This window comes from Canis lupus, chromosome 8 (assembly GCF_048164855.1).
Source record: "Canis lupus baileyi chromosome 8, mCanLup2.hap1, whole genome shotgun sequence".
Lineage (NCBI taxonomy): Eukaryota > Metazoa > Chordata > Mammalia > Carnivora > Canidae > Canis > Canis lupus.
In genome coordinates, this window is record NC_132845.1 from 19,545,981 (window position 1) to 19,618,069 (window position 72,089).

The window sequence follows — 72,089 nt, forward strand, 5'->3', positions numbered from 1 at the left end:
TTTAAGAGGGCTTTATGACTCTAAGTATGAATAACTAGAGTTGTCTTATGTATGCATTTTGGTTTTTTATGCCACCTGAAAAAAATATATATAGCTGATACATCCACCTTATCCATGTTAATTTTTACAACCCAGTTTCTGAAATTTATGCCTGCTTCTGAAAAGGCCTCTAAGCTACAGAAATGGAACTAAAGGGACACTGACCACAAGTTCCAAGATCAATCCCTGCCTTCTGAGAGTAAACATATGATAATTTTAAAAGATGGTTATCAAGAGTGGGGGAGAGAAAAAGAGACTGAGACAGACAGAGATATCTAATTGAAAGGAACCAAAATTCTATTCCCTCCAAAATTTGCTATACATTAACAGATAAAAGGACCACTTATTGTTGGTTTTTAGAGAACTTTCCTTATGTTTTATGTTATAGATAAGTTTTGCCACTAATTTACTTTAGAAGATTTTTTCTTTTAGAAAGAGAGCACACACACATGCATGAAGCGGGGGGCAGAAGGAGAGGGAGAGAATCTTAAGCAGGCTCCCCGCCCAGTGTGGAGCCCAATCCAGTGCTCCATCTCACAACTCTGAGACCATGACCTCAGCTGAGACCTAGAGTCAGACACTTAACTGACTGAGCCACCCAGATACCCCAAGAAGAACTTTTAAATAATGGTTTCGACAGATATAAAAAAAATAATAACTTTTTATATGACATAATTTAGCAGATAATATAGCTTAGGATACATCCATATAATAGAACACTCTGCAGCAGTTAAGAATAATGAGTCAACTTTTCTGTGGATTAATTGAAAGGATCTCTAAAATATTTTAAGTGAAAATAGCAAGGATGAGAAAAGAGTAATGAGCATGGCATATGTAAAAATTAAAAATAAAATAATACATATATAGAGAGTAACTTTAGAAGAATATACAAGAAACCAGTGACAGCAGATGCTTCCTCTACAGTCCTGGAGCAGAGGTGAGAGGGAGACATGCTTTTCACTGCATACCTTATCAGGTCATCAAATTTTATACCACATACACATATTACTTTGAGTAAGAATTTCAGCAATATTTATAATGAAAGTTTAAAAAATATTGAACATGTGAATAAGTGAATTATATACATTATCCATTTAAAATTAATACCAGGTGAAGTTATAAAGCATGAGTCTTTTTTTAAGATTTTATTTATTTATTTGAGAGAGAAAGAGAGCAAGAAAGAGCACGAGTGGAGGAAGGGGCAGAGGAAGAGGGAGAAGCAGACTCCTCACTGAGCAGGAAGCCCGACATGGGGTTTGATCCCAGGACCCAGAGATCATGATCTGACCTGAAGGCAGATAGATGCTCAGTCAACTGAGCCACCCAGGTCCCCTAAAGCTTGGGTTTTGAAGTAGAATCCCTAGTAGCTAGAATGTGCCATTCACTGGATATTGTGGCTGTGGGCAAGTTATTGTTTTATCCTCAGACTTTTGTAAAGTAGGGATTCTAATGTCCACTTTTAAGGTTTATTCAGTTCACTAAATGTAATCCATACAAAGAGCCCTACAGAAGGCACACAACACATAGCAGCTATTTCCTCCATCCCTGCTCTCATTATCTACACTGCTGTGGCCCCAAGAAGCTGAAAAACCAGAAGAATTTCCCAGCAGTTATGCTCTTATATGTGATAATGTATCTGGAAGTCAATAAAACATGAGAACCCCGGTGGTGTTCCCTATTCTTTTTCTACATCCTCCATGCAGTCAAGGCCAGCAGTGAAACATCTCAACCTCAAAGCTTCATTAAAATTCTAGCGTAGGGGGTGCCTCGGTGGCTCACAACCTGGGGTCCTGGGATCGAGCTCACTGCAGGGAGCCTGCTTTTGTCTCTGCCTATGTTTCTGCCTCTCTCTCTGTGTCTCTCATGAATAAATAAATAAACTATTTAAAAAATAATAAAATTCTAGAATAGACACTTAATGATGTGGTCTTAGTTTGGGTTCCATCAAAAGCATTCTGAGACAAGATCATGGGTACAAGTGATTTCTTAGAAGGTGATTCCAAGAAACAAGGGGGAGGGAGCCAGGCAAGTAAGAAAAGAAAGCAGGGAAACCCCTAATAAGTCTGTATCACCAACCTCCCTACTATCGGCAATGAAGTCAGGACCATTTGAGAAACACCCAATGACCACCACACCCCAAATCGTCTACCTGAAAGACAAGAGGCTGAAGCATCTATCCATTCTGTTCTGACCCCCACTGGTTAAGGGCTGAGCTTAGGGGTCTTAACATCCCCACACTCTGGGACTTGCATGGGGACTGAACAGGCTCCTGTAGCATCAGAGAAAGCCGTAGGGAAGAGAACAGAAAGACCCCCAGGGCACACATCGAGCATGGTATTGTCAGGACAAGGTGAGTACGAATTAGAATGGAGCTGTCCACTGCAGTTGCAGCCGTAACTAGAGGTGGGCTGAGGAGATATGACATGGGGGGCCAGAGGCACTTGCTACATACGTCATCCAGGAAAATTTTGGCCAAGTTATTGCTGCTAAAAGAACAAACATGCCCCAAATGTCATAATTTTCTTTCTTGTCTTCCTTCTCGAGTATGGCAGTAACAATTACATGCTTAAAGCTTGTGGCAACGCTTCAGTGATCCAGACGCTGAGAACATACTTGTGCGTATTTCTTTGACAGGCCTGAGCTGCTGAGCAGCCATGACAGTGACTTCTGTATGTTTACTACTTTTAACAGCTCTAATGCTATGCTCACTTTCCTTAAAAAAAAAAAAAGCTGAATATTCTTATTTCCAATGGCTGATAAATGACATGTTTACCTCTTCTCCTTCCCCCAAATCCAACAATTAAAGAATAAATATTTTTTTAATACACTGCAGTGCCAGAAGCAGAGGAGAGGTGCCACCTACAAGTCAAAACACGGAGAAATTTCTGGAGATTATAAAGCCAATGAGAAAAAGCTGACAGAGACAATAGAGTTAGGCTTCTTCTCTGTTATTTGACCTTATTTTCCCTGCCACAGGAAAGGCTGCCAACATGGCTACTTCCATTTAAAAAGCTAAACTAGGGGTACCTGGGTGGCTCAGTTGGTTAAGTGTTTGCCTTCAGCGCAGGTCATGATCCCAGGGTCCTGGGATTGAGCCCCGCGGAGGGGTCCCTGCTCGGTGGGGAACCTGCTTCCCCCTTTCCTTCTGCCTGCTGCTCCGCCTGCATGTGCTCTCTTTCTGTCAAATAAATAAATAAAATCGTTTTAAAAAATTAAAAATAAAAAAACAAAAATAAGAAGCTAAACTGGAGAACAGATCTGAATAAAAAGAACGAATGCATCTGAAAAAATAAAAAAGTAAATCAAAGAAAAGACTGAAAATTTTTAAAAAGGAAGGAATTTGTGCTACCAGACACAAAACTGAGCAATGACTGTATAGTAAACAGGTAAGTGCTACTAAAACCCCTGCAATACATCCAAGTATATATACAGAGAGCTGTTCAGCTGGAACCATTGATTAGCTATTTAGGAGGGAAAAAAGTTGAACCTTACACTATTATTCACAAGAATAAATCATTTTCACTTAGATTAGGAATCAAAAATTTTAAGCAAAATTACGTAAATTTTATTTTTATATAATATATATATTTTATTGAAATTCGATTTGCCAACATATAGTATAACACCCAGTGCTCATCCTGTCAATGCCCCCCTGAGTCACCAGTCACCCAGTCACCCCTGCCCACCTCCCCTTCCACTACCCCTTGTTCGTTTCCCAGAGTTAGGAGTCTCTCATGTTTTGTCACCCTCTCTGATTTTTCCCACTCATTTTCTCTCCTTTTCCCTATAATCCCTTTCACTTAATCATATAGATTTTAAATGTGCATAATCGGGCAGCCTGGGGGGCTCAGCGGTTTAGCGCCTGCCTTTGGCCCAGGGTGTGATCCTGGAGTCCCAGGATCGAGTCCCACATTGGGCTCTGCATGGAGCCTGCTTCTCCCTCTGCCTGTGTCTCTGCCTGTCTCTCTGTGTCTCTCATGAATAAATAAATAAAATCTTTAAAAAAATAAATAAATAAATGTGCATAATCTAGGAGTGACGGGAGGAGGAGGTATCTCTGGCATAAAAGCAAGACATGAAAATTAAAATAACAATGGTATGCTATTTTTGCCTAGAAAAAATGGCCCTCAATCATTACAGTTAGGAGTGAAAATTGATACAAACTTTCTGGATAGCACTTTGACAACAGATATCAGAAGTCCTAAAAATATGTATGCCTTTTAATCGAGATATTAAACTCTAGAAAGTTGTCATAGGGAAATAACTAAGAACGTGAAAAAATACTTGGTTGTAAGGATATTCATAATTCACACAGGGAAAAATTGACAACAATCCAAGGTGCACCAGTGGTAAATCAGTGAAACAACAAGATCACAACAACAGGGTCAAAATACTAGTTCATGTATAGATATATTGGTAATGGAAACAAGAATGATTATGAAAGAATATATACAACCATTCATAATGTGGACCATCTGTTCTGTTCACAAGTGTATGCCAAGTGTCTAGCACATAATAGGCTCTCAATAAATATGTTAAATGCGTGAATGGTGAAATGTAATTTCTTATGTTATATACATAACCACATGGCAATATTAATTACAAAGATTGTACAATACCAAACGGAACTATAAATTTTAACATCAAGCATACTTAAGATAAATTTTCATAGTAAAGCAAGATATCTATGTCATACTGTTAAACAAAAGGCAGAAGACAAATTATAAATATAGTGAAAATGCATAGAAAAACAGACCAGAGGGCTGATTTTTTCGAATAATCGAGTTATCATTGGTTTTCTTTTTCTTCTTTATCTCTTTCTATATTTTCCAAATTTATTGCCAAAGAACATTTCGTAATGGGAAAGAGAATCTTCTAAACAAGATGCGTGTTCTGGAATATTATATATTCATTTAAAATTATATTTTAGAAGAATACTCAAGTGTATTATTAAATTAAAACAACACAATGGGAAAACCACATTCAGTATGATTCCAATTATGTGCATACACACATACACATACAGAGGAAAGAAACAATAAGATTATATTAAAATCTTAAGGGCTTGATTTCTGGGTAGTTAAATTCTCTTTTCTTCCTTGTAAGCATCCATATTTTCCAAATTTTCTACAAAAGAAAAATCTTTCTTTTGTAATCAGAAGGAAGGGCAGCATGAAGGGGGAGGAAGAGATGTTTTTGCTTTTAAGAAATGAAAAATATATGGATGGGTTGAAGGTCAAGCCATCAATCCTTAACAGATTCTTTCAGCTTTGTGGGAATCCATTCTCAATGATAAACTTATTTTTCCCTCAAGTACATATTTTCTACAACTGTTCATGCTTATGCCTCTGAACACTATTAAAATATTAATGTATTCTTCTCATGTTGTCCTCTCATGTTGCCCACATTCTATCTGAGCAATAAATCTATACTTTCCTAACCTCTAAAAGAGCAGGGAAACTTGCCCAAGGTGACACAACTCCTTACTGGTGGCAAGAGGCCTAGAACACAGTAGACCTGGCTCCCAGTCCAGGGCTGCCCTACTGGGAAACAGGTCTCTAAAATCCATACAACAATTCTGAAATGTTTGTTCTTTACATACTTTCCTTCAAATAGCAGCAAGGAAAGTTCTGAGGGCTCCTACCGTGGACCTAATTGCGAGCAGCCTCCAAGAACTCCTGTCTCGTGGACAGAGAAGACCCATTCAGATCATCGAACACACACCAGTGTGGCCCACGGTACTGAGGACTTAAGGAATATTTCATCGCCACTTCTTGATTGTCATCTGGCTCTATCAGCAGGGAGAAAGCCCACACGATGAGTTACGGAACCAGGGAAGGGCAGTGTGGGCTACTACCTACTACCTACTACAGTCTCCTTACCCATGTTGAAAGTCCCCTAGCACTCTGTAAAGCTTTCACAAGCACCAGGAGGCTGACTTAGGCAGAAACACCAACCACTCAAGCGGATGCAAGAAATATGTCACACACATAGCATACTGCCAAGGCCCCTCTCGACAAAAAACAAGAAGCAAAACAAAACAGATTTCAACAGTCTGTCAAATCCATAAATGGCATGCCATCTAATAACTCATAATAGGTTCTAAAACACGTCAGCCTTTCAAATGGTAAATTTCCATCAACTATTAATGAAATAGCATCACTCTCCTTTTAAAAATTCCTCACGCTTAGCATTTGAAATCTAATCCAACTCAGAACTCTTTAAACATCAACTCCAACTTCTCATTCACAGTAAACTCCACGTCCAGAAAGCATCATTAGCCCTAAGTTAGTTAATGAAATATTTGCTTGCTGTTTCTTCCCATCATAGTAAGAAATGCTACTCAACAGGGGATGATTAAAAAAATCCATATGCCACATAAACCTCATGAATACAGCTCTCTCGGTTGCTTTAAGTATCAATCATATAAAGAAGATGGATACTGCGACTTAATGTTCTTCTTACTTTGCCAAAAAATTCTCCCAACCACCACATACACACACAAAAAAAAGCAGTAAAATCTAATTAACTTCTTTGCAAGTTAGTGTACAATTTATACCTCAGTACGTGTATCCAGGCCATTTTAATCTCCCTCCAAGAGAAGTAAGAACAGAGGCCTTTGGGTCTCTCTTGCTGTGACTTCTACTACCGTAACCCTAATCATGTTATGAAGAGAAAGTCAGCAATATCCTAAACTTAAGATTTCCATTGTAAGCTCTTTAATCCATCATTAATTTTCTCCTTACTCATAAAAGAGTTTCACATTTTGGAATTTAAGAGTGCTAAGATAAATATCCTTTTATGTTTAAGGGAAGCAGATTAACTTTTGAGGAAATCACCATTTCTTGTTAGAAAGACAAAATAGTACATCAAGGAAAAATATACTAATTGATGGCTTTCTAAATAAAGCATGATCATTGAGTAATACTAAATTGGTTGTCTTGGGTGTCAAATTAATCTCTTCATTATGTGGAACCAGGCTGACTATTTTGTGTTTCAATCCATCTTTAAGAGCAGCATTTGATTAATCAAGTTAATGATGACAGTTTTAGCTAGTGACAAATGATACATTTATTCGGGCCCTTTTTCAGATGACACAAGCTATTGTGAGCAAAAGAAAAAGAAGCATCAATTGGGAAGATTAGATTAGTGTGCCTAGTTTAAACTCTTCCCTCATACTCACAAACGAGATTAGAAGTAAAGATTAGTTAATGAATAAATCTCCACCATAGAAGAGAATTATCATACAAACTCTTTCAGATTATTTTATGCCTAAGAACATATAAAATGCATAGTGGGGCTAATTTAAAGTTGGCGGATTTCAAAACAAATGTGATGACCCAACAAATCCAATGCAGCTATCAGTAATGTAATTTTAACTAAAATCAGAACTGTTCAAGACCCTCTTAAAGTAACTATAAATACAGAATGAGAGGGAAGCTCATTTGCCCCCTTCATTAAAGGTAACTATATAACTGGTCTGAATAGTCCAGTCTATCCACTCATGGCAAAAGCTCTAATACAGACGGGTTGGCAAACGATAGCCCAGCCCACCGGCCAAATTCAATCTGCCTCTAGTTTTTGTAAATAAAGTTTTATTGGAACAGTCACCACAGTTCCTTATGCACTGTCGGATCGCTGCTTTCACGCTGCCATGGCAGGGCTGAGTCACTGCACTAGAGACCCTATGGCCTGCAAAATCTAAAATATTTACTATATGGCCCTTTACAGGCACTTTGCCAACCCCTACTGTAACATACCAGTTTTCAAATTTTAGCAGTTAAACCCTTTCAAATGAAGTCTTACAAGAAAATAAAACATCTGAAAGCAATAGTTTTAGTATACATTAATTTTGAAGATTAAAATACAAAATACTTACCTAATATGAAGTCAATCAATGAGAACACCCAGCAGTCTGGTTGAACACAAAATCAGAAATTAGGAGTGGCAGATGATAGCCACAGTCAGAACAGTATCCCTGCCGTTTTGTTTTGTTTTGTTGTATTTTGTTTTGGTTGCTGAGAATTGATTCACACAGATAAATGGTTGCAAATAGTAACAGTTTTTTTAAAGCTCCCTTGCAACTCAGGATACTCTACAACTGAAAGATGACAGAAGTTTATTCCAAGGAACTGTACAAGTTATCCTGGCAGCCCAAGTTAACACAATGCTGATCTCCAAGGTTTTAAAAATCAGTACCTAACACTTCGGCTACATGCGCTTTTTATTTCTAATTTAAAGACAGATTTGTTTAATGTAAAGGAATTTTTAGCTTGCCACCGGGGTTAATTATACAGAACATAAAACAGCCTGCCAAATAGTCCTTCCTTTGGGAAAATGTTTTTTTCCAAATTTGAAACACGTGGTCTCAGTAGAAGCTTCCGGGCTCCCTGATGACAACCTACCCAGCCACAGCGACTGACCAAAGTCAACCCACACCAGTTGCCAGAATTCCTTAACCAGGCATCAGAGGGAAGACATTCTACTTCTTGCTGATGGTGAGTAGGAAGATATGAGGCCCTATGCTGCCAGAGATGGTCTTTTTCAGTCTTGTAGAAGAATTGGATATAAGGGAATGGTACTGATACACCAAGAGAAACTGAGATTAAGAGAGGGAAAGAGTGTTAGTGGCACTGAGCTCTATGCTTCCAGTTGTCTTAAGACCCAGCTGCTTCCCTGTCCTCCCTCTTTGTGGTTTGATCACAAGACCAGTAAATTCCCACGCTTTGTGTCTGAGGTTGTTTGAGCTAGGTTTGAGTTGAGTATACAGATACAACACACACACACACACATACACACACGCACAAGCACAAATGTCTTAACTGCAAATGGATGGGCAAAAAGTCTATCCTAGGGAAGGATACCTAGGATAATGGACACTTATTCTTTCTGGCTGCCCGCTTGCATGAACTCCTTTTCTAAATTTGTGCAATCTTTCTCTTCCAGATAAGTCTTAATGGGAAAATCAAGTTTCACTATATAATCTGAAATGATAATAATAGCTAACATTTTATATATTTATCATCACCAGGAACTTTTTAAAAATTTAACTTTAATTAGCCAACATATAGTATATCATTAGTTTCAAATATAGAGTTCAGTAATTCATCAGTTGCATCAGTGCTCATCCCATCACGTGCCCTCCTTAATACCCATCACCCAGTTACCCCATTTCCCTACCCACCTCACCTCCAGTGACCCTCAGTTTCCTTTCCAACAGTTAGGAGTCTCTCATGATTTATCTTTCCCTCTGATTTCTTCCCATTCAGTTTTCCCTCCCTTCCCCTATGGTTCTCTGCACTGTTTCCTATATTCCACATATGAGTAAAACCATGTAATTGTCTTTCTCTGACTGACTTTATTTTGCTCAGCATAATACCCTCCAGTTCCATCCATGTTGATGTAAATGATAAGATTTCAGTCAAGAACTTTTGTAACCAATTCGCCTAAAATAACATTTCATTTTCACTACAATCCCATGAAGCATCCCTACTTCACAGAAAAGGAAACTGAGACGCAGAGAGGTCAAATATCCTGCCAACCAATAAGTACATGAACAAATTGCAATCCAAGAAATTGGGTTCCAGAGTTTCTACTCATAATTTCTTTGTGACTTTGTCCCTGAAAATCTCAGTTGCTTTCCAAGCCCTCACTATGTCTAGGCTATGCTAACCAAAGCCCCAGCCCAGCCTTGCAGGAACTAGGAACACAGGTGTCTGTGCAGTGATGGCTATGACAGTAGGATGGAGCTGCTGAGAAGCAACAGCTGTAGTGCTGGGGCCAGCACCGACCACACAGTGGCCACCGCAATGATGGCCTCCATGTTACTTTGGATGTGGCACTTTGTTACCTCCTGGCTGCATCATCTTCAATCCGGTTCTCACTTCTGAGGATTCAGGAAGCTACCACACATTTTTCTAAATATATTCCTTTCTTGCTTAAATCAACCAGCATTTTCTGTAACTTGTACTTAAGAATTTTAACTTCTATTCTAACAGTGGTTACTTCTGGGGAGTGGACTGGGGAATGGTGATTTTTTTTTTTACCTTTTACATTTCTATATTGTTTTAACTTTGTGCCTCAAAAACAGTTTCCCACTCCTCTTTCCTCCAAATTAAAGGCCTTGCACCCTACATTAAGAGCTTGATCCTTACCCTTCATGCAATAGGAAGCCACTGATGAGTTTTAAGAAGGGCAGTGCCTGGGCAGCAATGCATTCTAAAGCAGTGTGAGAGTGTGGCTTTGACTGGGACAAGACAACATGCCAGGTGGCCTGTGGAAAGTCAGTTGCAATAGCCCAAGCAGTTTATCCAACCAGAGAAGTCATAAGACAGACTCAAAGAATGGGATCGATTTGAGAGCATACTGAGAGGTAGATTTGTCAGAGCTTGGTGCCTAAATGGACACAGGAGAGGACATATGAAAGCTGTCAAGGGTAACTTCCAAGCTGCTTCTTTTGGTGACTGATAGTGATGCCGTCATTTAAAACAGAATAAAAGAAGTGAGAGCAAGCTTATGAGAGAAGATGATGAATTCCAGCTGGTCTTCAGTTAAGTTCTGAGTACCTATGAGACTGCTAGAGGAACCCAGTATGCAGTTGGAAATGGCAACCTGACACAGATTCAAGCAGAGCAAAAACATAGACGTAGGAATCATTAGCATAGATGGTCATGAGAACCAAGATCATCTGGGGAGAGGAGGAAGTGTGAGAAGAGCAGTGAAAAGAAAAAATGGAATATGTGAGGAAAAGACAAAAAAAATCAAGAGGACCACGTAAGAGAGATAGAGAAACAGCAGTCAGAGAGGCTGGAGGAGAACAAGTAATGTGCTCTATCTAGCAGTCAAAGGTCAAACCCCAAAAAGGAGAAATTGGTCAACTAGATGAAATTTAAGATTTTTAAAAAGATTTTATTTATTTATTCATGAGAGACAGAGAGAGAGGCAGAGACACAGGCAGAGGGAGAACTAGGCTTTCTGCAGAGAGCCTGATGTGGGACTCGATCCCAGGACCCTGGGACTACGACCTGAGCCAAAGGTAGACGCTCAACCGATGAGCCACCCAGGTGCCCCCAACTAGACGGAATTTGACAGAAGGATCAAATTTTAAAAGACTGAACATATCCATGGATTTTGCAATTAGAAGGTACCTACAAAGTGCATTAAAAGGTATTTCTGGGAGTGCTAGTCAGGAAAGGATCTCTTTTAAAAAACATACTTAGGAACCTATCATTTAAATGTATATAATGGCATCCAAAATAAAACATCGATACGATAAAAGTTCTGTTCTGACATGACCTGCTTGTCACTTTTCAAGTCATTAGGTTCTGGTTCTGAATAAGGAAGGTAATATTTTACATCTTCTCTGTAGGCTCAGAAGCCCATGGAACATGTTTCTTCACACAGCTGAAGGAATTACAAATGATCTACTCTTGAATATACACACACTCTCTCTCCTCTGTTTTTATTACATTTTAAATAAGACTTTAAAAATGCTAACTTATCAGAAATACACTAGAGGAAAAAGAAACAGCATGGATGTAACCCCCTACTAATGAGGCACTAATGCATAATTATTATAATACATGTACTTCTCTCCACAGACGAATATTTATAAACACTGAAACAGTCTAGTTTGCAGTGAAATCTCATGTACAGATTGTTTTTCTCTTGTGGTTTGTCCTTTTTTCTTATTGTGGCAATATTTAATGAATTTCACAGACTCTGCTCATTCTCTGAAACTACTGAATGAACCTATATACATAATATGCACGGCCTTCAACGAGCATATAGAGATGAGATATAAAGCTACATTAAACACATCCCATCATTAGTAACATTAGTCAGTTATCTCGATTTTAAGTACTTAAAATGAGCCAACACACAGTATATTAAAACAAAATTGGTTGAATTAGGTAATTTCAAAAGAAAGAGTTTAGGAAGGTTATCAGGGGAAGATTACAATTAAAGTAATTTCAGATTAAATGCTGAAAGGCTTGAGGAAGCCCATTAAATAGAACCATTTACTCGGCCCGAGTTCCCAACCAGTAGTGAACTAAACAAGAGATATGGGTCAGAATATCAGCAGGATTGACAGCAAAGGCCAGTCTAGGTTGAGGGACATGGCTCAGGTGTGTCAGCAGTGGATGGAAGTAAATTCATTCACTCAGTGCCATGCAGTGCAGAAAAATGCAAGCCTACCTGGCCATCAAGAACATCAAGCATTGAAGGGATGCATTCTCCAAGACCACACTGTGTAAATGCTACCATCTGTGCATCCAATTTCTACTTTAGAAAATCTACATAGAAAATCAGATTACACAATGAGGTATCACCTCACACTGGTCAGAATGGCTAAAATTAACAAGTCAGGAAACAACAGATGTTGGCAAGGATGTGGAAAACGGGAGCCCTCTTACACTCTTGGTGAGAATGCAAACTGGTGCAACCACTCTGGAGAACAGTATGTACATCTCTCAAAAAAGTTGAAAATAGAGCCATCCTATGACCCAGCAATTGTACTACTGGGTATTTATCCCAAAGATACAAATGTACTTATCTGAAGGGCCACCTGCACCCTAGTGTTTATAGCAGCAATGTCCTCAATAGACAAACTATGGGAAAAGCCCAGATGCCCATTGACAGATGAATGGATAAAGAAGAGGTAGTATTTGTATACAATGGAATATTACTCTGCCATCAAAAAGAATGAAATTTTGCCATTTGCAACAATGAGGATGGATCTAGAGCATATTATGCTAAGTGAAATAAGTCAATCAGAGAAAGACAATTATCACTTGATTCCATTCCATTCTTTTTGAATTTCCTTCCCTTATTTTCTTCTGTTTTGTTTCTTAAATTCCACCTATGAGTGAAATCATATGGTATTTGTATTTCTGACTGACTTATTTCACTTAGCGCAATACATTCTAGTTCCATCCTCATTGTTGCAAATGGAACTAGAGCATTATCATGCTAAGTGAAATAAGTCAGTTAGGGAAGGAAAAATTAAAAAAGAGGAAAACTGAGGAAGACAAATCATAAGAGACTCTTAACTAAAGGGAACAAATTGGGAGTTGCTGGAGAGGAGGTAGGTAGAGGAGTAGAGTAACTGGGTGATGGGCATTAAGGAGGGCACTTGATGGAATGAGCACTGGGTGTTATATAATACTGATGAATCACTAAATTCTACTTCTGAAATTAAAAATACAATATACGTTAATTAAACTGAATTTAAATTTTAAAAAATTTTAAAAGAAAATCAGATTAGAATATGTGTTTCCAACAAGATGTTGAACACAGACATGTGCGCGCGCACACACACACACAAATAGTATGAGAAAATGGCTAGGCCTTGTATGTCTAGCTCCTTTCCCAAACTCACTAGATAGATAACTCACAATACCTCTGTGGGTTCCTCTGTAGGTTGGACTAAGGGGTGAGGCAAGAGGGAAAGTCCTCCCCATAGAAACTATAGGTTTGAGCAGTAAGTGATTCCCATCACCCATAATAAATGCAAATGATTACTAACTGATTGAAGTTTATTATGTTTTCTTTCAGTTGCAGAATGGGAACATAAATACACACTTCATTTCTCTTTGGTTCTACTGGTCAAGATTACAATCATAAATCTATACATATGCACCGAGTATGTATCTATAAACTCATTTGTAGGGATGGAGCTTGAACCCCAAAATCATAATTCCCTAAACTGAAATTCAGCTGCTGACTAAGGAAAGTTAATACTGAGCAAAAGCATTCCATAAATTACATCTGCACTGTATGAATACCATTATTCATTCCTTCAATAAGCTTTCATTGAGGGTCTATTGTATTCCAAACAGTGGGCTAGGAGATACAAAGATGGTCAGTTGAAATTCCTGACTTCTAAGAAATAGGCCCCCCTAAAAAAAATTCAGAGAAATAATGTACCAAATTACATTCAAGAAATTATGCTACCAGGTGTTATATATTGGCAAATTGAATTTAAACTTTAAAAATGAAAAAAAAGTAAAATGAAATGAAATTCAAAAAGAAAAAGAAATTATGCTACCAAAATATTAAAAGTTTAGACCATTCTTTTTTTTTTTTTTAAAGTTTAGACAATTCCAATACACAAGGGAATTCATGGGGGAAAAAATCTCCTCTCAGACCAAAGGGGGATAGGTTGAAACACTAAAACAAATTTTAGTATTGAGATATCTGGACAGCCACCTAGAAAAAACAAATTTTATCCATTTTTCACACCTTAAGGCAAATTAAATTCCAAACAGATCAAAGACTTTAAGTGTACAAAAATAAAATCTCAAAAGTTGTGGAAGAAAACATGCAGAAATGTTTTATAATCTTAGAATAGGGAAAGTCTTTCCAGTTATGACTAAACCTAAAAGCTATCTTCTCATCTACAGGTTTGACTAAGGAAGGACCTGCTTGCAAACTCCCTGATATAGTTCACAAAATACAAGGCAGCTTACTTCTTCAAGAGCAGCAACAAAGAGAACAAGCTTCTGTTGCTTCCAGTCTCTGACCTCTACACTCCCTTTTAAAGGGCGCACCTGATTAGGTCAGGCCCACCCAGGATGTCCCTTTTGATTGACTTAAAATTAAGTGGTCAGGGACTTTAATTAAATATGCAAAATCCCTTTACTGCTGACCTATTCTCTTTGTTAGAAGCAAGTCACAGGTTCTGCTCTCATTTAAAGAGAGGGAATTGTACAAGGGCATCACCTACCAGAGATCACCTTAGCCTGTGAGCCACATCTCCTTAATATATAAAGAGTTCCCCCAAAAAAAACTCGAAGAAAAAAAACTCAGTTGAAAAATTGACAAAGAACATGGATTTTTGAAATCCACATGTCCCAGATAAAGCACACAAGTGGCCCTTAACCATATGAAAAGATTCAACCTCAGACATACCAAGAAAAATGTCTTTTTAAAAAAACTTCTCATTTTGGCAACAATGTCGAACTGCTAATGTATTATTTGTGGGATAATATGCACTCTTCAGCATTGCTGGCAGAAGTATAAATTTTTTAAAAGAAGTATTTATTTATTTGAGAGAGAGAGAGTGCAGTGGGGTGGGGCAGAGGGAGAGAGAGTATCTGAGAATCTTAAGCAGACTCCTTGCTGAGGGGGGAGCCTGACATGGGGCTTGATCTCACGACCCCAACATCATGACCTGAGCCGAAGTCAAGAGTCCGATGCTTAAACCATCCGAGCCACCCAGGCGCCCCAATACAAATTTGTTTAATGCTTATGGAGAACAACTGATAATCGGCAATATCTACAAATGTACTATTCCCTGTGATCTAGAAATTCCATTTTAAAAAATTTACCATGAAGATCTAAGAGTACACGCATGAAATTACACTGATTTCAGCAACATTTGTAAAAGCAAAAGACTGGAAAAGGCCCAGATATCAGATGTCTAATAGAGGATAGACTAAATTAACTATGGTACATTCATATAGTAGAATAGCATGCAAACTATTAGAAAGCACGAGGTTGGGCAGCCCAGGTGGCTCAGTGGTTTAGCGCCACCTTCAGCCCAGGGCCTGATACTGGGGTCCCGGGATCGAGTCCCACATCGGGCTCCCTGCGTGGAGCCTGCTTTTCCCTCTACCTGTGTCTCTGCCTCTATCTATCTATCTATCTATCTATCTATCTATCTATCTATCTATCTCTCATGAATAGATAAATAAAATCTTTTTTAAAAAAAAGCACAATGTTACATACCAAATACTGCCATGGGAAAAAATAATGTGTAGAATAATATATATAACAGCTACCTTTGTTTTAAAAGAAGAGGAAAATAATATAATTTGTATTCGCTTCCAGATACATAAATCAATCCTGGAGGATATGGATATACATCTAGCAAGGATACAGATCCCTTTACATCTATATGTGATAGATAGAAAAACAATAGGTAGATGATAGATCGAATCCTTGGCTCATATCCCATGATTGCTTCTCTGATTATACCTGTGCATAGCCAAACTTTCAGTCTTAAATTGAATCAGAACTAAAGTTGCATTATTCCAACATTTAAGGTGGAAAAATTCCTATAGATGTGCAACGGTAAGCTGGCTATTGCTGAATCCATAATTACCAGCATTGGCCATATTCATATTTCTCATGCATATTCTCTCCTGTTCTTGAAGGTCCCAGCTCTATACCTGGTGGATGCTAGCCGTACATACCAGGTAGTTACGTACTTGATGGGACGAGAGTACACAGCGACCTCTGATCATTGCCTCCTGGTATGCTCAGCGAAATACTCTAACTAACTTCTATAGAACTTTACAGTCAGCAAGTGTTTTTCAGACACCTGCGATTGTCTAAATTGACTTCACAGAACATAGCAATTTGAACTCCTATAGTTATCTCTGCTCCCTCTTGCCCCTTCCTAAAATGACAAAAGAGGAATGGAAAGCTACAAACCTACAAGGACAAAGAGGACAGAAAAGGAAACAAAAACAGAAGAGAGATTTTTCCTATCTCACTCAAATATGAACAGGCAAGCGGTCAGTCATTCTGCAAAGCAGGAAAACCTGAAGCCTAAACCTATAGAGGGAAAAACTAACAAAAGCAACTTTATTCAGGTCACCAGAAGCCCAGGAAAGCAAAGAAGTTGGTTGGATGGTCCAGGACAGTTGGATGGGTAGTCTATAGAAAGCTTTGCTATTCACAGTCTGCAACCAGCTACCTGGATCTCTAGATTTTTATTATTATTATTATTATTCATGAGAGAGAGAGAGAGAAAGAGGGAGAGAGTGAGAGAGGCAGAGACACAGGCAGAGGGAGAAGCAGGCTCCATGCAGGGAGCCTGATGTGGGACTCGATCCTGAGACCCCAGGATCACGCCCTGAGCCAAAGGCAGGCGCTAAACCACTGAGCCACCCAGGGACCCCCCTCTGGCATCTCTTAAAAGCCTGTTAGAAATACTGCATTCCAGGGGCACCTGGGTGGCTCAGTGGATTAAGTGTCTGACACTTGATTTCAGGTCAGGTCACAGTCTCAGCGCCGTGAGATGGAGTCCCGCATGGGCTTTCCTGCCAGCGGAGAGTCTGCTTGAGATTCCCTCTCTCTCTCTCTCTGCCTCTCCCTGCCCCACAAATAAATTTTAAAAACCTTAAAAAAAGAAATAAAGAATTCTAGCTACCACTCCAGACTTACTGATTCAGAGCCTATTCCCAGGTGATCTGTAAATACATTAAAGGCTGCAAGGCAGGGCGCCTGGGTGGCACAATCAGTTGGGCGTCTGCTCGGAGTCTGCTCTGCAGGAGTCTGCTTCTCCCTCTCCCCCTGCTCCTTCCCCTGCTTGTGTTCTCTCTTTGTCAAGTGAATAAATAAAATCTTAAAAAAAAAAAAGTTGCAAGGCATTTTTACAAAGAGTGGTTCAATTTCCAAGACTCCTCCCACACCCCACAGAGCCATGAAACTGCTCCCTCCCACCCCAGCAGGAGATAAGAGGCTTTCTTCCTGGCAGGTTGGAACCCCAGAGCTCCCACATTCGGGACCACCGGCATTGCTGAAGATAGGACTGAAGTGACCAAAAACAAGAGTTTCCACTCAAACCTACATAGGAAGGAGCAAGGCCCACAGAGCCCTTATCCTGATCAGCAATCCAAGGTCCAGCAACAGGTTGCCATCCACAGGTAAAACACTAGAAATTCCCCCTTAGGTGAAACCAGCTAGCCCAAAAGAGAAGACCTACACACACCGACATTTGAGGATACCCAGTGAAAAATCATTTCCTCACATTATTATGTTGATGGCAACAAGAGAGCAAGGCATACAAATCTGATCCTGATCAGAGGAGAAGGTGGGATTTTTTTTTAATTTTTTTTAAATTTTAGTTAACATACAGTGCAATATTGGTTTCAGTAGTAGAATTTAGTGATTCATCGCTTACTGTAGACACAACACGCAGTGCTCACCACAAGTGCCCTTCTTAATAATTACCCATCCCCCATCTATCTCATCCCCCACCCATCTCCCTCCATCAACTCCCAGTTTGTTCTCTATCATGAAGAGTCTCTTATGCTTTATTTCCTTCTCTCCTCTTTTTCTTTTCGCCCTTCCTCTATCTTCATCTTATTTCTTAAATTCTACATATGAATGAGATTATATTGTATTTGTCTTTCTCTGACTGACTGATTTCGTTTACTATAATACACTCTAGCTCCATTCACGTCATTGCAAATGGCAAGATTTCATTCTTTCTGATGCCTGAGTAATACGCCACTGTACATTTATACCACATCTTCTTTATCCATTCATCTGTCGATGGACATCTGGGCTCTCTCCATAGTTTGGCTATGGTTGATAATGCTGCTAAAAACATTGGCAGATATAAAAATCTGTATCTTTGTATCCTTTAGGTGAGTACCTAGTGGTACAATTGCTGGATCATAGGGTAGTGCTATTTTTAACTTTCTGAGGAACCTCCATACTGTTCTCTAGAGTGGCTGCACCAGTTGCATTCCCACCAGCAGTGCAGGAGGGTTCCCCTGTCTCAGAGGAGAAGGAATTTTTTTCCATATAACATGCTTTCCGTCTCTCAGGAAGAAAAGATTTATTTGCAATATATCTGCGATATATTCCACAAGTGTGGGAGGGATGTAGTCACACAGGTAGTAATATTATACAAAGACATTTATTGAGAGACCATGATTTGTCCTTTCCCTGTATTACCACAATTCCATCCTCACAACTGATGAAAACACTATTATCCTCTTTCCTCAGTTGAGAACATTGAGAGTTTAGAGGGATTAATAGACTAAGATGAAACAGCAGACTGAACACATACCCACCACTCTTGCTCCCTCCAGAAACATTCACTTTATTTAAGTGAGTTAGGGTGAACAGGAGAGGGGGCAGTATTTTTGCAAACTTATAAAAACACAGAGAATGGTAAATGACTGAGCAGACCCCAGAGTGCTGTATCTCAAACTGGTGTTGGGGGAAACAGTGAACCAACATAATTCATAAAGCAGAAAAATGAGATTCACTCTTTGGGGAAGGATTGGTAACAAAGTCCTTGACCTGGGGACTCAATGTACAGTTCAGAGCATGAGTTCTGCACTGAAAACGGACTTCTCTCCTTGGCTCCCAGAACACTGACCGTCAGGCATTCCCCCTCCAGGCAGGAGATTGCAGGAGTGTCTGCAACCCCACTAGAGTCTGACTAGTGCAAGAGAAAAATTCTAAAGACACTGACGCTAGAGGTTCTCCAGGAAACAGATCTCTCTACAGGGAGGTCACATTAACAAGCTGAGCTCATGGGCTTAGAGCCACCAATCCATCTTAAATGATATGCAAGATTGGCAGAGCTCAGAATATGTGGTAGTACTCAATATTGGCTGGAATATAGAGAAACAGACTCCCTCCTACACAACTGGTGAACATGTAAATTGGCGTAACCTCTTTGGGAAGCAATTTGACTATACGTTTCACAGCAATTTAACTGCCAGGAATTTATCCTTCAGCAATTTCACTAGCAATTTACTTGCAAAAATAAGCCAAGATATATATGCAAAGATGTTCACTGAAGCATTGTTTATCACAGAAACTGAAAGAAAAACAACCTAAATAGCTACCAGCAAAAAAAAAAAAAAAAGGTCTATACACAACCATTAAAAACAATGAAGTAGATCTATACGTATTGATAAGCATGATTTCCAAGGTATAATGAAAAGTGAAAACAAATTACATTCAGAAGAGTAAATAGTAATGTACTACCTTTACAACTGAAAATATGTATACATATTTATATTTATACACACATCTGCTCTTAGATGTTTTTACAACGTGCCTTAAAAATTAAAGCAGCCAAACTACATGAAGAGACTCACTGAGCAACACTACGGATGAGATATGACAAAATTATATAAATTAGTATAAATGGCTCAGATAAGAAAAGAATGGCTTTCAACCAATTAAAGCTAATATAAACAAACTATAAAATATCAAAGAACACTCCACAGTCTACCTGAGGCTGATTCTTTAAAATTGTAGCAATGTGGATAAGGGAAAAACTCCAACTCAGTTAACCTAGGAAAGATTATAAATCATAGTAAATAATATTTGCTACAACAATGAAATCAGGAAAAGCAAATTCAAGCTACATAAGCTACATGGAATGGAAAAGAAAATTCAAGCTACATAAGCCCTTGCATGGAATGTAAAACATTCAAAGCTCAACTCATTTTCCTGTTGCCTAAATGTCCTGTATTTGCAGAAACATTCTCCATCACCTTGACAGTTTTCTTTTGTATACAAATTTTATTTACCTGAATTATTAATGCTGCTTTTGTTTGTGCCCATATCTTAATTTTCCTCTCTTCATTCACCTGTCATGAGTGTTATGATTCACATTTCAGGAGATGATGAACAAAATATTTCTTTGGGAAACTGGGGAGTGTCACCAATGTTTTTGTACTGGTAAGAGATTATTTTGTTTCCCAGTTTTTTAAAAAATGAGCATTTCTCCTTTTTTTATAAACTGTCAGTCACCGAAATTACACTTTAAGCTGTATTGAATGGATAAAAGATAGACTTTAAAGTATGGATTGTGTGTCAGACAAGAAAATATAGGACATAGAGACTCCAGTGAGCAAGCAATTCACAATATGAAGTATGTACCTTCAGGAAAAATTCTTCAGGCCAGTCATAACAAACAGCAATTAGTAATGTTCATGAGAGTATTATTTTCGTTGTACAGCTAAAATTTTCATATGTTTCCTAGCATCACCCTATGTAGTACACAATGTTTAGGCTCAATACCTATTTGATTCAGCCAGAAGTTTTGTTGAAGTAAAAGTTGTGGACGGAAATCTTCAAGAGTTGAGATTATAGCAAGATGAACTACTCAACTGTCATTGAGAAGGAGGGGACAATTAACAGCCTTCCAGATCCCCTTAAAAATGTCCTTGTAGTTTATTCTGTTTTATTTTACAATAAACTAAACTGTAATTACTGAAAAGGAAGAGAAAGCAAATCAGTCTTTTTTGCAAGAGCTCCTTGCAACTCTGTAAGGAAGACAAATACCTCACAATTCCCACAGAAATTGCAAAGATTCAGTTGAGATATTAGAAGACCATATGTACAAACACCCTATGATTTCAAACAGACAAGCTCATTGGGAAGAAATAAGTTTTGTCTTTGATTTCTTTTAGAATGATAAAATGAAAGGGACAGTAATACATATTTTAAGCCCTGTGAATTCACAATGGGGCTTTAGAATAAAGAGGTAAAAACCTTTGAACTAACAAAGGTCCATCACCATGCACTTTTATTCTCACAAGCAACTTGTGAAGGAAATTATGCTAGATGGAGGGACCAGCTGGCTCTTGCCACTACACCTTTAGTAACATAACCCATTTCCAGACGGTATCAATCTAGCCAGAATGGACCATATCATTGACTCCTGTTGGACCTCTCCTTTTATCACATAGACCTGTTTTTAGTGCAATGCCCTGTGAAAGCATTCACTCACTGGCTTACATCTGAGTGTCTCTTTGTACTAGCCCAAAGCCTGAAGTCTACAGACTGCATTAAGTTGATTAAAGTAGTCCCAGAGACTACCTAGGCTTTTACACTACCCTTAGATTAAAGACCAAAAAAAAAAGCCTCATTCTTCTGAGGATGTTTCAGTTTTGGTTGGGGAGGTAATTTGGATGAGGTGTTGGGGTTTCTGGCATTTTTTTTTCCTGGTTTCATTTATTTTCTCTGTAATTTTCAAAGAAGTCAACAAAAATACAAAGGCTCTTATGTCAGAAAAAGAAAGAAGGCTTTTATTGCAAATGATTTCTAATTACTCCTTTGTTCCAAAAAGACAGCTGTTACAGCTGCTGAAACAAGAAGCCATCACTATGTCCTAATGAAGCATTCCTCTTGGGCCCTGGGGAAAGTGCACTATGGAAGTATCAGTGAGTTCCCTAAATGTAACTGGATGGAAATGGTTCCTTAGTCCAATTCAAAACCTAAAGGAAAAACTGGAGGTCACAAAATCAAATAGTCTGTATGTGACATAATCATAAACCCACAAATGAATCCAGAAGATGAATTGGGACACAGCACAGTTTGAGTGTCTGTTTTCTAGCATGCTGGAAAAGATAAAGTATAGCAGTTAAAACATGGGGACAGGAGTTGAACCCCTGGGGCTATCTGAATAGCTTCACCAATGGCCTTGGGAAAGTCACTTAATCTCAAAAGCTCAGTTTTCTAACTATAAAAATGAGATAATTACAGTATCTACCTTGTTGGACTACAAAAGAAAAAAAAAAAAGACCTTAAGAGAAAAGGTATCCTAACTATTTAGCATGATTCTTGGCATGCAGTAACACTCAATACACCTTAACAATTACTACTATTCTATATGAAATATTTTCTGCAGTTCAACAAAGCAAATTTAGAAGTAACATATGGTATGGTTTAAGTCACTAGGCTTAGCTCCAAACGATCTGGATCTTAATCCTGGCACTGACATTTATTTGTGGTGTAACTACAAGCCAGTTTTGTTGGGTTTTTTTTTTTTTTGGTTGTTTGTTTATTTGTTTTTAAAGATATTATTTATCTAGTTGAGAGAGAGAGAGAGCAGGAGGAGGGGGAGAGGCAGAGGAGGAGTGAGAAGTAGACTCCCTGCTGAGCAGGGAGCTCAATGTAGGAATCGATCCATGGACCCCAGATCATGATCTGAGCCCAAGGCAGATGCTTAACTAACTGAGCCACCCAGGCACCCTACAAGATGGTTTTGAAGCCTCACTCACTCCCTTCATCTATAAAATGAGGAGTTACACTAGATTACAGATTCGTGAATCCAAATGCCTTCTCAGCACCATCACTCTATATGTTCAAAACTGAATTACTGCTCTTTCCCCAAATTCTGTTCTACTCAGCCAGAAAATAACTTTTATTCTCTTTTCGAGCCTCAAGTCTCAATAAATTTCCCCATTTCAGTAAATCACACGTGATTTACCTGGTCCTTCAGGACAAAAACCTTGAAATCATCCTTGATACCTCTCTTTTTTCCATATCCCATACCAAATCCAATAGCAAGTCCTATTTGCACCAACACATATCCAGAATTTGACTACTTTACCTTACATCAACAGCTGTCTTTCTAGTCCGTGTCATTACCATCTCTGACATGGATTACTGCAATAGCCTCCTCCCAGTTGGACTGTACCTTTTACAACTATGAAATATTCCTCCTATCACTAATAATGCTTTTTACCTTAAAGGTCTACTTTCTCTGATATCAGTAAGGTTGAAAAAGCTCTTTTGATTAGTGCTTTTTTTTAATTTTTATTTATTTATGATAGTTACACAGAGAGAGAGAGAGAGAGGCAGAGACACAGGCAGAGGGAGAAGCAGGCTCCATGCACCGGGAGCCCGACGTGGGATTTGATCCCGGGTCTCCAGGATTGCGCCCTGGGTCAAAGGCAGGCGCCAAACTGCTGCGCCACCCAGGGATCCTTGATTAGTGCTTTTAAGCTTATCTTTCTCCATCTTTTTACTTTCAACCTTTCTATATCCTCAAATATTTGCATTCTTTATTCTCTATAAGCAGCGTATACTTAGATTTTGTATTTTTACCCAGTCATACAATTTGACTTCTACATAGAGACATTACAACTGATATCTCAGACATTTAAAGAATTATAAGAGCTGCTATGTACAACTTAATGCCAGCAAATTAGACAATCCATGAGAAATAGAAAAATTCTTAGAAACATACAACTTAGCAAAACTGAATGAAGAACTAGAAAGTCTAAATAGACAATTACTAGTATGGACACTGAATCAGTAATCAAAAACTCCCAACGCAGAAAAAATAACAGAACAAAATGGCTTCACCAGTGATTTTTACCAAACATTTAAGGAATTAACACCAATCCTTCTTAAACTCTTCCAAAAAATTAAAGAGGAAAACTCATGACTCATTTTATGAGGCAAGACTTATCCTTATACCAAAATCAGAAAGGACACAACTAGAAAAGAAAACTATAGACCAATATCCTCAATAAACATAGATGAAAAAATTCTCAATAAAATGCTAGCAAACTGAATTCAGCAAAAGGATCATTCACCATGATTGAGTAGGATTTATCCCTGTGATGCAAGGATGGTTCAACATATGAAAATTAGTCAACATGATACATCCCATTAATAGAATGAAAAAGAATCATACGGTCATCTCAATAGATGCAGAGAAAAAAATTTGACAAAATTCAACATCCGTTCATAATAAAAACTCTTAACAAATTAGGCATAGAAGGAACATTTCTCAATATAATAAAGGAAATGTAACAAGCCCATGGCTAATATCATGCTAAATACAGTGAAAGAGGGTGGGGGTGAATGGGTGATGGGCACTGAGGGGGGCACTTGACGGGATGAGCACTGGGTGTTATTCTGTATGTTGGTAAATTGAACACCAATAAAAAATAAATTTATTATTAAAAAAATAAAAATTAAAATAAAATAAAATAAAATAATAAATACAGTGAAAGATAAAAGCTTTTCCTCTAAGACCAAGAATAAGACAAAGGTGCCCACTCTTACCACTCCTATTCAACATAGTACTAGAAATCCTACGTAAAGCAATCAGGAAAGAAAAAAATAATAAAAAGTATCAGAATTATAAAGGAAGAAGTAAAATTGTCTTGATTGGCAGACAACATGATTTCATACACAAAAAAATCCTAAAATCAGTAGCATTTCTATATATTAACAAAATTTCTGAAAAAGAAACTGATCTCATTTACAATAGCATCAAAAAAATACTTAGGAATAAATTTAATTAAGAAAGCAAAAGATTTCTAGCCTAAAAACTGTAAGACATTGGTCAAAGAGGGGCTCTTGGGTGGCTCAGTTAGTTAAGAATCTGCCTTCAGCTTAGGTCATGATCTCAGGGTCCTTGGGATGAAGCCCTGCATCGGGCTCCCTGCTCAGCAGAGAGTCGGCTTCTCCCTCGGCCCCCCTCTCCCTCTAACCTCTCTCTCTGCCCCTTTTCCTCTCCCTCTGTCCCTCCCCGTTTGTGCAGGTGAAAGAAATTGAAGAGACACAAGTAAATGGACAAGTATCCCATGTTTTATGAATTGGGAGAATTAATATTATGAAAATATCACTACTACTAAAAATGAATAAATTAATAAATAAAATATCACCGCTACCAAAAGCCATCCATAGATTCAGTGTAATCTCTATCAAAATTCCAATGGTATTTTTTATAGAAGTAGAAAAACAATCCTAAAATTTAGAACCACTGACCCTGAATTGGCAAATAAATCCTGAGGAAAAATGAACAAAACAGGAAGTACCATACTTTCTGATTTTAAGCTATACTATAAAGCTATAGTCCTCAAAATAGTATGGTCCTGGCATAAAAACTGACAAACAGAACAGGAGACCAGAATCAAAAGCCCATAAATAAATCCAAGCATGTATGGCAAATTTATATTTGATACAGGAAACATGAATATTCAATGGAGAAAAATAGTCTATTAAAAATGGTCCTGGACCACTAGAAACAACGAATACCCGCCATTTGCTTCAACATGGATGGAACTGGAAGGTATTATGCTGAGTGAAGTCAGTCAATCGGAGAAGGACAAACATTATATGGTTTCATTCATTTGGGGAATATAAGAAATAGTGAAAGGGATTAAAGGGGAAAGGAGAGAAAATGAGTGGGAAAAATCAGAGAAGATGACTGACTATGAGAGACTCCTAACTCTGGGAAACGAACAAGGGGTAGTGGAAGGGAGATGGGGTGACTGGGTGACGGGCACTGACAGGGGCACTTGATGGGATGAGCACTGGGGTGTTATGCTATATGTTGGCAAATCAAAATCCAAAAAAAAATATACAAAAAGAAAAAGTAGTGGATATTCATGTATAAAAAAACTGGATCCATAAATTATACCACTCACAAAAATTAACTCAAAATGAATTAAAGAATTAAATATAAGATGGGAAACCATGAAACTCCTAGAAGAAAACAGAAACAAAGCTCCCTGATATGAGTCTTGGTAATGTGTTTTTGGATATGACATCTATCTGATGATTGGTTAATATCTAAAATACAAATAACTCATACAAATCAAAGCAAAAAAAAAACAAAAAACAAAAAACAAAACCACAAACACAGAAACAGAAACAACCCAATTTAAAAATGGGCCAAGGACCTAAATAGTTCTCCAAAGAAGATACAGGAAAACCAATAGGAGCAGTAAAAGATGCTCAACATCACAGTCATACATGTTAAAATACACGTTAAATACAAACTAAAACCAGAATGAGATATCACCTCGTATTTGTTAGAATGGCCATCAAAAAGACAAGAAATAACAAATGCTGGCATGGATGTGAAGAAAAGGTAGATTACTATTGATGGGATGACAAATTGGTACAGCCAGTATGGAAAACAATAGAGGATCCTCAAAAAATTAAGAATAGAACTACCATATAATCTAGCAGTTCCACTTCTGGAAATATATCCAAAGGAAAAAAAAGAAAAACACTAACTCAAAAAGATATCTGAACCTCCGTATTTATAGCAGCATTATTTATAATAGCCAGCCATGGAAACAACCTAAGTGTTCACCAATGAATGAATATGAAATATTATTCAACCATAAAAAATGAGAAAAACCTATCATTTGTGACAACATAAATGGACCCTGGAGACATTGTGCTAAATGAAATAAGTTAGACAAAGACAAATTCTATATAATCTCAGCAATATGTGGAATCTGAAAACAAACAAAACAAACACAAATCAAACTCATAGAAAAAGTGATCAGGCTTGTGGTTACCAGAGGTAGGGAGTAAACTGAAGGAGAATTGAAGGAAGGTAACCAAAATGCTTCCCGTTATGAGATAAATAAGGACCAGGGGTGTCATGTACAATATGATGACTATAGCTCACACTGCTGTATGATATACAAGAAAGTTGCTGAAAGAGTAAATACTAAGAGATCTTATCATAAGAAGAAAATTTGTCCCCTTAATTCTTTTCCTCTTTTTTTCCTTTTATTCTATCTATTTGAGAAGATGGATGTTAACTGAACCTTCTGTGGTAATCATTTCACAATATATGTAAATCAAACCATCATGCTGTATGTCTTCAATTTATACAGTCATGTGTGTATTATTTCTCAATGAAACTGGGGGAGGGGGAGAGATGCTATTCCATTGTCTTCTGACTCCCATGGCCTAAATCAAGAAGTCAGCTGAAAGTCTTGTTGATGTTCCTTTGAAAATAATGTCTTTCTCTGACCTAATTTAAGACTCTATCTATGGATTAGTTTTTAAGCAGTTTTATATATGAGATCCAGGTATCATTTTCATTATATTTATCCTACTTAAATCTGTAGGTAGATACTTTGAATAGTTTTGGAAAATTGGTAGCCACTAACTCTCTGAATATTACTTATACTTTATTCTCTCCTTCTCTCCTTCTGGGACTTCAATTACATGTCTTTTTCAGAATGTCCCACACATTGCACTTATCTGTTTTTGTACTATTTTTCTCTCTGTGCTTCTGCTTGGGTATTTTTTATTGGCTTGTTTTTCAATTCCAAAAAACCATAAGGTCTCCAGATCATGTCATCTGCCCATCAGAAAGGCTTTCTTATCTCTGGTAATAGCAAGAGCAGCTATTGGGGGAACTAATCTTTTCTTTTCTTTCCTTTTTTAATTTTATTTATTTATTTGATAGACCAAGGGAGGGAGAGACAGCAAAAGTAGGAGGAGCAGCAGAGGGAGAGGTAGAAGCAGACTTCCCACTGAGCAGGGAGCCAGACACAGGGCTTAATCCTGGGACCCTGAGATAATGATCTGAGCTGAAGGCATATATTTAACCAAATGAGCTACCCAGGCACCCCCTGGGGGAACTAATCTTTTCAAGCCAACCCAAGATTTAGCTGGGTTGCCACTGTGATGAGGTTTTGGTAAAATCCAAACTAGTTCTCTTGATCCTGTTCCTAGGGCATGAATTCCCAGAGCTTTTAATCATCAATGTTGGAGGACTTTGATATCCCCAATCTGAAAGTCTGAGATAGATTCAGTTCTGCAAAGGTTTACAACTTAGCCCTAGCATTCTACTCCACACAGCTTCAAATGGGGCAAATGTCTTCAAGGAAAGATCTCTATATGAAGATTAGCTATGTGCCTGAGATTCCTTAAATTTCCCATTTTGTTATTCAAGTGAGCCCCCAAAAAGTCCAAATTTCTGCTGGTTTCTCTGGCTCTATGGAATGATCTGCCAAAAGACAGGTCTGGATTTTCAATCTTTAGATACACCCAGATTTAGTTAAGTATCCCAGATGAAAAGTACCTGTGGATACTACTCTTTCTAGGGAATTCATCTCTTGCCCATTTTGCTTTTGGGCTTCCTCCCCTAGAAGGATCTTTGTTTTCCAAGAATCATGAGACTAGGGATCCCTGGGTGGTGCAATGGTTTAGCACCTGCCTTTGGCCCAGGGCACAATCCTGGAGACCCGGGATCGAATCCCACGTTGGGCTCCCAGTGCATGGAGCCTGCTTCTCCCTCTGCCTGTGTCTCTGCCTCTCTCCCTCTCTCACTGTGTGCCTATAAGAAAGAAAGAAAGAAAGAAAGAAAGAAAGAAAGAAAGAAAGAAAGAAAGAATCATGAGACTATGATATCTCACTCTACTTTTCAGAAGCTTTCAAACTAGCTCCTTAAGCTCCTGTGAAGCCTCAAAACTTAGCAAATGCCTTACAGTGAAAACTGGCCATGCATCTGACATCTCTTGGATTTTGTCACTCTAGACCCTCACAATTACTAAAACCTTTATTTCCCCCAGAAGTAGCCTTCACCCTGGGCCAAATTCTGATCCTTAGGCCATGTCTAAGTCACTAAATGCCCTGGGATGGCGAAATGGCCCTAATCATAATCTCCCCTCTCTGAAACAGTAGTCCAATTGGTCCTGCTCATTCCTCCCACAGTTCTCAGGTGCTTTTTACATAAAGAGTTTTTAAATTCATCCAGCTTTTATAATTGTCTTCAGCAAGAAACACTGCCTTGCCCCAATCTATGGCATCAGGCTCAGAAGTAGAAATCTACAAAAATCATCTAAAAGTCTTTGCTGCTTCTATTCTGGCTACACTGTAGGTTATTTGCCACACAGAAGCCAGGATGATTCTTTTAAATCATAAATTAGATCATGTCACTGCCTCTGCATTTATAATAAAGTCCAAGCTCTTATCATGACTCCAAGGACCTAAATGTTCTTGCCCTGATAGCTTCCTAACCTCATCAACTTATATGCTGCACTCTGGCACAGTGAATAGAACTTGACTACTAGATATACTTTGTGGGTAGGTGTTCCAAGCCTTCTAGTTAGTTATTCCTCAAGTGTACATACTGGAAATCCGTTCCTGTCCCCTGTCCCATTCTATCCCAGAATATATCCTCTATGAGACCAGGGACTTTGTCTACCTTGTTCAACCACTTTACTCCCAGCACCCAAAACAGTCTCTGGCCATATCACAGGCACTAGATAAATATTTACTTAATAAATGAATACAAAATTGAAGCCACTTTGGCTGAAAGGTAGCCAGGGTTCTGATACCATGACTAATTACCTCCTCTTTACTGCCAATGATAACCTAAATAATTCAGAATTAACCATGTATTTTTAAATGAAAGTTTAATTAAACTCTTAGAGGAACACTGAAACATATCCAAAGCAACACGGAGTCCCAAGTATCACAGTTTAGAAATGAAATGGATCACTAAGATTCCTTTTAGTTCGAATAGTCTAGCCAAAAATAACATGTTAGAAGAAAAAATACAATTGAATATCCTAAAATGATTATTTCGCTGATACTCTTTTGGGGGGACAAGTAAGATGTATGTCCTTAGATGCCATAAAATCAAGAAAAACAATGTACTTACTTTATAGCTCCAACTTATTTTCTAATGAAATCTTTTTTATTCAGTGTCAAGTTTTAGAAACCCAATGGAAATTAGTTGTAGGCTTCTCTCTGAACAAAAAGGACACTCTTCTCCAGAATGCATCAGAGTCTAGATAACTACATATGCTTGTGGTAATTTCGCATGTGTAGCTTACATTTTTGCAGTTTTGCAGTCTGGGTTCCTTAAGAGCTTAGGCACAGAGTTATATATATTTCATTTGTGGGTGAAAAGGGAAAAAATAAAGTATTTCCACTGACCTATGCTCTACTTTCCTACAGATAAAAAAGGACTTCATGTTTATGGAACTTCACAAAAGTAATGACTACATAAGGTCCAAACAACTCTAGTCCCTGAAAAGAAATGCATTTCATCAAAAGAGGTCATTAGTAATCATTCACACAGACCTGGTATTTTCTTCCCACCTCTACAAAAAGATTCAATTTGTTCTCTCTCTGTGTGCAACTTCCCATTATTCCTCAGGACAAGATTTCCCTGAAGTACCAGCTTAGAAGACACAGAGCTGTTAGGTACACCTTTGGTACCTATCTCTTTCCACCACAATACATATCTTTCAAGATTCCATTGACCCAAGTAGGATATGGTTTGGTTTATTTACTTAAATAAAGTAACACATAAAAAATGAAACATTACAAAGACAAAATTTAATCAAGCTAACACTTAAAATGATTAATTACCTCTGACTATGGAAAATTTGGGGACAACCTAAATCCATGACCAGAAGGCAAATTATGGGTGAGATAATGCAAAATTTTTGGTGTTATTCTTAGCTCACCTTTACAGTAACATCATCAAATATTATTATAATACCAATCATAGCCCAGAACCAATACCATATATCTAAAAGAAAAAAAAATCAAGGTAATTTGAGATTTATACAAGTTCTACTTACTTTTTACAATTAACTTTGCATTTTTAACTCCCAAGTACTCATGTTATAGATGAGTAATTCTCAAATAACAAAACACCTGAGAATTTTTCATGACTAATACAACTCTAATTGTATTCTAATTGTCTCTGTTTCTCAGAGACAAAGACAATTTCTCTTCAAATTAGTCTTTAGGATTCAGATAGTTAAAATGCTTCTTATTTCTGGGATCAAAAGTGAAAATACTTTTGTCTCCAGATTTTTGAGGAGCATGACGACCAAATAAACTAGAACTGTTACTTCTCATCTCTGAGGTTTAACCTATAATTCAGAAGTTTCAAGTGGTGGCCAGGAGACCAAATCCAACACATAAATTTATTTGATCTATAAAGTGATTTTTTAAAAAAAATTGAATTCATTGAATTCCTCTAAGAGTTTAATTCATTCATTCATTTAAAAATCAAGAAATTTCACTTTAAAAATCCAGATATTAAAAAAAAATCCAGATATCCAGATTTTCTTGAAAAAGACCATATAGGCCCAAGTAGAATCAGCCCAAGTAGTAAGTGGGGCTGACATCCAGAACACACTTATTTGCTGTGCCAAGTCTATATCCACAAAATATAGGAGTGCCTTTATCTAATTTGTACAGTGGCACTATACAGCCTAGAATTATACTAACTCAGGGCCTTCATTCTCACATGGCAGTAATCACCTGGAAGATTTAGACAAAGAATCTAAGTTTAAATTACGCCAGTCCTCACCACACCTTATTATCCTCCTGCTTTGCTATGTTAGGAGATCTACCTGGTTTCTATCTAGACATTTGATTTCTATTTAGATATTTCTTCAAACTTACTAGACTAGAAAGCATAAAGCATGAAGGTAGGATCATGTCTACTTTTTATTATTCTCTCCCCAACACTAGCACATAGTAAGAACTTTAAACTTCCCAGTAGAATAAATGAAAAAATAAAATGACTTTCCATGTTGCACCAGAAGTTAGGAAAAGAGCAAACTCCTTCTCACTCCTTAATCCATGGCATGCTTTTCCAACATGAATCAGAAGATACATTAAAATAGAATCTTATGTCACATGAAAAGACAATGAAATACACACTTGAACAGTGTATACAAAATTAAACATTTGCTTTGTATTGACATTGATTTTCCTGGGCAATTAAACTGTATAATATCATGATGCATTAAGTCAAAAACAGAGAGGGTCCAACCATCCCTACTACCAAATAGATGCATAAGGAGGCTATTAAGAGCTCAAACTCAGATCACATGATTCAGAAATCCAGTAAAAGAGCTACCAACTGTCACTTTTCAAGTGGCCCCAGGAAGAATTTTAGGGTGATAGATGACTAAAAGATATATTTAAAGGTAAGAATTTGGGGAGTCTAGGGATGTCCCAAAGGCAGTCTTAATAACAGAATGGGCCAACAGCACAGTTCAGTGACTCTTGAACATGGTCTCCTCTTTAAAATAAAATGAAAACACACTGATACACCCAGAAGACTAACTTACTCAATTGTCCTCCTGTGGACAGAAATACACTGAGACTTTGGCAGGGTTTTCTCAATGAAAAAAATTAAGTAGTTGACACCTTCTAGTTAGCCAGCTTGAATTTAAAATGTAAAAGCAAGTGAGATTTGTCTTTCCTAACTCTTTCTTTGAAAACATACAAACTGGTACAATATACTTTAGTGACCCAGGTTCCCCATTTTTATATTTGTGCAACTGGAAATGGGATGCTACCTCTATGTGTGTAATGTAGCACAAAAGTATGATCACTGAGGCATACAACCAGAATGTGTCAGTTCAGAGGGGGAAAAAATCTCCCATCTCTGGCAAAATATTTTACACTAAAAACTATAGCTATTCCGATGCAAGACTTACTAAGTGACATACCCAGGGGAATAAGTAGCTTCATGTTGCAATAATAATAATAAGATCTGGTTTGCACAAGGACTGGTTTGATCTCTCTTTTTAAAGAATAATGAATTTTTTTTAGCTGCTCAAAAACTGGGTAATTTGTGATCATATATTCCCTAATATGGAAGGTTCCAGTGGCTTCACTTTAATCACCTAGGTCTTATGCTGTTGAAAAAAAAATGTATTAGATGTTGCTTTGATACATAAATGCTTTCTTTTTTTAAAAAAAGAGAGGAGATTTTTCTATTTCTACCAGTGAAAAGGCTATGAGCAGAGCTGCCATTCGTTGACTCCTGTTATTTGAGTAGGTGCCTGTAAAGGGCCAGGTGGTGTTTATGCAGATGACTGAGCAAGTTACAATGTGTTCTTCCTTTTGGATAAAACATTAGTGTATCAGATGTGACAAATCAGATGTTCATCTTCCGCACTTCTGCATTATTTTACATTGAGAATTAGATGATGTGCTGGCTTAGCTATTTGCTTTTGTTTTTTTCTTGAGAATGAGTTCATAAATAAAGTTCTCTCTACACTCTGCATAATCACAGTCTCACAGAATAGCTAACTGGCTAGGTAATATGATAATTACAGCCATACCTATCTTGCATTGTACAAGAGAAAAAGCACGTGTTCTGGGTAACAAAAAGCACACCATTCATATCCTTTAAGAACTATTTAACATATTATCCACTCCCATACTCTTATTGTCAAGGAAAAATGTGATCTTCTCATCTTGACATCATGGGGTGAAGCACCTGATGCTTCAATGTCCACCTAGGAAATTAGCATCTACTGAGCACCAAAATGCAAGGTTCAAAACCATTCTCCACTGTACACAAAGCAAACACCTACTTCCAATCCAAAAGGTATGCCTCTGGTAGAAGACATAGAATTTTTAAATCAGACTTTAAAAGAGTCCCCAAATCATTTTTTTCCCAAATCATTTTTAAATATACTGATAACATTTTTACCTACAGAGACAGCATCGCCCCCACTTGGCATTACCATGCTTTCAAACCACTCCAACCTCCTCTGGCTACTTTCCACACTACCATTTTGTCCAAGAAAAGACAGCCAGAGATTCCCCATGAACACAGATTTCCAAAAAATAACAAGTGAAAATTTACATTATTTGGTGTAGTTGATATCTTTATTTTGAGAGCTCCAGTTATGAATCAGAACACCACTGTGTGGCTAGTGAGAAATTAGTAGATTAAGGTAAGTGAATAGCTTAAAGACTCCTAAAAGTTCTATTAATGCTCTTAATTCATACATCCATTCAACAAATATTTATTGAGTTTCTATCATGTGCAGTTCAAGATAAGACCTTTTTAACCAAGGGACCAATGAAAGAGGGGTTTTGAATACCAGAAGAGAAATATAGAAATACCAGAAGAGAAATATAAGTAGACCAAGGAAATTTCAGAGTGTAGGTGGGATCACAGAAGGATTTATAGAAAAGACGTTTTTTGTTGGACCTTGGAAGATGAATAGGCTCTAAGACATAAAGAGTGGTTGGAGACGGATCCCTGGGTGGCTCAGCAGTTTGGCGCCTGTCTTTGGCCCAGGGCGAGATCCTGGAGTCAGTCCCGGGATCGGGTCCCACGTCGGGCTCCCTGCATGAGGCCTGCTTCTCCCTCTGCCTGTGTCTCTGCCTCTCTCTCTCTCTCTCTCTCTCTGTGTGTGACTATCATAAATAAATAAAGAAAAAAATCTTAAAAAAAAAAAATCTTAAAAAAAAAAAAAAAGAGTGGTTGGAGAAAAAGAGGGACAGGAGGAAGGGATCATAATTCCACACAGCTTAAGTAATGTATTACCACTATGTGGCCACTATTAATAACAATTTCATTATTTAAAGGAATGATTAATAATAGCTCATGTATTTTATAAAATGTATTTGGTATATTTTCATGTTTTACGTATTTATTACTAAAATGTTGATCTCTTAACATATTTTGGTACATTTAATATATTTATTTATTAATAACTACTTATATACTTATTATTATTGGATAATAATTTATGTATTTTAGCAATACTACCTATCATAATAGCTCCCATTTACAAAGCATTTTTGTGTGTGTGCCATGCACTATTCCCAGCTATATACCTGCTAAGTAAATTTTCACAATGATCCTGTGTGGTAAGTACTATCAGTACTCCCATTCTACAAATAGAAAAGAAATGGAGGTTAACTAACTTGCCCAAAGTCACTACAGGAATGTGGAAGAACTGGGATGATGCTCTACTATCACAAGATTGGCCTTGCCATATGGCCATCTCACAATATGACAGCTTACTTCTCTCCAGTCCAGGAGAATCTCTCTCTTCAGAGTGCTAAAACTGAGTCCTATATAATCAAGGAAGTGAGGATCCCATGGCCTTTGCCATATAATGTAACTGAATTAAGGGAGTGACTATCTCATCATAAAAATAGCCCCATTCATGCTCAAGAGATGAGGATTATACAGGACACATCCACCAGGGAATCTTGAGAGCCATCTTAGAATTCTGTTACACTGTCGCAGAGGCAGATATTGGAAGAAGGACTGATGTGGAAGTTATTTACAAAGACGTTTTCTAAGCAAAAAACAGAAAGAAATGGGGAAGTGGGCGGAGAAGTTAAAGGAGCCAATCAAGGATCCCAATACTCAGCAAAGTCTCACAAGGGATAACTTTAACTCAATTCTGCCAGGGAGCTGTGCAGTTTAGGTTACACCTAAGGGTGTCAGATCAGGAATGAGGGAGCTGAAGTATTACCTCCCATCTCAATTGGCCATTGGTAATAGGACTATGCATCAGGGATGCAAATTCCCAGAATCTTCAAGGTGTCCACAGGCAAACTAGACACTCAAAGCCTAAAAGCAGCTTTCTGACATAACAGTGCAGGTGCTGGCTGTCAAAAGTGAAAACCTCTGGGATCAACATGAACAAAATGGCAAAAGGATCTGAGGAAATAGTAGGGGAGCGTTAACATCATCTGTTACATGAACTTTTGATAAAAGTTTGTAAATATCAAAAGTACATCATTTTGTTGTAAAAGAAATCACATGAATGTAATAAATTGTTTAATGCAACCATGTAGACTTCTGGTTTTGGCAAAATGATAAACTAAGTTAATATGGATGCCCCCTCACACACATATATATACACTATAATAATATATAAATGCTGAATAAATCTGGAAATAAGTTGAGAAAAGGTGATTCTTTAAACCTCTGCATGAAACCTTGAACTCACTCTCAATCTGAACATGCATGAAATCTACCAGAATCAGCACAGCAAAGGCTTTGAGAACTGAACTATGGTGTAGACCACCAGGGAAGGTGCACAAACTGTGAAAACCAGAATAGCACTGCAAACTCTTTGAAAACTAAACTGACATTCTAAGCCCACAGAAGCCAGGTCAGGACTTGAGGTCTAAATTTCCTAGTGATAATTGCTTGCTTTAAAAAAAGAGAGTAGGAGGAGGAGGAAAAGGAGAAGAAGCAGAAGCCATTCTCCAAATTTTAACTGAGCCCAGAATCTTATAACATAGCATTCAAAATGACCAAGATACAGTCCAACATGCAAAGAACTAGGAAAATGTAAACAACTGGAAAGAAGAGGCGATCAACAGATATCATCACTCAGAGGACCCCAAATATTGAAATTATCAAACAAAAAAAGCTATGGCAGTTATTAGAACCATGCCACCTCAAGTAAGGGCAAATAATCTAGAAACAAATGGAATAATAGGCATTTTTAGCAAAGAAATAGAAACAATAATAAGCACTAAATGAGAATTCCATAACTCAAAATTACAAGAACAGAAATTTTTTAATTCACCAGAAGACCTCAGTAGTAGAACAGAGAAAAAAAACAGAGTCTAGTAACTTGAAGACAGATCTATAGAAATGATCCAATCTGAATAAGGGGAGGGGGAGTTAAATAATAAACAAGGCTTTGTATTGGAACAATATCAAAAGGTATAAGATTTATCTTGCTGGAGTCCCAGAAAGAGAGGAAAAAGAAAATGGTCCCCCAAAATATTTAAATAATGGCTGAAAATGCCCCAAATTTGGTGAAAGACATAACTTTGCAGATCCAAGAATCTCAGTGAACCACACCAAATAAGTTTAAAGAAAACCATACCCAGACATATAATTAAAATGCTGAAAACTTTCCCCAATTTTGCTTTCCTCGCCCTTCACAATGTCTTCTGAGAGAATCCCACAGAAAACCTCCACATATAAATCTCAGTGTCTCAGAGCCTGTTTCCTGGGGAACCCCACCTGTGATATAGTAAAATTAAGTTTACCCCTAGAGAGGGAGAGGGGAGAATGGAATTTGGAGCATGAATAGGAATAAAGTTCATAGGCTTAATCTGGGTATCAGTTATAGTGTTTTATTTTTTGTATGTTTGAAATATTTTATGAATTCTAAAAACATATCTATGTCTCCAGCAGAAATTGTGATACATATCATGGTAATTTAAGCCACATATTTCTGCCAGTCATGTAGTAACTTTTATAAAATTCATACTATATAATGTAGGTAATAATCTGACCCAAAGGTGAAAAAAATCTTTAAATACTGAGATGTCAAGTGAAATAACCTACATGTACTTGGCTCATTTTTTTTTTCTTAAAGTTGCTTGTAAAAAATATTTTTTAAAGTCTAGAGAGAAGAACAATTCTACAATAAAAACAAATATTCTATTTCCACAAGACCAAAATGATAAAGACTTTTTTCTAACAGAGTTTCTTTTCACTAGTTTTTTTAATAGCAATATGAAAGAATAATAGTATCAAAAAGAAGTTCAGGCAGCCCCTGGCACCTCAGGTCTCGGCCGTGCACACACCAGTAGTCCAGCTGTCCAGTCTTTAGCATACTGGTCAAAAAAGGAACCAGCACATCAAATACCAGCTCTTCAAATTTAATTTCATCTTCTGGCTTGCCAGGATTGCATTCCTTGTCATTGGACTTAGTTCTGAATTGAATCTGAAGCCAAGAGCATCTTGGAGCAAGAAAATCATCATTCCAGAAAGCTTCTACACTGAAATATATATTCTGAATGCAGCCGGTGCCCTCAGGATGCTGGTGAGTTTCCTGGGCTGCTGTGCAAGAGCCCCAGTGCATGCAAAGATTGTTCTTTGGCTTCTGCTTAGTGATATTTGCCATTGAAATAGCTGCAGGCAACTGGGATATTCCCACAAAGATGAGATGATTAAGTCCAGGAGTTTTACAAGGATACCTACCAAGCTGAAAACCAAGGACAAGCCCCAGCAGGACACTAAAAGCCAGCCACTCTGCATTGAACTGCTGTGGTTTAGCTGGAGTAGAACAATTTATCTCAGACATCTGCCCCTAAAAGGATTTACTCCCAAGCATCCCAGTGAAGCCTTGCTCTGAGGCCATCAAAGAGATCTTGGACAACAAATCCCACATCACTGGTGCATAGGCATCGGGATTCCTGTGGCACAGGCTTCAGTATGTCCCTGTACAGAGAGGAGCAGAGAGCCGAAGAGCAGAGACATCTAGAGTAAGTGTGTGCCCCTAGGCAGGAAAGTCTACCCCTGGGGAGATGGTTGATTATTTTCTTTGGGTTTTTTGGGGGCGGGGGGGGGGTACTAACTTTAATATTCATTCTGCATTTTCAAACAAAAAAAAAGTATCCTGTGTTTGTCTTTTTAATTCTTTATTCAATATTGGTAGTCGTAGTTGCTTTTGGGTTTTTTTTTTTTTTTTGCTTGTTTTTGCTTATCAGGTTAAGCAGAAATCCTACAATGAAAGGTACTTTATTTGCTAGAGTTTAGACAAAAGATGTTGTACATGAAGAGAAGGGTTTTGACTTGGCATGGATTTTTAAATGTCTATCACATTTAATCAGGTTGTAACTTATGTTGAAGATAATGTCATACATAGTGAAAGATAATGACAAGAAGTTTATATTGCATTTTTCATATATTATTTCATTCTATCAATAAAACGTCTTTAGTTAATGAATCTCCATGTTGTTGCATGGACACCACAGAAATTGAGCTGTAATTTCATATCCCTCACTACTTTACATACTAGCCCTCTGGACCGTTCCAACTCTAAAATGGCAATTCTAAAATGGAAAACTGCTATCGTATAACTTGACAGAATTGAAGAAGCCATTGGCCATGTGAATCATCAGGGGACAGAGTCACCCTCTGCTCCCTCACAGGTTCCAAAACTAGCTGGGGACCCTGGGAAGAGCCTGCTTGGTGAGAAATTTCTTTTTCTCTTTCTAATGTGCGCACACGCACACGCACATGTGCCTTCAAGTTCACAAGCCTGCAGCAGAGTGGGTGTGGAGAAAGGAGACGATCTCTAAAAAGCTATATATAAAAGTTCCAAAAAACCAAAAAACAAATCTCCCCACAAGGAATGAACCTCCAGGAGCGTAGATATATGGAGTAAAGGACAGAATAAGCAAAAATCTGTTTGCAGAATAGATTAAACATCAAAAAGAAAAGAAGAGGCAAAAAAAAAAAAAAAGAAAGAAAAGAAAAAGAAACCTCTCCTCAGAGTAAAACTTTTTGTTTAGTTCTTATTTTTAATGCTTTCCCACAGAGAACAGAATATGAAACCAAGGAGCCCAATCTTATCTCAGAGAGAGAGCATTAAAGGGCATAAGAAAGAGAACTCAAGAGTTATTCAACGGACAAAAGATTGAAGAGCTTTGGTGATTTTTTTTTTTTTTTTCCAGAGGATGACTTACACTACGGGAGCCTGAGGGGAAAAGTAAGAAGTCGTGGATAAAGGCTAAGACTGGTAAGAAAGGTTTAGGCTGAAAATGAGGAGTGGCTCTGCAGGAAGAGCCAGAGGCCGTTTTCAAGGGTTGCCATCTGCTTCTGGGACCAGAGCTATTTCAGGGCCTGTTTGGGGTTTCTAATCCTATGTCTGCAAAACAGGCAATGTCACCAGATGAGATTCAGATTACCCCAGGAAACCAGACAGTGTGGGTCCGCCAGCACTGGGTGAGTGACCACAATGTAAAGCGTACTCTGTCCACATCTGCATGTCTTGTGCAGGAAACAAATTCCAAGTCTCTTGCTTTCAAGGGCTCTCTTACCCTCTCTAGGAGAAAACACATCCATATGGGGTAACAAGTGATTTTTAAAGACTGCACATTGAGGTCTCCCCTTAAGTACCGTTGTGTACCATGGGGGAAGTAAGTACTTGAGGGAAGCAGGAGAAAGCAAGGATGGAGTGAGGGGGGACTCAGATGATGACCAGAAACAGGGAAAAGAACTATACATAACTATTTCTCAGAAGAGGGAAGTTTCATACATTTATAAGTGGTAGGTGTTCCGGCTTCGTGGAGAAGAATAAGAGGAAGATATAGCAGACAAAAACATCGTCAACTTCTAGAGTTCCAAGGCAGAATTGAGAAGAGTGTGCTTTAGTTTGCCTGAAGCATTTACTAAGATACATTGAAAACAAAACAAAATGAAATGCAATCAAAATGTTAGGCAGGTGCAGATCTAGCATGTTTTCATTTGGTGAATGAGTAAGAGAACGGAAAAGAGGCATGATCACAACTTCAGGTGGGAATGAGGAGAATGAGCTGAAACTGTCAAGAACTATGAAGATTCTGAGCTTTTACCTTACTTGCAAGCTAAAAAGGGAGCCTGAAGAAGTCATGAGCTCCTGCATCAGAAACAAGAGGGGTCCCACTTGTCTACGGCACAACCAGCACCTGAAACCATTTTTGTTTTGGTCACCCCTACTCTCCAAATGCCATGGGAGTGATACAGAAGGGCCTCGGTGGATCCTGCATATACAGTAGGTTTGCACCACAGTTGAGGAACACTGAACTCATGAAACCCAAGTCTTCCATAATGGGCAGTAAGCCAGCCTGGAAGCCAGAGGAAGATATTATTTTATTATACAGGACAGTAAGCAAACTGGCATCTTTCGAAAGATCATCCAGAACAAAAAAAGTAGTCTTTCTGCCCATAAGATTATTAAAAGATGCAAGAGGCCTATGGAGAGTGGTCTCTCTGTACAGTGGAAGGATGGGCAGCCCCTCAGAATGAGATGGGAAGTCAAGATTTCAGAAATGAAGGAACATAACAGCAGGAAATACAGTAAGTGAGAAGGAAAGAATATAGCTTCTTTGCAAAAGAATCAGCAAAATGTATTATGATCTGAGGGTCTGAGTCTTTGGGGAAAGGGCCGACAGGAAAGAAGAGAAAGTATCAAACAAAACTACTCTGTATCAATTACCTATAGCTGCATAATAGATTACCCCAATAATAAACACCTATTATCTCACACAGTTTCATGGGTCAGGAATCTGGGGGCAGCTTAGCTGGGTGGTTCTGGTTCAGAGTTAGTCATGAGGTTGGAGTCTAGATGTCGATGAAGGCTGCAGTCCACTGAAGGGATACGCTCCCACACTGATACGCTTCCACACTGATAATTCATTCACATACCTGGCAAGTTAGTGCTGGCTGCCCTCAGGGAGCCTCAGTGCCTCCCCACGTAGATATCTCCGTAAGGAGAACACCTGCAAGACATGCAAACGGGCTTCCCCAAGGGTGAGTGATCCGAGAGAGAGCAAGCAAAAAGGCATAATGCCTTTTATGATTTAGTCTCTGAAGGCACACACATGTACTCTTGACATACTCTATTCCTTAGAAGCAAGTCACTAAGTCTAGCTCACACTCAACAGGAAGAGAACTGAGCTCCACATGTTATAGGGTAGGATATCAAAGACTTGGGGCGCCTGGCTGGCTCACCAAAGGAGCCAGCAACTCTTGATCTTGGGCTTATAAGTCTGAGCTTCACGGTGGGTGTAGAGATTACTTAAAAATTTAAAACAATAAAAATCTTAAAAGAAAGGAGTATCAGGGACTTTATGGATATATTTAAAAGCCCCCATCCAGGGAACCCTGGGTGGCTCAGCGGATTGGCACCTGTCTTTGGCCCAAGGCGTGATCCTGGAGACCCGGGATGGAGTCCCACATCAAGCTCCCTGCATGGGGCCTGGTTCTCCCTCTGCCTGTGTCTCTGCCTCTCTCTCTCTCTCTCTCTCTCTCCATGCCTCTCATGAATAAATAAAATCTTAAAAAAAAAAGCCCCCATCCTCTCCAAGTTTATGGACATGACACAATGAAGGAGCATATTATTACGGAGCAATAAATGATGTCACCACCAGCAAGACTATAGTTGAAGCAAGAGACAGGTCCTAGAGTAGGGGGTGGGAGGTGAGCTGCTTTGGGTGTTTAAGATAATATTCCCGAGTGGTAAATTTTCCAATTTATTTCTTAGTTAAAAATGTATATTCTCAAAAAAATGTATATCCTCTCTTTCATATCTCCTTTCCCTATCACTAGTACCTAGTTCTTCATATCACAGAAATTTTTTGGTCTTATTTTGATTCAACTCTAATGCAAGTTGATGTTCCCATAGCAATTTTTAAAAAGCAAGCACTGCTGTCCAGGCAGAGGGGAAAAAATTGATCCAGAAGCTGAGGAGAAAATTGTGTTGATCTCTAACAGAGATTTATTACACTGAGGTTACAATCAGTCCCTGTCAGAGTCATAGGGTTCTTGTGGTTGGGTTGAAGAGCCAAAACCCTCTAATCTAAGGAAGACCTCAATTTTCTCCATGGATTTATCACTTCCTAATGTTTTGGCTTATTGTTTAATAGTGCCATGATGATAGATCTGCACTTATGCAGACTACTCTGCCAATGTATAAGACAAGTGAGATTAAAATCAAGAATACCAGGTGAAAAAAAAAAAAAGAATACCAGGTGACATTCTCTTCCAAAATCCCAGACACAAAATAATAAAGGTCTGAATGCAGGCAGTCATATTGAGAATAAAAATAGAGGGGTAGGTTTCAAGAGAGAGTCCTGAGATATGATACACGGAGCTTGGTGACTACTTAAAGGTAGGAGATAAAGGAAAGGAAAAGTAGATGAAAACTCAGGTATGTCTGGTTAGTCCCAGATCACCCAGAACTTTGGCAGTTTTAGTGGTGAAAGTCTTGTGTCTTGGGAAACCCCTCTGTCCCAGGCAAACTGGCACATTTGAATGCCCTGTGGCAGGGATACCATTAACTTAAATACAGAATACAGGAGAAGGAACACTTTTGTCATAGAAAATAAGTTCTGTATGGACACGTTGTATTTAAGACAACTACAGACAATATAAGGAAAAATAAACCATAAATGCATTTTAGAGCCCAGTGAGAGGCTGGGACTGGACACAGAGAACTGTCAGGCATCCGATGATGAGAACTGACATCATAGGAGGAGAGAACAAGATTCTCCTTGGGGGGTGCTTTGTAGAAGAAGAGGAAAAGGCAGTTGAGATTAGGACTCAGGTTTGGGAAAAAAAAAGGGAGAGAGAGAGAGAGAGATGTGCATGCTCCTGGAGGATGAGAACTCATCAAAGAAACAGAGGAAAGTAGGGAAAGTGAGAGATAGTGATAATCACAGAAACCAAGGAAAGGGGATTTTTTTTTTTTTTAGAAGATCCCAAAGAAGGACAAAACTGTCAAATGCTGCACAGAAGAGTCCATGGGACCTGGAAATTAGGTCTATTTCCTGCAGTGATGGGAAGGAGAGTAGATATTAGAAGCCAACCCTAACAAAGTAAGGAGAGTGCTGAAGCCCAAAGAGCACAAAAGGGGGTCACATCCAACAGATATATGCCCATCGGAAGTCCCGAGAGCCCAGAGGGCCAAATCATGCACCGTCACTTCCAACTCACTCTCCATTTGCAGGCCCTGAGAAACTACAACCTTTACTGACAGCTTTATTTTAAAAACAACTCATATTTCATGAAAACACAGTGTGTGCCAAGCACCTTATATGCCTTCTCTCAATCCTACAGTAACCCCGTCAGGAACCTATTATGAACATACTTCATTTTGCTCGTCTTCAAGTCCTCTCCACTTAAAATTAAAATTCTGTAATGGCAAAAACGGAATAGTTTTCTACAACGTACCATATTCCAAGAACATGCCCCTCATCTTTGAGATTGCTCATTGTCCCTAAATCCTGAGCTCTATTGTGTGCTTTGGTTTCTAAAAATCAAATGAAATTTTTTTCTGAAAACAAAATTAAGGGGACAGCCCTGGGGGCACAGCAGTTTAGCACCGCCTTCAGCCCAGGGCGTGACCCTGGAGACCTGGGATGGAGTCCCACTTTGGGCTCCTTACATGGAGCCTGCTTCTCCCTCTGCCTGTGTCTCTGCCTCTCTCTCTCTCTCTCTCTCTCTGTCTGTCATGAATAAATAAATTCTTTTTTAAAAATTAAGACACTTTTGAGTTCTAGTATGATTTTCTGAGGTACGATAACCCCACCCACCTTATGCTAGCTACCAGGTTAAGAAAGGCTACACTTCAATTCCTTCTAGAAGAGTATCTAAATAGGCATTCAAGTACTCATAGCTCTGCAATATCATACAACCTCTGCAATTGAATAATTGTATTTGCTGGTAACTTCTGTTTACCCATTAAATGCTAAACTTCTAGATGTCTAAAATCAAGCATCATACTCTTCTCATCCCTTGCAACACCTAATACGTTGTTGGATACCACAGGCATGTGGTATTTAATATTTGTTGGTTGAGTTGTACTACTCAGATACAAAATAATGACCAGAACACGCTTGCACCCGCCCTGTGAGAGTCTTCATGATGCTCTGTGGCTGGAACACCGGATTTTACCATGTTAGTCTGAGCTCTTCTCACCAAATCAGTTAATTAGTCATAGAATTAATTATATAAAGGTGGAAAATGGAATCACACGGAAACAAAAATGTACCATATGTGGCAGTGTCCATAAAAGATCAAATAAATAAATACCCATAAAATGAACCGGTATCATCTCAAAAACTTTGTTGTGAAAGATTAATATAAACTTTATTTATTCTTGCAGTCATACAACCTTCTGAATACATTTTCTCTGTGATATTGGTAGTAGAAATAATACCACATTCCCAGCTCAGTGAAAGCTAAAACTCTCAAAGATGGAACATATATAAGCAACTAATGAAACAGACTCCATTTTTCCCTCTCTGTATTACTCAAATTGAAAAAACTCCAGAGTTATCAATCCTTCTGTAAGACATGCAGGTCTAGGCTTGTATAACTACAATTTCTGCTAACTGGCCACAGGCTAGTATTTTCACACCTTTTTTGTACTAAATGGTTAGAACTGATCACTCCACCAGAAGCTGTCACTGAGACATCTTCATTTAAAATCTTAATATATACAGCAATAGGATTGAATTTCTAGAATTTTTTTCTATTTGTTTGCATTTTGGTAAACTCCTGCCAATGCCATTCCATTTTTGCCTTTTGTGCAATTATGCACACATAAATACCTATTAAGATTACTGAAAAATTTTTTATTCAATTTGTCACATATAATCAGTACATTTCTAGTCTGGACAGCTCTTTGGATAATTACCTGAATTATTTGTTAAGTGCTGTAGATTGCTCACTTAACTTGGTAAGAAGCAGTTTGCTAAAAATGAAAAAAAAGAAAGAAAGAAAGAGGGAGAGAGAGAGAAAGAAAAAAACAACTAAGGGTGAGGGAGGAGCAGGGGAGGGAGGGAGGGAGGGAGTAAAACACCAAGCTTTGCTAATAAATAGTTCTCAGAAATATCAGCTCCCAATTTACTACTTGTACACAATGGGCCAGTTGGAACTTGCATGGTGATCCAATTTGCCACAGCTCTTGTTTTTAGTCTTTGTGGAGAAGCTGTGTGAGCACAGTGGGGGCCGCTCCCCCGCATCCCCTGAGTCAATCAGTGGGCTTTTGTTTCCTGCTGGTCAAAAATATCAGGTGGCTTTGAGAGTCTAATTATCAATGAAAAATTAAATTCAATACAGAAATGTAGCCACAAGCACCCCTCTCCTCACCCTTCCTGAGCCCTCCCCACCCCAGGCATGTGATGGAGTATCACGTTATTCCTTAGGATTCCAAAAAGATAGCAAGGAAAAAAGGCACGGGCCTGGAGAAGCAAGCAGAAGAATACATGATTTTTACGTACACAGCCTCCTCCTCCTTTGGTGGAGGACTGTTCTAATTACCATAGACATTCTGGAAATTAGCAAGCAGTAGGGAGTTTCCTCTTAGAATTGCAAGGCCACATTTATCTCAATATTGCTTCAGAAAATGTTCTGGCCATAGTTCCCATCGGAAATGGAATAAACAGAGAAATGAAAGAATGTATATGTTATTGTCAATAACCCAAATTTATCTATCTGATAAGGCGAATATACTCTCTTCTAATGCAGTATAGGAGTTTGCTGTTGGTTCAAGTATATTCCTTCCTCTTCTGAATTTATTCCAGGCAGTGGAGAAAACAGAAACTTGAAAAAAGCTTGTAACCACAAGCCTGTAACACTTTATTCAGGCTTGCAAAGGTCAAGACAGATACAGGCTCCTCATTTCATATTCTAATTCAGCACAGAATTTGAGCCCACCAAACCCAGATATGGTACAGTTTTCATTCTCAGCACCTGTATTTTCTTCTAATCCTCTCATCTTAAAAAAAAAAAAAAAAAAAGTACTTTCTTGACAAGTGATCAACTAAGGTTGTTGGGGTGGGGGGGTGTGGAATCCTACTAACTCAAAATATGCCTTCTGGTCAACCTTTCCCTTTAGATACTACCCCCAAATATGGAATACTAAAGGTAAAGCCATTGGAGGCAAGCCTTTTCAAGGTGCTCAAATACTTCAAATATAGTGTCATCATATGTTATTTTTAAATCCCACAGTAAATATTATGGTTGATTCACTAATACCATTGAAGTGTGAAGTGTTCCTTCCATATGAGGAACTATCAACAGATGGTATCAACCTTGGGTTAAATATCTCTGGAGATTATTTAATCGGACAATCTACTTTTCTCTAGGAGTTCAAAGTTATAAAAAGCCTTGGGGTGCAGGGGTGGCTCAGTCGGTTGAACATCTGACTCTTGATTTCAGCTCAGGTCATGGTCTCATGGGTCATAAGATCGAGCCCATTAGGCTCTATACTCAGCACAGAGTCTGCTTGGGATTCTTTCCCTCTTCGTCTCCCTTCTTTCTGCTTTCTGCTCCCTCTCCCCACCTCACACAAATCAATCAATCAATCTTAAAAAATAAAAGTTATAAAACGCTTTGAACAAATCATTAGGTAAGATTGGACTAGAAATTGCTGCAGTGCTCCAAAATTCTTAAGACACCAGTTATATAATTGTCTGAATCTGTTTTAAGGATCACAAAGGCCCAATAACCAAATTATAGCTAAATTTGTCCAAGGGCACTGTGAGAATTTGATCATAAATACAATCACTGAAGAAACACCCTTGTGACTAGACGAAGGCACAAGAGGGGAATACTAAAGGTAACTTTATAACATGTGAATATATACATTTTCATTATTCATGTTTTAAATAGAACTTTCCATCTTTACAAATATAAGTACTCAAAACAGAAAAGATAACCCCTTTTTGGTCTTTTAAGACTCTAACACTACTTTGAGCAAGGAGACATTGACGATATACTGAGGAATATGTTATTGTTATTCATTTGAAACTTATTTTAAATGATCCAAAACTAAAGAATAGGCTATCTTTGAACATGGCATTAATAATAGAGAAGTGTTTGACATTCTTTAGCTTTTATACATTTAGCTAGTTTTGCTATTTTAATACTTAAGACACAATATACATGCACATAGCAGTCCCACCATCAGACAAAGGAACTGAGAAAGCGTCATTCTTTACAAATGGACATAAGGTAAAATTCTAACCATTAAAAATGTTAACCTGGCTCAGTCAGAAGTGTTCAACTCTTGATCTTTGGGTCATGAGTTTGAGCCCAACACTGAGTATAGATATTACTTAAATAAATAAATCTTTTTAAAAATGGTAACACTCAGATATAAGCTGAAAATTATTTTTTCAATATGCTCCAAACCTTTAACAACCAAAGACACATCAAAGATTATGTTTCTGTGCTGATACGTCTTTGTTGAACTTGGCTTACCTAAATGGTCACAAACAACTTTTTCTCGTCTCATTCATTCTCTCAGACTTTGCTGAATAAAATTAATTTTAATATTAAAATTACTTGGCTACCCAGAATAATATCCATTTCCTTTTAATAGATTCTTTATTGCACACCTGGAGTTTTTTGAAGTAAAAATACTATTTTACCTAAAATTTAAAATTAGTATAATATTATATATCTATTAATATAAACAATAGGCTTTACATTAAGACAAAAACTTTAACAACATAAGAGGATCTCTTTAATGGAGATATAAGGTAGGAGTAAACACTTCATGCAAATTCATTTCAGGTCTTCTGGTCTTCTTGACACCCGAGAACCTTCTAAAAAAGAAGTTTTGTGTGCTAAAGTTGCATCATATGTCTTATATTATAAATTATTAAAGGACTTAATGGACAATGCATTAGAAAGAAAACAGGCAAATTACAGAATAAATTTAATGTTGCAAAGAAACAGAGCAACTTGCAGGACACTAAACACTATTTTGACATGAATGCCTGAAGCTAAAACAATTAAAGCTACAAAATATTGCTGGCTGACATGATGTGTATGTAAATTTGTCATTCATTGGCAAAAGTTTGTACCAATCACTGGGAATGTTCACAGTAAAACAATCCATGTACCATAAAATGCTTTCAGTGAAGTCCTCTAGAAAAAAGTAGTCTTGTATCATTTACGGTATCTGATCCTTATCCATTGTAAATTTTCAGTTTAATAAAATAGTATTCCATGGAAATGATCTTAAGTTTGAGGACTAGTTCTTGACATACTGCTTATATTTATGTTTATTTCATAAAGGAGAAATGTCATTTTTTACACATACCCTCAGCAGGAAAAGAAAATACAAGTTGAACTTGACATTATCTTTAATTTGCTTATGTTTTCCCCTCTGTCCCCAAAAGAAGGCCTGTATCAAACTCTAGAAACAGCGTCTAACAGGGCATCCTGAATTCTAGCCAGTGACCTGATTTATTCCAGCTTAGAAATAGTGGTATTCTCCCACAGGAGGTAGGAGAAAAAACAAACAGTAATCCCCCAAATGTACTGTTGCTATGGAAGAGAAGGAGATGCCTGCTGAGACCAAAAGTCACAGAGTATTTGGGCAGTTGAGAAAATGTAGGCCCATCCTCTACTGCCAAAGCCTGGAGATTCTCTTTGCCAAGATTCCCTGGTCATTTGGCATTGCAGAGAAACACTGGACGGAACCCTAGCAGAACGTTATAAGGAAAGCAGACACATTTTAATATTCATCTATCAGAGCTGTCCAATTATCCCTTCAAATCAGATGAACCAGTAATAAACTGGGAGCCAAGAGAGCATTTTAATAAATACCAAAAATGACTTCATAATAGAATACACAGTCAAAATAGTTGATGAATGCCAATGCTTATATTTCTTAGACATTTCACTGATAAATTTTGTTTTCCCAAAGCCTATGAGTGAGAGACATCTTTCTCTTTCTTGCCCTCTCCATAAATATATATATTTATATATATTATATATTGAATGTTATTTATATATTTGTATTGTATAAATACACATACATATATGTGTTATGATTTTTTTTTTTTTTACAAAAGACCTAGCTCATAAGATTTCACAGTTCCAATTTCCCTTTCTAAGGTCCTATACTCCAGTCTTTCTTGGCTGTTATAGAAAAGAAATAGAGGATTAATCTCTAGTCTCATGTTTTGGAGAAGAATATTCACAAACCACAATACCAGTCCCCAGCTGGTAAATAAGAAGCTATACAGGGGACTCTGACCTCCCAAACATTTAATATTATATGCATCAGCATTGTGTTGATAATCCTAACCAATCACCCTTACATATTATGTCTAAATTAAATAAATTAGAAATTTAAATTTATATATGAAGATAGATACTAAGAAGAAAAAAAGATCTCTACTCTAGAGTTTAATAATCCTGACAGCCTTATACATAATTTGTAAAATAAGAATATTAGTTTGCAGGAGCTCAATAAACATTTACTGAGCATCTCTGACAGGCACTGAGGGAATTTCTTAAATGTGTATTATATGTCCTCAAAAGGCTTACAGTCTAAGGAGAAAAACAGACAACCAATCAAATATCATATACAAAAGAATGGCAAAAGTACTACATAGAGGTAAAATGGATTTAAAAAGAATAGAAAGAGCAGAAGGAGACAGGAAACAAGTCAAAGAAAGCAGAGAAGGGCCTCTGGGTGGCTCAGTCGGTTAAGCAACTGGCTCTTGGTTTGGGCTCAGGTCATGATTTCAGGGAGTTGGGATCAAACCCTGCATTGGGCTCCACAATCCGTAGGGAGTCTGCTTGAGGATTCTTTCTCCCTCTGCTCGTGTATGTGCATGTTCTCGCTCACTCTCTTGTAAAGAAAAGAAAAAAAGAAAAGAAAGAAAAGAAAAAAAAGAAAAGAAAAGAAACTGACATACAGAATGGAAAGTATAGAAGACTCCAGAAACTAAAGTGCCATTCATGTATTCATGCAGTAATCTACTCAGCCATGTTCCTTGCTGTCCACAACTCACAAGTCTACAGTGGTTTAAAAGTATGGAAGTCTCACAGACGTATCTAGGATGTGCATGCAGAGGGGGGCACCTGGCGGGATGAGCACTGGGTGTTATGCTAGATCTTGAACTCCAATAAAAAAAATAGAATATGCATGCAAATAAATATTTGAGGAACTGCTTCATTCCTCGAGTTAGAATTTAGTCAAGAGATAGTCTGGAAGTTTATATGGCAGCAAGACAATTTCTAAGCTGAAAAGGTGATCACACATTGCAATGTTTCACAAGCAATAAATATGAATTGCAGCAATGTTACACCATTGTGAGTAGATCTCAGCACCCTAAGAAAAAAACTAAAATAATTCTAAAATTATCTCCATCTTTTGACAGTAATAACCATTGGTCTTTTTTTAATTTGGAAGCTTAAAAAATATTCCAATGCTGTTTCTCCCAATTCTTAACACAGTAGGAGGGAGTTGAAATGTGGTCCTCTCTGTCATAAACATGTTGTATCCATGACGTGCAATATTAATCCCATTTGTACCATAAAAAGTATGATCCACTTGAGCCTTGCTCTCTTGTGAATTATGAATCATTGTAGTACTCTAGGGATAGTTATCATGTCTCTAACATTCCTACTTGTTTCTTCAATTTTTTCCTCAAATACCTTGCTAGTGAAAGTATCTAGGAAACCTGAAGCCACATATGAAATACATTAATAATACATCCTTTCCACATATTCTCCACTCTTTCCATAAGATATGTAGCTTAAGAGAACCAGAAGATCACCAAATAAAATAACACTAGATCCATATTATACCTCAGAAGGAAAGGCTACTTATTCCAGTCTTATTCCTCTGGTAAGTAGCTAAAATACCCAATTAATAGGTTTTAACCATCAGACAGAATTTGTTTTTAGAATAATGAAAATGTGTTGTCATGACATTGTTATTCCCTTGTGTGTGTTTTTGATATGCGATTCATTATACCTCATTTTAGCTGTTCTGTTTTCTAATTCTTCATATTTTCACATTTTTTCCAATAAAATAATAATACATAAATAATACCTGACAAGATTTACAGATGTTCCTCTATTGGTATGCTTTTGTTCTCCAAGCATCTTAAAATATGGGTGTAGTAAAAACAAAGAGAATCTAGATGTGAGCGTTCTTACATGAAAAAGCACCAATTTTCTCTTTTCTCCCGCCACACACATTTCAGATTCCAGTTAACAGTGCATTAAGCAATACAGAATAGTAATTTTGAGCCCAAACATCATGCCAAATACTTCTAGTGAAAAATAGTTGCTAAACGTAGCTTCATTTTGAAAGTCACTGTTTTCATTAACAGTACAGCCTTGTTTCAATAGTACTACTATTAACCATGAAATTTAGCTGCTTCTGTTTACTCTTTGAATTATACCTATTAAATTGCCAACTCAATTTATTTTCCCAGTTGTCATTACCTTGTTAAGAATATTGTTAATAGGCTAAAGGTCTCCGTATTCCTTTTCTTAGCTTATGTAGCTGCCTGAACTCACTTACCAATACAATTTAGAATATAGGATCCAATGGAAAGTGGAGTCAATTCCCGGCATTGGCGTTTACTCCTATCCTGATTAAAGCTCATTTTTAGAAAAGAGTTGGGAGAGGAGTATTCTGTGCACTTTTCTACTTGCTACACATTGTCAGCAACAACTGGTAAGTCTAGCGAGTCAAGTAACTACTTTGGAGCTATAATGAAAGGGGGAGTTTAATAAAATGTAGCCTGGAAGTACAAATAGTTCAAGAATAAGCTGATGTCCTATAACTAGTACAATTTTACTGGGTGCTTTCTTCTTATTGATATCTACAAGCTGTCAGTGAAAAAACACCTGAAAATTAAAATTGGATTTTTGAAAATTTGCACTGTATCACCACTATTGTCAACAGTGGCAACAAACATTCATTGCACCCTCAGGACTCTCAAGTGATTATGGTAGGTGCTCAAAGCACAATGAAAGATCAGACATGGTTCTTCCCCTCAAGAAATACACTTCAGCTTGCAAATATCACTTGGATATGCTGTTTTTAATGAATCGATGACTTCATATTCAATTGTATAAACGTTTTTTGTTTTTTGTTTTTTTTTTTTGTATAAACGTTTTTTGAGTCCCTACTATACACTAGGCCCTGACCTAGGGATTGGAGACAAAAAGATATGACACATACTGAGGATAATGTTAGATGCTAATTTACTAGCTATGGTGAGTGAATGCACCGACAGATTGATGTCTTGACAACAATCCAGAATTTAGAAACCAGCACTTAGAGAGAGACGTGATGACACTTTTCTTTAATTGAGAATTTGAGTATTTTTATTTCATCATTCCCTGACCAATCCACAAGGAATATTTCTCATCTTACTAAAGAAAACTACCACCAAGCACTTTCAAACATAAAGGCCAAGGTCTCTCATCCTAGAATGGGATTAGAAAGGGAACGTCAAGGGTAAAGCTATCAATGGAAAAATCAGTTGAAATAAATGTTTATGTCCATACTGTGTATTCATGGTAAACTGAAACCTTTTCTTAACAAGGAAGTATTCGGAGTTTTACAACATTGGTGTTAAGGCAGAGGAAATTCCCAAAATGTTGCAACAGATGCAGCTCAGCCAATCTTTTAAAAACATGAAATTGATAAGGTAGTGGACCAGATTTCTACCCATGTCACATAATGGATTCTCTTACACAGATTCAATTTCATAAAATTACAGAAGTAATTAGTAAACTGCAAGCCAATCACAGTACTTCTCAATAGGGAATATAGAACAGAGAGGATCACTAATTACAGTTGCCAAAAACCAAAAGTTGAGTTTTCTAGAGATGTGGCCAAGTCACTACGTAAGCAGTGGGAGTGTATGTCTTTCCTGAAACTAATATCACAAACATATAGGGTTAAGATAGCTCATAAGTGCAAGTGCTTCAAAGCTCTGCTCTATGCATAGTGCTCCATACTATATACGTACCCTTAGGACAATCTTGAGAAACCCCAACACTCATTCCACTTAGTCTCAGACTACAGTCACTCCAAGAGACTCCTAGCGAAAACAAAGACTTGTCCATAAAAAGAAATTTTTTAAAAAGCTTAATGATATATGTAGGGGCACCTGGGTGGCTCAGCTGGTTAAGTGTCCGACTCTTGGTTTCAGTTCAGGTCACGATCTCAGGGTCGTGAGGCTCCACGGTCAGCAGGGAATCTTCTTGGGATCCTTGCCCTCTTCCTTTCCCTCCCCTTCTACCCCTCCCTGCTTCTCGGTTAAATACATAAATAAATAAAATCCTTTTTTTAAAAAATGGTATGATATATGTTATATTCCCAGATTTTATCCAAATAAATATTCGGTCATTCTATCTTTTGAGTGATGAGGAACTACATAGTTATGAAATACTTTCTGCCTGTAGAACAAAGTTGAGCCAGAGAATAGGTGGAAGGAAGTTCAAGAAATTTGTGCTGAGGGACAAGACTAAATGTTGTTCAGGGCCAATTGTTCTGTTTCTAAGAGCTGATCCTCCTTTGCTTTGAAGATCATCATTTGACTCTCAGTATATTCCAAAGACAGAACAAGAGTTTTTATTATATCAGAGTCTAACTATTTAACAATATGAAATATGTAAAAAAATTGATTTAAGCTTTCTTTTAGAATGTTACATTTTCTATTTAAGGGGATATATTAAAGACATATTTTTCTGTCTTTTCTAAACACTTCTTATTCATATCAAGGGTATCAAACCATTGCATTAAGAATTATTAGGGGGACGCCTGGGTGGTTCCACAGTCACGTGTCTGCCTTTGGCTCAGGGTGTGATCCCAGGTCCGGGAATCAAATCCCGCATAGAGCTCCATACGAGGAGCCTGCTTCTCCCTCTGTCTGTCTCTGCCTCTCCCTCTGTGTCTCTCATGAATAGATAAATTTAAAAATCTATTTAAAAAAAGAATTATTATGAATCGGGTACCTGGGTGGCTCAATCCGTTAAGTGTCCGACTCTTAATTTCAGCTCACGTCATGATCTCAGGGTTGTGAGATCAAGCCCCACATCAGGCTCTGTACTGGGTACAAGCCTGCTTAGGACTCTCTCTCCCTCTGCCCCTCTCCCCCACTCATGCGTGGGCATGCATGCTTTCCCTCTATCAATAAAAACTAAAACAAAATTTAAATTAAAAAAAAAAAAAAAAGAATTATCAGAGCACCTGGGTGGCTCAGTCAGTTAAGTGTCTGCCTTCAGCTCAGGTCATGATCTCAGGGTCCTGGGACTGAGCCCCACATTGGGCTCCCAGCTCAGCGGGGAGCCTGCTTTTCCCCCTCCCTCTCCCACTCCCCCTGTTTGTACTCTCTCACTTTCTACCAAATAAATAAAAAAAATATTTTTTAAAAACATTAAAAAGAATTACTATGGGGGCATGGGGTAACTGGGTAATGGGTATTAAGGTAGGCACTTGATGTAATGAGTACTGGGTGTTATATGCAACTGATGAACCACTAAACTCTACATCTGAAACAATACACTATATGTTAATTAACTGAATTTAGTTTTTTAAAAAAATATTTTAATTAACTGAATTTAAATAAAATTTAAAAAAAGAATTATTATGAATCTTATAGATCATATTAAAACATTCTATAATGAATAAAATCCCTCATCTCCAAAACCAAAATGTTTTTTTAAGTAAGGTTTACAGCCAACATGGGACTTGAACTCACAATCCTGAGATCAAGAGTCACATGCTCTACCGACTGAGCCAGCCAGCCAGTTGCCCCCCAAATTTTCCTTTAAATGCATATTTCTTAGTGTTTCTAACACAAGCAACTGGAACCAGAAGACTGACTACAGAGGGAGAAGGGTTTTTATTTGCCATGTTTTGTTTTTAACATCACAGCATTATTTCCCTTTGACTTGTAAAGCCTAAGGTATTATCTTTTTGTGATTCTGATATTGGTATGTAAAGAAATATTTACATTATGGGCTTGTGATATAATGAAAGAGATGTACTCTATATTACAAAACAGAAGAACTATGATTTGATCTCCCCCACAACTCAACATGTTAAGAAAGTGTGCCTCAAAATGGGTTTTTATTATGTTTTGTTCCATAAAGCATATCTAGTCACCACAGGATAAACTGGTATTTCATGTTACCCACAGAACTCCAAACAGAGTTTTCAAATCTGAATTCCATGTAGAAATCAGTTCCAAAGCATGACAGCATTTTCAAACACTTAAAAGTGCTATGAAATTATCACGGACATCGCAATCCTTTATATACATTGGAGCCTCGTATAGATATTTATACAGGAGAATAAGGGTAAATGCAGATTCACAAATCAAGGCAAATTGGTCTATATAGATAAAGAGATGCTTGTGTTTGCATATGGATATTCATGAAAATTAGGGGAAAAAAGTCAAAACTAAATAAATATTTAATGTGTCAGCACCTGTCATATAGTTTTTTGTGCGTGCGCTTTACCACTATTGACTAGCAGTAGTACTGCTACTCTAACCAACTTCATTAAAGAATAAAAGAAAAGTAATAAGTCATTTCACACTCTGTCTGACCATTATACAATAATAGCAAGATTTCATGCAAGGGTACAACATTATGCCCATCTGCAATCACAGTCTCTTTGCAAAAATCTCAATTCACACTTCACATGCAGCTAACCTTGTTACCATCCCTTCCTAAATCCATCAGTGTTGCAGCTGCACGTCTTCACAGCCCAACATCTTAAAATTCATCACTTTGGCACCTTAGCATCACTATAGGTCAAGATAAAGAATCCAACCAAGAATAATTAAAGGGCACCCAGATGTTTAGTTTACTTATCTCAGGCCTTTCCTTTAACATATTTGAATTGCCTATGTGTATTATTTCTTTCAGATTTTTAAGATATGTGCAATGTGATTATTTTAAGGGTATGAGACCTGGAACAATACATTTCAGACTTTTTTTTTTTTTTACAAGTATAGTTCTTTGTAGTTGAAATTTGAACAAGAGGCGTGATAATGAGTAGGTTGAGGGAAGGAAAGGTGTTATCTCATTAAGGTAATTACTAAGACATCCCCACCATTATATCGGTTTGAAAATGTGGCAATTAAAGCGCCCTACATGGGCTCCTGGAGACAAGAGAACAAGACAGTTCTCTTGGAACTTCTCTGTTACGGTTAATGTGTGTCATGTAAATGAAAGGGTAGACTACTGCTATTTCCTTCTGTTCCTCAGACCCTACCCCCACCCTCAAATTTCTTTGTGGGTTATGTTTCTTTTTTCTTTTTTTCTTTAACCTGAATTTAGTTCTGATGAAAGGTGCCAGATTGACAGCCCTAGAAGGCAAAGCCTTCTATTTACCCACAGAATGCTTGGAGCACAGAAAACAGTAGGGCAAGCGAGTCGGGCCACATGCTACCAACCTAAATCCGAGAAGACCTAACCTCTTCCTCTCTCTTCAGTCAAGCAAGTCTCCTTCTCCGAGGAAGAGGCTGCCAAATTCATACCCTAAGTCAGGGAAACTCAAGATACACATTTTAAAAAAATGGCAAGTGGTGTTCTTCACTTACTTCGCCACAACATATACAGGCTAAATCCCAGAGCTCTCAGGTCACTAAGGCTGACTTTGCACTATTCACAGAAACCACTACCTTTGCTCAAGAGGAATGCATTTCCCCTCTTGAGCTGATCATCTCATTACTTCATTGCTTCCACTACCCCAAACAAGATAAATAATAGCGTGATACACCACATAACATGTAGAACCCAATCTCTAAGATCTTGCTTTCATACTCATTCCAGCATTATTTATCTCAAATTAAGGAAAGCAATTTAAACATCCAGCTATGGAAAAAGAGTTGACTGGATTGTGACACACTAATGGAAGAGAACACATATATCAAGTAAGAGACTTACAAAGAGTTTTAAATAAAACAGAGAAATACTCATACTGCATGGGGAAAACATAACTAAATGATATCCCAGGAGAAATAGATCACAACTATATAAAAATTAAAATGTATAACTATATAAAAGAGCAAAAAATCTAGAAATAATAAATCACATGTTAGCAGTGGTTTTCTTTGAGTGACAGAAGATGGGCTTTTTTTTCTTCTCTCTACTCTTCAATATTTTATAATTTTTTTACAGTGAGCGTGCATTACTTTTACAAAACAAAGTTATTTTAATAATTTTTACAAAAAGTCTTGGTTTCTTTTGTAGTAGGATTTAACCACATAAATTTAACTCCATTAAAATTGAAAGTCAGAATCATCTGAAAATGCTGTAATCCTGCATTATCTCTTTCCTTTCCTTTATCTGCACAGAAAAAAAAGTGAGAGAAGGAATAGAGATTGAAAGAAAAAAAAAAACTTAAGCAAATATGTTGTACAAAGAACTAACGCTTAGAATGGGTATTATGCTAGATGACCAGTTGAGATTCCTTCCAATCTTGGGTTTGGATCAAAACCAGTTCTGTCCAAAATCCACTTACCTATTAATGTGGATGTTGGAATATATCCTTTCGCCAAATTTCTGAGCAGAACCAAGAGTCATGCTTGCCTAAGGGACTAGACCATTCATGGAAGGAAAAGAACAGCCTATAAAACCTGTTGCCAAAGAAAGAGGATCCTTCCTGAAATGCCATGGAGGCATGAAATACTGCTGTTAATAAGCAATGTTTTGAATAGTTGGGTTTTTTAAAATCCTGTTCGAAAACAGTAATATCCAATAAATTTACAAACTTAATTCAACTTTTCAGCATTGACATTCTTCAATCGCGATGCTCGGTCCATCACCTTCGTCCCTTAAAAACATCCCAGGCATATAAAATGGCAAAGCAAAAATCAGAGGGTAAAAGCGAGGTGAGAACGAAGAACGGAAAGGACTCTGTGGACCTGGGCCTTTAAGTCTCCAAGCAGGCTAGAGCTTTCCACTATGGAATTCACTCACCTGACACTCTTCACCAGACTGCGGGCCATCACGTCTGGTACCTGTTCCTGAAATGAAAGCCATCCTTATTGCTTTACTAAGTGGGGTGGAAAGGTCTGAATGATTATATGAATTCTAATAAACTCCTAGCCTATAAAATATCTTCATGGGAGGACTTTGGGCATGTGAAAATAATTGTGCCTTTTTGGGGGGATAATTAGGCCACGCGATGCACGGTGGCATGTGCAGAGCTACATAATGTCACCCCTTAGGCACCGTCAGGGCAAAGGGTTTTTAACCAAAAGTGATAACAAGAGAAGGGTAGACGAAAGAAGTAACAGGTTTGGCCCAGGGCTCAGCAAGGAGGCAGGCCGGGAAAACTCCACCCCCGGGGATGTAGAGCAAAGAGGAGGAACCCCAGGGACTGCGCAGGTGCTTTCTTTCCTGCTCTGAGCAGACACAGGTGGGAGGGAGAGGGCAGCCGAAGGCTGACCCGTGAGACGAATGGGTGGAGCATCTCCAGCTTCAGGAACTGGTTCTTGATAATCTGCTGTCACATAAATAAATCTAGAGAATTTTGAGGAGGAATCCAAAACACGGATTGCCAGAAATGTCTACAGCAATCTAGAAAAGAAGAAAGACAAAATTTAACACCCCCATGCCCCTACTTATCTATTTGGACTTTATGTGACTTAATGGGAAAATCTGTTGATGCAAAACAATGAAAGATTATTTGACAATTATACATGTGTTCACATATGAATATGTTTAGTGTAACGCCACAGTGTGTTCACTCAAGGTTGGTGAAGAAGTAGACGTCTCTCTGAAATCCTCTTAATGGAAATGACTGGTAAACTTCCATTAATAGAACAGCCTGTGGAAAATGAGGCAGATGGATAACAGTGTGAGGTTTTTTAAAGTGATTGTGGCTCTGATCCACCCTATTTTCAGTGCACGACTCTGTCTTTGTTGATACCTCTGCTATCCTTGCCCATTGAACTGCAGATGCCCAGTGTGGGGAGGTAGGAGGTGTTGCAAAAGGAAGTTGGGCAATCAGCTCCTCTGGTGGCATTAGCAAACATTATTTGATCATTCGTACATTATGACATGCCACTTTTCTCAAATGAGAGATATTAGAAAATCAAAAAGCTTCGAATTAGATTATTAGAAAGTAATTTCATAGCAGTTCGTTCAACCGGAAACCTGTCTACTGAGAAAGAGACCGACTGTGCTGTGTTCACTTGGAAGACTTCCACTTTCACCTCCAGCTTAGCTTCCCTACAGTAGGAAGTGAGTAGCACTTCCATATCCTTTTCCTAACACTATCAGCAAATTGTTTTTTAAATTGTGAAAGATTTCAATCAAAAATGGAACCAGAATATATAAAATGGGAAATCTTACTCATGTGCCTTCAGGAGAATAAAGCTTTAAGACTGAGAGACTGATTTCCCATAAATGTCCCATCTACAGAAGACTGAGAATGTTGGGATTGTCTTTTAAGAGAGGAAGTTGGTCAGGAGTTACTTCATACCAACCTCTGAAAATGTTTGCTTGTGGTTTCTGAAGACATGAACAAGAAATGGCCCAGGTTGGGTTGATTTCACAGAATAGCCTGAATTGAGCTTTATTTGTGTGACTGGACTGGTTTTGTCTACTTGGGGAATTTGCAAAGCTGGTTTCTGTTTATTTTTTTATTTTAACAATTCTAACCGAGTTCTCCCCACTTTACATTCCCTGCCCATTAATATAGCCATTAATATAGGCTCACCTGTAGCTTGCTGCAGTTTGCATGTCCTGAATCCCAGTTCCTAGCTATACCCAAACAAACTCATCTTTTTGACAATTTGGAGCTCAGTTCAGTTTACCTCATTTTAGATTGACATTCCTTGGCATCAGAAGTGGGATCCAAAGGAAGTGAACCCCAGAAAACAACCCTTAGAATACAGTGAAGTGTCCACAAGGAGTCCCTTGTACTTATCGCCTCCATGGGTCATTGTCTGCTTTCTCTCTGGTGAGGTCTTTTCTTGAATTCCAGGCTCTTGGTCTTGATTCAGCTCTCTGATTCTATTTAGGATCTGTTTAAAAGCTTTGTCTCTTTTAGTGAGTACTCCTTTGTTGTCCTATTAGAAGCACACTAGAATTTCAGTATAATTTCTTAGGAATTCTTAAGTGAAGCAAATTTTTTAAAATATAATATCAGTGGGCATGAGCTGAGCAAATAAGTAGTACTAGAATGGTTGCCACCTCATTATGAAAGACTTCGGTCTCCAAAGTAAAAGACTCCCATTAAAGGATAAGGTAATCAGGGACAGGCCAGATTGACGTTAGGTTGCCTGCCAAATGCAACACAATTTCCATGGAACAAGAGAGGGACACTTGATCATGGGCGAGGCAACTAGAGTAAGGGTTGGCTACTGGGGAGTGGGGAACAGTATCCCGTGAAGGAGACATCATAAAACAAAAGACAACTCCCAACTCTGAAAACACACCCATCAGGCTATGTGGGCCTGGTTTGGCTCAGTGGTTGAGCGTCTGCCTTCAGCTCAGGGCGTTATCCCGGGGTCCTGGGATTCAGTCTCGCATCAGGCACCCCACCAGGAGTCTGCTTCTCCCTCTACCTATGTCTCTGCCTCTCTCTGTGTGTTTCTCATGAATAAATAAGTAAAATCTTTAAAAAAAAAAAAAAGTGGTTTTTTTTTGTTTGTTTGTTTTTTGTTTTTTTTAGTTTGCTCTCAAGGAACCTCTGATATATGGGATCCTGGGATGTCCGGGTGGCTCAGCAGTTGAACGTCTGTCTTCGGCTCAGGGCGTGATCCTGGGGTTCAGGAATCGAGTCCCACATCAGGCTCCTTGCGAGGATCCTGCTTCTCCCTCTGCTTATGTCTCTGCCTTTCTCTCTCTCTCTCTCTATGTCTCTCATGAAGTATGGGATCCTAATCATCTAAAATGCTCTAAGGGTGGCCCTCCTTCAGGGACCCTGGCCCATTTTGTGTTAAAAAATTATGGCCTCTCCTCATCCGCATTTTTCACTAAATTGACCCATCTTACAAAAGGTAATTTAGAATTTCAATGGCCATTATGGAGAACTTTGGATCTCCCCTAACTTGCTTTTCTCCAGACTAAATGAGAAGACTGCAGCAATAGAATTAAACAATCTGAATGGGATAGCTGTTTTAATTGGTACTTAGAGGCTTCTGAATGTATTCAAGATTCTAAAATTGTCTCTTTACAAAATACTATTTCTAAGTAACTGAAGCAAATAAACTACTAGAAAGAGATTTTTTAAAAAATCTGAAGCCTCTCCCGTGGCAACACTGGCCCAGGCCCCTAACTCTGTAGCTGTGCCTCCTCTAGATCCAGCTCTGTCCTCTTCTAACCCTGCCCTTTATCTGCTCTCCCCTTCTTCTCTAATGCTAAAACCTTACCAACTGAGCCTGTTAAAACTCTCCTTTTTAAAATTAGGCCTTCTGAGGATCCAGCTAAACCATTAATTTCTTATGTCCCATGGATGAAACCTGAATTTAGAGCTATATAGAGTAAAATATTTTCCCAAGGGAACTGAGGATCCTCATGGACTTGCAGAAGAATTCAGTATTGTGATTCAGACTTATCAGCCTCACTTCCCCTCTTTGTCAATTAGTCTACATGCTTTTGGAGAAGGTGAAGCCCAGCATTGGATGAAAACTACTAATATGGAAAGCCCTGAACAATCTTTAGAATTCCAAGTAGCTCAACCACCAGCTCTTTTATATGACCAAGTGAATGCCATAGCCAAAAGGCTGCATCTTGCCATCCCAAGGGCTTTCCCTCAACCGATAGATTGGAACAAAATTGGGGTATGCACCCAAAAGCCTGCCAAATCTGTTCATGCTTGCTACAGCAGACTCTCCATTATTTTTAAATTCTGGACTCCTTATAGATGTCCAGAATTTGTCCAGTGGCCTTTAATTCACTGTTTATAAATGGTTTAAACAGAGATCTCTCTCTCTGTTAGTCAATAGAACTCCCATGGGCTGGGAGACAACTTCTATCCCTAATCTTGTCAATCTAACTCATCAGTTAACCTGCACCCCAAATGATGAATCCAAAAGAAAGGCAACCAAAATGTTAAGTTTCCAAATTCAACAGATGGAATCAATAGATGGAATTCAACAAGTGGAATCTCCTAAGCTCTCCCTATCAAACTCTGTCATTATTGAAAATTAATAATAATAATAAATACAAAAACAAAACCTGGCCACTGGAGAAAGGACTGCTACAAAAAAAAAGAAAAAAAAACTCTAGACAATTACAGCTTTCCATGATCCAAGGGTCAGACCCGTCCCAATGATCTGAGGAAACACAAGGACTATTTCCCATTCTACCATTAAATAGGCTGTGGGAAACTACTCTAGATTGGTGACCAACCCTTTACAATATTAATCAACACAGGAGCTATTCTATCAGTGGTCAACTCCAATACAATTAAACAGTTCCTAAAAACAAAACAAAACAGAAAAACAACAATCCCTTCCTCAGAGTAATACATTTATTCAAATAGTGGGGATCTCAGATAAACCACAATGTGTCCCTATTTCTAAACCTACACTCCTTTGCTTGGGATCTTTGCAAGATAAATACCCACTTCTCCTCAGTAAATCTTCCCCTGTCCACTTATTAGGGTGAGATTTCTTAGAAAAATATCATGCTGCCATTTCTTTCTCTCAAAAGGGAGAAATAACTCTTGAGTTCAAATCTCCTGAACTAAAATCCCTTGAACCAAATCCCCAAGAAAATCCAAACCCTTTTTCTTTCTCATGTACTTTACAAACCAGGAAAGATCAAACTTCAGACTCATTTCCAGTATTAGATTTAGTGTTCCCTAGTCCATGGGCAAAATCCTCCATGGACATAGGCGGAATTCATAGTGCCTCCCTTCCCCTTAAAATCCAAATTGATTTCTCAAAACCTCTCCCCAAAATTAATCAATACCCTATAAACAAGGAAGCTTTACCTAAAACCTATAGAAGACTATAAAGCACAGGGATGTATTATTCCCTGAACCAGTCCTTTTAATCCCCCTATTTTACCTGTAAGAAAATCTAATGGTCAAGGATAGAGATTTGTCCAAGATCTCTGAGTAACAAATAATGGCATTGTTATTTTTGCCATCTTGTTGTTCCTAATCCCCATGTATTATTGGCATCCATCCCTACCAGAAACAAATTTTTCATTGTGATCCAGTTATGCAGGCCATTATTTCCAATTGACAATGCTAGCCAATATCTTTTTGTTTTCACTTGGGAAAAGGTAAAAGTATACCTAGACAGTAAGGCCCCCAGGATTTTTACTGAAAGTCATTTTTATGTCTCACAAATTTTATTTTATTTTTTTAAAGATTTTATTTATTTATTCATGAGAGACACAGAGAGAGGCAGAGACACAGGCAGAGGAAGAAGCAGGCTCCACGCAGGAAGCCAGATGTGGGACTCGATCCTGACACCACAGATCATGCCCTGAGCCAAAGGCAGGTGCTAAACTTCTGAGCCACCCAGGGATCCCCTTTATTATTTTATTTTATTTTATTTTATTTTATTTTATTTTATTTTATTTTATTTTATTTTATGATTTTATTTATTTGAGAGAGAGAGCGTGTGCACACAAGCAAGAGAACACAAGCGGGGAGCGGCAGAAGGAGAGAGAGAGAGAAGGGAGCCGAGCAGGGAGCCTGACACAGGGCTCCATCCCAGAACCCTGGAACCAAGATCTGAACCAAAGGCAGGTGCTTAACTGACTGAGTCACTCAGCCACCCCTAGAGTGTTTTTTTAACATTTTTTAAAATTTAAATTCAATTTGCCAACATATAGCATAACACCCAGTGCTCATCCCATCAAGTGCCCTTCTCACAAATTTTAAAAGCTGACTTAGACAATATATAATTTTCTGGAGACTCCATCTTACTACAATATGTAGAGGATTTACTTCTCTGCTCACCCTCTGCACAAGAAGACAATAATCCTGTTAAAACTCTTACCACTAAGGGACACAAGGTCTCAAAGAAAAAGTTGCCATTTGTTCAAACTCAAGTCTGATATTTAGGACATTTCATCTCAAAACCAGGGTTATATCTAGGTCCTGGTAGGCTTCATGGCATCTGGAGCTTCTCAAAACCTAAACCCAAATGTCAATTACAGAGTCATTTATTGTTGCAGTGGGATTTCAAACTTCTCCTTAATGGCCCAGCCCCTGTGTGTCTTATTAAAAACTACTAAACCTGACCCCATTACCCAGGAAAACAAAGAAGGATTGGCTTTTAAAACCTTGAAGGAGGGGGATCCCTGGGTGTCTCAGCGGTTGAGCATCTGCCTTGGGCTCAGGGTGTGATCCTAGAGTCCTGGGATCAAGTCCCCGCATCAGGCCCCCTGCATGGAGCCTGCTTCTCCCTGTGTCTCTGCCCCCCCACCCCCCCGTGCCTCTCAAGAGTAAATAAATAAAATCTTTATAAAAAATAAATCAAATAAAACCTTGAAGGAGGGACACCTGGGTGGTTCTGTGTGGTATGCATCAGCCTTCAGCTCAGGTCATGATCCCAGGGATCCCATGTCCCTGTCCCCAGGAGAGACACCTGGGTGGTTCTGTGTGGTATGCATCAGCCTTCAGCTCAGGACTAGATCCCAGGATCTAGTCCCACATGTGTGCTCCCTGCTCAGTCGGGAGCCTGCTCCTCCCTCTTCCTCTGCCTGCAGTTCCCCCTACTTGTTCTCTCTCTCTCTCTTTCTCTCTCTCTGTCCAATAAATAAATTTTTAAAAAAAAAACAAACCTTGAAGGAAATCTTAATAAATCCACTTGTCCTTGGACGTCAAAACCATTAGCTACCCTTTTTCCTTTTTTGTATATGAAAAGGAGGGAAATGCCCTCAGAGTACTTACCCAACAACATGGAGGCTACCAGACAGCCAACAATTAGATCCCATGGTCTCCCTCTCCATGCCTTACGGCTGTCACTTCTACCACCTTCCTGGAAAGGCCTTGACATCTTTGTACCTCATGCCATTGAAGCTCTCAAACTCACACCACGCCCAACACCTCTCAGCAAGCCATCTTCTTATGAAATTTTCTTGCTAACCTCCCCTCAGATCATTCTTATTTGTCATATCAATCTCAACCCTGCTACTTTTCTTCCTTATTCCATGGCTAAAATCCCCATGACTGTTTGACTTTAACAGATCACCTATTAACCCCCATGATAACTTACAAGAAACCTCCTTGGCAAATGTTGATTTCTCATGGTTTGACTAATAGCTCTTATCTGATAAGTGAAAATGATAAATAGCATGCTGGATGTGCAATATCAACTCCTTTTGAGGTCGTGGAGGCCTTACCTGTGGCTGCTTCAGTCCAACAAGCTGAATTACATGCTCTTATTCAAGCACGTGTTCTAGCTCAAGGTAAAACCACAAACACCTATACAAATAGTCAGTACACTTTTAGAGTAGTCCGTGATTTTGGAATGTTATGAAAACAACAAAGTTTCCTTACTTCCAGCAGAGACAAAATTTAAAAATGGTCCTTGTGTTCAAGATTTATTAGATGCTATACTGGCAGCAGCTCTGGCTACTACTAAAGTCCCTGGGCATTTTAAATCTGACTCTCTGAAAGCCAAAGGAAACCACTCACTGATACCTTTGCAAAAAATGCTGCTCTTATGGGATCCATAGACCAAACCTCTATCATGGTCCAGAAAACTACTTGACGATGACCTAAGAGAATTAACCAAAGATTTATAATTGGCCCTTAAAAAAGAAAAATAAAATTGGAGCTCTAAAAGCTGTTGGTATCATGAAGAATAGAAACTCTGGTTCTATCAGTCCTGCCAGAAAATCTAAAATTTCCATTATTAACTACCATGCATGAGTTAAATCACTGGTCAACTGATAAAATGATAATGTTCATGAATCAACATTGGTGGGAAACATCTGCAAGGCACAAAAAAGTATTTATCTTGCTTGTTCCATCTGTCATAATTTAACCCAAGGAAACTCATCTGTACTGCCCCCATTTAGTTTACCCAATGAACCATTCAAGGTTTGGCAAATGGATATCATACAATTGCCCCCATCTCATAGATAATGGTTTGTATGTTTTCATGTTGGACTGAAGATTTCCCACGTAGACAGGTAGCTCTTCTGTACCTAAAATGGTATTGGAAAAGATAATTCTCCCTTGCTCTTCATAGTAATTGGGAAATCCATTTTATTGGTCAAATACTTTGACAAGTCTATGCTGTCTGGCCAGTTCTGCAACATTTTCATTGTGTTTATCATCCTCACATCTTCAGGACTGGTCTAACATACAAATGGAATTACTGACTCAGCTAAATTAGTGCAAACCATCCAAATACCTTGGCAAAAGCATTATCATTGGTCCTTCTAAATCTTAGATCTACTTCCTTTTGGATGCATAAACTTTAACCTTTTTAAATAATTATAGGGGACACCTGGGTGGCTCAGTTGGTTGAGCATCCAGCTCTTGATTTTGGCTCAGGTCATGATCTCAGGGTTGTGGGATTGACCCTGGTGCCCATCCCCCCACATGTTCTCTCTCTCCCTCTCTCTCAAAATAAATAAATCTAAAATAAAATAATTACAGGATGGCCTATGCACTTAACCCCTCCTTCTTTTAACCCACAATTAACAAAGGGGGGGGGCATATGTTAATTTTGCAAAGACCCAATTGAGTCCATAGAAAATAATCACACTGGTAGAACAGTCTTTTGACAGTGCACTCCCTGGAGATGAAGACATCAACATTACATCTTATAGCCTGGAGATTTTGTCTATTGGAAAAGACATCTCCAAAAAGACTCTCTTCAACCTTGCTGAAAATGTCCCTACCAGGTGTTATTAACCAAGTGAAGGACTTGAAGGAATAGATACCTGGGATTCATGTGTCACATCTAAAGAAAGCCCCAAATCTGAATGAACCTGTACACCAACTGGTGACCTGAAACTGAAAATTTCTAGGAACTGAAGCAGATAGCATCTGGAGTAGACAGCTTACTCAAGATATCTGGACCAGGCCTATATCACTTTCCTGTTCTTTTTTTTTTTTAAGTACTCTATATTTAGTTAAATCAGGTCATTCAGGCCCTTAATTGTCCTTTCTTTAGTTTTTCTACTGTCCTTTACTTGAGGCTTAACACATCCTTTTATCCCCACATTACAAAAACTCTCTGATTCTACTAAAATGACTGATTCTTGGATTTGTGCCAGAGCAAATATTACTCATGATGAATCTAAATTGGTGGCCTGGCCACTATCTTTAGAAGGATGACAAAACCAATCTGGTAAAGATGTAGGATTTTCCTTTGGCAACTCTGAAGCCACATGTCTTTCCTTCTAGAAGACTGATATCAAATACTATGACTTTCCATTAGGTGCCCCTCACTCATAAAGGATTATCTCTCACTCTGGTCTGGACTCTTACCCCAATTTTTTCTTTTTCTTTATGTTTCAAGAACAGTGACAGAAATGGCAAAATTCTAGGATATCTACCATTAAATATTTGTGACTATAGAATTTTATCTGATCCAAATGAACATGAATTCACTTCCTATTTGGAATCCAGAAGTCTATATATCATCTCCTCCATTAAATATATCTCTATGGTAAGGAAATGAAAACCATAATAATACCAGAAAATGGGACACTAATGTGTCCTTGTTCAATGGTACGTCATTGGGAATTGACCAAAAATCTGATGATGGTGGAAACTTACTTTTTCCCTAGATATCTTCCAGGCCTCCACCAAAACCTTACTTATAATAGATCAGTTCACTTGTTATTTCAAATTTACTTTCTTCCACTGCTATGAAAATTTAAGATGCCCATATAACCATTCCCATTATGCTAATAAACCAGATTACCACGTGCTCTGTATAAAGGATTATATTTTTTATCATGAAATTCCCTCTTTCATTCCAGGAAAAAGAATCTGGGCAAAGGAATCCACCTATGCCTTACTCTTAGAAAACACTGGGTATTTCTTTTTATGTGGAAGAAACATATATTCTACTCTACACTCCCCCTTAATTGGAAAGGAGGTTGTAGGATCACTACCCTTATCCCTAATGCCAAAAATTGGAAAAAACTCTTCGTTCTACTACTTATATACCTATTACTCTGGGGGTCTTTCTCTTATTAACTTAAAAGGACATGTCAGAACTGGGAACATTATAATTTTGGGTGGCTGCCTAGCTGTAACCCTATGATAGAGAGAAAGGGTTCGGGGCATGCTTTCACCACAGATTGTTTTCCATAGTTGGGAATAGCAAACCTTAAAGCAATTCAGTCCTTCTGTAGTCATGTCTACCATTTCCAATATTTCTGTTCAAGCTTTTGAAAATCAACAAACACAAATAGATAGCCTTGCAGGAGTAATCCTACAAAACCACAGAGCCCTGAACCTCCTCACTGCTCCACGGGGGGGGGGGGGGGCGGGGGGGGGAGACACCTGCACCTTACTTGGAGAAGAATGTTGTTTTTATGTCAATAAATCATGGAAAATAACACAAGAACTAAAAATAACAAAAGACAATATCAAGCTTCTAGCAGAAATTGGCCAACCTCCCAGAACTTGGGACATTTTCAATCTATTTAACATAGACAATCGGGGAAACTGGTTGAGGTGTATTTCTTTTCTTTAAAAAAAAAAGATTTTTTTATTTATTTGAGAGAGAAAATGAGAGAGAGAGAGAGCACACACGTGCAGGGAGGGGCAGAGGAAGAAGGAGAAGGAGACACCCCACTGAGCAGGGAGCAGGATGGGTTGCCAGATTCCATCCTAGGACTCTGGGATCAAGACAGGAGTGTGAAGGCAGACACTTAGACTGAGCCACCCAGGCGCCCTGGGAGTTGTATTTCAAGCAATAGCTATCGTTGGGCCATTGGTCCTCAGTTTGATCTTTCTAATTAAATTTTTCCTGTTTTGCATTAGTAAACAAATGCCTTCTTCCCAAATGTAGGTACAAAATAAAATTATTTTCCTTTCAAAGACTTTTCCTGAAATTCAACTGACCATGGAAACTAAATGGCCCACCTCAGAGGGACATAACAGATTTTTCATTTTCAATCCTCTTGTTCAGTTGAGCCCAAAAGAAATTCCGTATCATTTCCCTCCTCCCTGAGACAAGACCCCTGAGGATGGCCTTCCTCAGCTTTAGAGGGGAAAAGACTCCCGAGGATGGTCCGTCCCTCTCACCTTCCTAGGCCACACAAACAATCCACCTATAAAGACCTACAATTGTGACAGAAATTAACAAGCAACACCTGAATGACATAATTGATCAATGGTGCTTTCTATGAAAGATCTTGGTCAAAGGGGGGAAATGTAAAAGAATTTCAATCTAAAATGGAACCAGAGGATATAAAATGTAAACTCTCACATACGTGTGCTCAGGAAAACAAAATTTGGGGCCTGAGAGACTGATTGCCCATTTCCTGATTGATAGAAAACTGATAATATTGGGATTTTTCTTAAGTTGATAGGGAGCTGGTCAGGAGTTGCTTCATATCAACCTTGGGAAATTTTTGCTTATGGCTTCCGGAGACATGAACAAGAAATGACCCAGGTCTGGTTGATCTTACAAAATAAGCTGAATTGAGCTTTATTTGTATTACTGGACCGGTTTTGTCTGCTCAGGGAATTTTCAAAGCTGGTCTCCGTTTGTTTTTTATTTTAACAGATTCTAACTGAGTTCTCCCCTCTTTACATTCTCTGCCCATAAATATGGCCTACCTCAAACCCTCAATACACTTGCCTGTAGCTTGCTACAGTTAGCATGTCCCAAATTGCAATTCCTCTGCTACTCCCAAACTAATCTTTTTGACAATTGTGAGCTTGCCTCGGTTTTTTTTTTTTTTTTTTTTTTTTAGGTTGACAGAAGGTAGAGTAGTTTTTCACGAGGAGCACTCATGTTGCAGCATAGGAGTGAGGAAACAAGGTACCACCAATGCCTAATTCCTCTCTCCTAAGGCGGCCTTATAAATACATATTGCTCTATATAGAAAACTTTCCCTCCCATTTCAGGCAAAGATGCACACCCCGAAACACTTCTTCCTCCGACCCCCAGACGCTGTGGGGGCTCCCCAGGGGTGCCGGAAACTACAAAATGCAGAGCATCCCTGCCACTGCAAGTCTCTATCAGCTCCTAAATTCCACTTAGCATTTCCATCCCTCCAACTGAAATGGAGCAGGGGAGGGTAATCAACAAAGGGGAAAACCTCCCTCCAGAAGGCAGTCACTTGCAGCCACGAGGCCTTTTGAAGGGAGAGGGACAGGAAGCGGGATGCAGATAGGAGCACGCACCTGGGCAAAGATTTAGTATCGTTATCGGAAAAGGAGAAGCCTTTACGTCCCCTGGCGAGCCCGTGGAGATGGGAGAGGGGGGCCCTGCTCTGCAGGCCCAGCCCAAGCCGGCACTGGGTCGTGAGAGCATCTGGACTCCCGCCCGCGCTCCGCGGGGTCCCTGCGCTGACGCACGCGTTCCTCCCGGGAGCTCGGTCCCTAACCGCGCGGCGGGACTCGGAGCCGCGGGGCCGTCCCGGGGCGGAGGGGCGCGGAGGCCCGGCCGGGGCGCGCGCGGCGGGAGACCCCGCTTGGAGCGCGAGCGCGGCGGCGGCCCCGAGCCTGGGCTCCACGCGCGGGCAGCGGGAGCGGGAGCGGGAGCGGGAGCGGGAGGCGGGCGGCCCGCCGCGGCCAGGGCCCTGCACCCCGGAGCCCGGCGGGCGGCCGGAGGGGGCGGGGAGCGGAGGAGAGGGGAGGGGAGCCGTCGGCGTCGCCCGGTGACAAAGCCCTCTTCTCGGAAATCGAGCTCCGTCTCGCGCGCTGGAAGGGCCTCCTGCTCCGCCGGGGCTCCCGCGGAGGCGCCCGGGGCGGCAGCGGCGGCGGGCTCCGGCCTCCACCCCTCCCGCCCGCCGGGCCCCTCGGGGCGCTCCTCCCGGGCCTCGGGCGGCCGCGGCGGCGGCTGGTGCGGCGGAGCGCGCGGCGCGAGCCCGGGAAGCAGAAGGGGCCGTTCGCGCGGTTGCACCGGCGACCCCGCTGCAGCCGCGGGCCCGAGGCCCCCCCCTCCCCGGGCGGCTGCTACTAAGAACTTACTAGAGAGGCAGGGCTCCGAGTCGGCCTGTCGCTGAGCACGACTTACCCCGAGATCTTTGGGGGTTTTGAATTACTTTATTGATCTGAAGATTTCCTTCTGTGGGATGTGACCCTGTCTGGACTCGGGCTAACGAGGAAGCGCGGGCGGGGAGGGCCCTTTGTACTCGGGCGCCGGCCTCCCCCGCGCGCCCCCGGCGGCCCCCGGCCTCGCAGGGAGCCCCGGGCCCGCGCTCCGCGCCGCCGCGCCCGGGAGCTGTCTGTGGTGCTGGGGAGAGCGCGGCGCGGGCCCGGGCGGTCCACCCCGCCACGCTCGGGCCCACGAAGACCTTCGACATTCCGCCGGAAGGAGGGGAGGAAGAAAGTCCCTTCTGGGTCACCGCATCGCCCCGAGGCAGCTGACCTGTTTTTCCAATGCAAGAGGCCAGTGACACCTCCCTTTCTCCGAAAGCACGCACCCTCAACCCTACACACTCGCCCCTCCTCAGCCCTGGGGGTGTTCGGCCCACCCAGAGTAAGAAGGGAGAAGGGAGGGCCACTGGGCCCTAGCCATGCGCCCCAACTCTAAGGAAATAAGCAAGTAGGCGGTAGAGAGGCAGGCTGGGAACCGGCCAAGAGAGTGGGACCAAAGACCTAGTGGGAGGC

The 72,089-nt window shown here is 39.0% G+C and overlaps 1 pseudogene; it reads left to right on the plus strand.

Annotated features, from left to right (window-relative positions):
- The first annotated feature begins 2,370 nt into the window (after positions 1–2,370).
- LOC140639153 (CD9 antigen pseudogene) lies at positions 2,371–38,259 on the plus strand (annotated as a pseudogene).
- The last annotated feature ends 33,830 nt before the right edge of the window (positions 38,260–72,089 follow it).